Genomic DNA, 60,948 nt, shown 5'->3' with positions numbered 1-60,948 from the left:
GATGAGTTACTGACTCAAGACATAGACTGGCTCAATGGATTAAAAAAACAGACCCAACTATACACTGTCTACAATAAACTCACCTCACTTGTAAAGACTCACACAGACTCATACTGAAGGGATAGAAAAAGATATACCACACAAATGGTAACCAAAAACAAACAGGCATAGCTATTCTTATATCAGATGAAATAGACTTTAAACCAAAAAATATAAGAAGAGAAAAACATTGTCATTATCTAATGATAAAGGAGCCTATCCAGCAAGAGGATATAACAATCATAAATATATACACACCCCAACTTGGAGCACCCTGATATATAAAGCAAACACTATGAGACCTAAAGATAGAGATCAACCCCAATAGAAAAATAGTGGGGTACTTTAACACCCCTCTCTCAACACTGGATAGATCATCAAAGACAACAAGTTAGTAGAGAAACATAGGATTTAAAATACACTTTGCCAATTGGATCCAGCAGACATTTACAGAACATTTCATACAACAGTTACAGAATCTACATTCTCCTCATCAGCACATGAAACATTCTCCAGGATAGACCATATGATAGGACACAAATCAAGGCTCAATAAATTTTGTAAAAAATTGAAATAATTTCAGGTATGTTTTTGGACTAGAACAGATTAAAACTAGAAATCAGTAACAAGTAAAATGTTGCAAATTATACAAATACTCAAAAATTAATGCTTCTGAATGACCTATGGGTCCAAGAAAAAATCAAAAAGGAAATACAAAATTTTTTTGAAACTAATGAAAACAAAGACACATCCTACCAAAACTTGTGGAGTACAGCAAAAGCAGTACTAAGAGGGAGACTTATTGCAATAAAATGCTTGCATCAAAAATAGACAGACTTCAAATAAACAACCTGAAGTTACACCTCACAAAACTAGAAAAATGAGAACAATCTAATCCCAAAATTAGTAGATGAAAAGAAATAATTAAGATCAGAGCAGAACTAAATGAAAGTGAGATCAAAACAACAGTATAAAAGATCAATGAAACAAAAAGTTGTCTCTTTGAGAAGATAAACAAAATATACAAAGTGTTAGCTAGGCTAACTGAAAAGAAAGAAGAGAAAGAAGAGAGAAGATCCAGGTAACAAAAATCAGAAATGAAAAAGGAGATATTACAACTGATACCACAGAAATAAAAAGAATCATTACCAACTATTATAAACAAATACATGCAAACAAATTTGAAAACCTGGAACAAATGGATAAATTTCTGGATACACACAAACTACCAAGACTGAACCAAGAAAAAACAGAAGACCTGAGCAGACCAATAACTAGCAACAAGATTAAAGCAGTAATTAGCAATCTCTCAACAAAGAAAAGCCCAGCACTGGATGGCTTCACTGCTGAATTCTACTAAACCATTAAAGAAGAATTAATGTCTATCTTTTTCAAACCATTCCAAAAAATTGAAACAGAGGCCTTTTTCCCAAACCAATTCTATGAGGCTAGTATCACCCGATACCAAGACCAGACAAAAATACAACAAAAAAGAAAACTACAGCCAATATCCTTGTTGAACACAGATTCAAAACTCCTCAACAAAATATTAGCAGACAGAATACAGCACCACATCAAAAACATACACCACATCAACAAAATCAAGAACAAAAACCATATGATTATCTCAATAGACACAGAAACCCCTCCCAGGCAGGCAGAAAATCCATGTACCTGCTACTGCTGCCACAAAATGACAAAGCTCAAAGACAAAGAGAGAATCCTAAAAGCTGCAAGAGAAAAGCATCAAGTCACTTATAAGAATGCCCCCATCAGACTTACAGCAGACTTCACAACTGAAACTCTACAGGCTAGAAGAAAATGGGATGACATAAGCAAAATAATAAAAGAAACATACTACCAGCAAAGAATACAATACCAAGCAAGAGTATCTTTCAGAAATGAGGGAGAAATAGTATATTTTCCAGACAAACAGAAACTGTGGGAGTTCATCACCATATGACCAGCCTTGCAAGATATTCTCAAGGAAGTCCTGCATCTGCAATTTGAAAAACAATAATCACTACCATGAATATACAAGAAACAACAAAACCCACTTGTAAAACACAAATGCAAGTGAAAAAGATAAAGGAAACTAAATCTTACTACCCCTCCAAAAACCAACAAATTTTGAAGATGAACAATAAAAGGGGAAGAAGGGGAAAAAAAGATACTTAAAACATCTAAACAGAAATTGACAAAATGCCAGGAGTAAGAAAATACCTCTCAATAACCTCCCTAAATGTAAATGGATCAAACTCACCATTCAAAAGACACAAACTGACAGATTGGATTAAATAGCTGGAGCCAAGTATATGCTGTCTTCAAGAGACTCACTTCACCTGTAAAGACTCACACAGACTAATACTGAAGGGATAGAAAAAGATATACCATACAAATAGATACCAAAAACTAGGAGGAAGAGCTATTCTTTTATCAGATAAAGTAGACGTTAAACCAAAAACCATAAAGAGACAAAGAAGGCCATTATATAATGAGAAAGGATTCTGTCAAGCAAGACATAACAATCATAAACATATATGCACCCAACAATGGAGCACCCAGATATGTAAAGCAAACACTATTAGACCTAAAGAAAGACAGAGACCCCAATACAATCAAAGTGGGGAAACTGAACACCCATCTCTCATTAGACAGATCATCTAGGCAACAAATTAATGGAGAAACACAGGATTTAAACTACACTTTAGGCCAATTGGACGTGGCAGATATCTACAGAACATTTCATCCATCACTTACAGAGTATACATTCTTCTCATCAGCACCTGGAACATTATGTAAGACAGACTACATGCTAGTTCACAAAGCAAGTCTCAATAACTTTGAAAAGACTGAAATCATCTCAAGTATCTTTTCAGACAACAACAGATTAAATTGAGAAATTAATAACAAATGAAACTCAGGACTCTATACAAATACATGGAAATTAAACTACAAGCTCCTGAATGACCTATGGGTCCAAGAAAAAATTAAACAGGAAATAATTTCTAGAAACCAGTGAAATAAAGACACATCATACAAAACCTGTGAGATACTGCAAAAGCAGTGCTAAGAGCAAAGTTCATAGTGATAAATGCTTACATAAAAAAAAAGATTTCAAGTAAACATCTTTACAGCTAAAAGAACTAGAAAAACAAGAACAATCAAATCTCAATGTTAGTTAACAGAAAGAAATAAGTAAGATACTAAATATAGAGACACCCCCCTCAAATGATACAAAAGATCAATGAAACAAAAAGTTGGTTTTTTAAGAAGATAGACAAGATAGACAAACCATTAGGTAAGTCAACAACAACAACAAAAAGAAGAATCAAATTACAAAAATCAGAAATGAAAAAGGAGATATTACAACTGATACCACAGAAATATTAAAATACATTAGTGACTATTCCAAACAACTGTACACCAACAAATTAGAAAACTTGAAGGAAATGGATAAATTTCTAGACACATTCAAACTACCAAGACTAAACCAAGAAGAAAGAGAAAAACTGACAGACCAATAATATGCAATGAGATTAAAGCAGAAACCAGCAGTCTCCCAGCAAAGAAAAGCCCAGGACCAGATGGATTTACTGCTGAATTCTACCAAACCTTTAAAGAGGAATTAATACCAATTCTGTCCAAACTATTCCAAAAAATTGAAACAGAGCCCACTCTCCCAAACTCATCTAGGAGGCTAGCATCACCCTGATACCAAAACCAGACAAAGATACAACAAAAAAAGAAAACTAATCTTAGTAGACACATGAAAAAATGCTCAACATCACAAAGAATCAGAGAAATGCAAATCAAAACCACATTGAAATATCCTCTCATCCCAGTTAGACTATTACCTAGAAGATAGAGAATAATTAATGCTTGTGAGGATGAGCTTGTGATATTAATTATTAAGGGGAACTCTTCTACATTGTTGGTGGAATTGTAAAGTAGTGCAGCCATTTTGGGACATGGTATGAAGGTTTCTCAAACAACTACAGAATTCTCAAACTACCATATGATCCAGTACTCCCACAACTGGGTATGTACCCAAAGGAATGGAAATCATCATGTTGAAGGGACACCTGCATTCCCATGTTTATCACAGCTCTATTTGCAATAACCAGGATATGGAACCAACATAAATGTCTACCAATGGATTATTGTAAAAGGAAAATGTGGTATTATAAATACACAATGGAATATTACTCAGGCATAAAAAAGAATGAAATTCTGCCATTTGCAGAAACATGGTCGAGCTTGGAGAAAATTATGTTAAGTGAAATAAGCCAGGCGCAGAAAGAAATACAGCATGTCCTCACTCATAAACGGTAGTTAAAAAATGGAAGGAAGGAAGGAAGGAAGGAAACAATCACAATAATATGTTCAACTTTCAAAAGGAGAGAACAGAACTCTGATTACTAGAGGTGGGAAAGAAGGAGGTGGAGGGGATTAGTGAGAAATTGGTTAATGGACACAAAGAATGATTAGGCTTTATAATGATAAATATATTACTTATCCTGATTTGATCATCACATATTGTACATTGGTATTGATATTCAACTCTGTACCCCACAAATATGTACAATCATGTTTCAACAACAACAAAAAAAGAAAAACGTGGCTAGAATTTTCATTTTAATAATTCTCCACTGCTCTATACAATACAGTTGAAAAAATCAACCTACTTTAGTACTAAAAATATACTTATCATATAAAATACATATACGAGCAATGAAAATATTCTACAGCTCTTCCGATCCTTTTTATCTGTGTACTTTTATTTTTTCATTCCCTGAGCTTCTATTCATGGTAAAAGTGGATACCTCTAGCTAAATACTGAGTACAAATTAAACATGTCAAATCTGATATTTTCACTAGAGATAACTCCTTTTTAAAATTTTAAATACAATGTTCTACATCATTAAATATTTATCACAAATAAGTTTTTTTGCCCTTAAACTATACAGTACTTAACTAGGAATATCCATGTTTCCTATGAACCTTGACATCACCCATGTTTTCAACTGCAAAATTTTATCAGCTATAAAGAGAACGTTTCTATGCCTTAAAAAACTTGTAATGAAAATGTATTTATAATGCCTTGAAGTCATAAACCACTTCAATCCAATAAACAGTAATTTTAAAAAATCTAATGGCATTAAAAAACAGCCAAAGAAAAACTACTTTGTCATTTTAAAAAATCTGTATTTTTGACTACAAATATTTTATTTCTATTTTAGTGTGTACCTATCTATGACTAGCTAAAACGTAAGACCTCAATGAACACTATCATTTTAATGCTTTATGTCTTTATTGAAGAGGTTCAAAAATGACATTATCTGTAATAAAAAAAAATATAGTAGACAAGAGACAACAGTAGCCACAACAATCTTACTTTTTCAAGCTAATAACTTTTAGAACAATACACAAGTTCTTAGATTTTAATTTAAGCTTACAATCATTTTTATTCTACCACAGTGGCAAATATTTGTGAAAAATAAATAAAAATAAATGATGCATAGAACGATTTCTTAACCAAACTATTACACAACAAATCGATGTGAGAATAAAATATGAAAGTAATATAAAAATTCATTTAAATACATTGTCACAACGTGTTTCGCAAGTCATAAATATACTTCACCAACTTATTGTTTATACTAATCTCTGGGTTCTGAAATTGGATGATTTCTTACCAACTCTTTTCTATGTAGTATGTTATAACATTTACTTTTTACTGTAAAATTCAATGAAAAACAAACATGTACCAATTTATTTAACTTAAACTCATCTATCTTACCCCTTCCTTGAGCAGACAAAAAAATTATGTGGTCTTAAAAAAATACTCAAAAGAAAATAGTGCTCAGTCTTAGATAAAACAGTTTAAAGTTCTTGTTCATATGATTTATAACCATTAGGACAGAAGTTATTAAAATGAATTTCAAATATGTACATTAGTTTTCTAAATTCATCACATTTATTCTGGTTGGTAGACTGAACAAATATAAATGGGGGGGAATCTAATCAAAAATCAGGAAAGAAACTATAAGGTAAGTTAAATGATAACTCCTATTACCACTAAATCTATAACCCCTGCCCAAACCAAAAATGAAAAAACAAAAACAAAACTAAATTAATAAATTTCAGAAAAGTTCTAAGTCACAAATTTCTACATGGATCCTTATAGGTGATCAGAATCATAAAGAAAAAGTTGGAAATTATGTAATACACAAAAGATTTGCTTGTACTTTGATAGTAAGATCAAAGCTTTCTGAAGTTTGATTGAACAGAAATTACTACAGAATTACTGAATATGGCTGCGCAACCTATCCAAGACATCCACTATTGAATACTAAAGTACACTGAAAGTGACAATAATTAAAAGCTGTATTTTAGTTAAATTAAAGAGAAAAAATAAATTTTTACATATGTTTACATAATAAGACAGCTATGTATTAAAATGATACATTTTTTAGTGGCTTTGTATTATAACATAAATGATACTTCAAAATTAAAAACTACAAAAGAAAATATGAGCAAGAAAAATTAGTGTCTTAACCTACTCCTAACTACATCAAACTACTTCAAGGAGCTAAAATTCAAATACATTTTACCTGCATGCTCTGTACTAATGATTAATCACCACAACAATTATATATTATGTGAGGTGGGCTTGTTTTCAAATAATTAAAATAATTTCTTCTAAATTCAGATACATAAAAATATTTTTAAACATGTATGATTTTGTGAGGAATTTTGTGCATCTTATGTTAATTACATTTTCAAATACTGTAAAAAATGAAGTAGTAAATTAAAACCACTCTTCAGGAAGGTTTTGGAAAAGAAAGAAATATGTGAAATCTGGAAACAACTGGAAGAACAAAGAATATTGTTTAACAAAGAGGCAAAAAAAATCATTCAATTATAAATAGATTAAGACATATTTGTAATTATAGTCTTGTGTTTCTGAAAAGGAAGTTGCATAATTACATTCTGACAGAATAAGTAGAGATCTTTAAATTATATAATTAATATGGGTTCTTTTCTTTTAGGATTTTAAAATCAGTTGCTGAAGAGTTCAATAGGAAAATGACCTCATATAACTGTAACTAAAAACATTCTCTTCAATTATAAAATTCCAAGCATCCCACCCTACTATGATACTATCTGAAGACAGGCACCAATAATAAAATGTTTATTCTGATTTTTTGCTCCAAGTTATGATTATCCTAAAGCTTAAAGGGCTAAGCACTGAAGTATGACAGTTTGTAGAAGTATACTTAATGTGCTTTAACAATAACAGAAAAGTAATACCTAAATTAATGATTCCATCTGAAATTATTTACTGACAGATAAGTGAATATTTCTTTGAATGGCACAGTTTGGGGTATCAGGTATTATATACATATATGTACACGTATATACACACACACATAACATAGCTAAAAGATTATGGTCCAGAAATCACTGAAAAAGGTATTTAGAACATTTTTAGCACAAAATAACTAGACGAAGTGCTCTAGCTATACTAGGAGCAATAATCATAAAATGCTGAAGTTGGGTTTTTTCTTCCAGGATTTTGTTCACAAAATCATTCTTCGAATGCCACATTCACAGCAGAACTTTGCCCAGTCTACAGGGTATTTAGTCCCACACTCATGGCAGAATTTTGGTAAGTGTCCAGATGAATTTCCTTCAATGCCTTTAATGTTTCCGCCATTAAGTGAAGATGCATAGTCTCCATCTGGCCTAAAGAAATGTAGAAAGAAATGCTATAACAAAGTTCACATCAGTAGTTTGCAATCCATAACCCTTGAGAAACAGGACATATAATAAGTAGAACTAAAAGCCTGCTTAATCTCATTTTTAACATTCCTCTAATTCAAATAAAAAAAGAATCCCTGTTAGTAAGCACTATAATTCCAAATATTTTCATTAACATTTTATTTATCCCAGTTAGGAGAATTTATCAGGACCAAATGTGGTCATGGTTTTTATCTGTTCTAGGTGTAGGCATTTACCACAATGGGAACTGGATAAAAATTTGTAATGTCCTTTCTGCAAAACCATCTATAAAGAGAAAACTGGAACCCAGCCTAGGGGACAGAAGGAGGACTTCAAGGTCTCCCCTCCTGAGTCACAAGGATTGTGGGGTGATACCTCTAATGTTTATGTTAATTTTACTACTCAATTATATTAAAATTATTGTGGTACAATAAATATTTAACAACCTCCTATGCATTTCTTGGCAGGGTGGGCTTTATTAACAAACCATACGAGGGTACTTCAAAAAGTTCGTGGAAAGATTCATACTATTTTTCAATTCTATTTTTCCAAAAACTTTTTGAAGTAAAATAGATGCTAGAAGAACTGTATACTGTTAACAAAATGTTTAGAGCAAAATGGTTGAGATTATAAGGGTTTCATCACAGAAGTAAGACATTGAACAAATTCAGATTCTACGGATGAAACATTTAATTAGTTGGAAGAACAACTATTTGATTCTTTACATTCCTTCCTGACACTTGTTTTACTGAGATTATTTATTTTAAAGTCACCATAAAGGGAACTCTTAATCACGGGAAGGATTATAAGCATGACATTACTGGGGGAAAATTTTTTTTTTCCTTTCATATAAGCAGTTAAGGGATGATATAGAAGCAGTGGACTTTCTAATAAAAGCCACGAGGGATCTAAAAGTGATAGAGATGAAAATAAGGCAAAATATCAGCATTGTATGTGCTTAAATACCTCTTTTCCTCTCCCTTCATCCCCACTAGAGAAAGGCTGTAGAATTACTACAGTCTCTTGCACCAAGAAACATACTCTCTTAGATACTGACAGCAAATTTATAGCATCACCATAATCCCTTTAAACCACAAAGAAGATAGAATGAATTAGAAGACAAATGCCAATCAAGGAAGAGTGCCAAGGGAAAATAAGCCAGCTCTATTGTCAAAGGAATACATAAAAACTATTTCAAACAATAAAAGATCATTTTAATACTGCAATTTGAACATTTAAAGAAATCATCATTCATACCAACATTAATAAATATTTAACAAAATATCAAAACTTCAACTTGACTAGATATTGTAAAAGTTCTCTACATAGTAGTTGACAAATTCATACTTCCACTGGTAGCATGTGAAGTTTCTCAATGTCATATGTTTTTCTAACTCAATTTTTACTGTGTCAAGAGTTGTTAATTTTTGCTAATCTGATGGGAGTGAAATGATTTAATATTTTCATGACTGTGAGTCTGAACCTCTTTTCATGTTTTTTTGCCATTTGGATTTCTTCTGCTGTGAATTGCCTGTTCCCTGTCCCCCACTCCAACCAAAACCCAGAGCCATTTTTCTACTGTATGGGTTCATTTTTGAAATTTTATTTGTAGAAATTCCCCAAATATCCTGAACAATAATTTGTTGGTTTATATAAATAGTAAGTATTCTCTTGCAGTCTATCATGCTCCTTCACTTTATCCATGGAATCTTTTTCAGGACTAGTTTTTCATTTTAATATGAACAAATATATCAATATTTTGCTGTACAATTTGTGTTTGCTATTCAAGAAATCCTTTCCTAACTCAGATGATAATGAGACTTCCCTATATTTTATTCTAAAATCTTGATAGCTTTCCTTTCCACATTTAGGCCTTTAATTTACTTGTAACTGATTTTTATATATCCAATATGAGGTAGGTATAAAATTTTTCTCCATATATGCATGTCCAATAGTCCTAAGCACTCTCCACTTCCCAAACGTGCATGGCTATCTCTGAAATGTGACAAACTTCCAGTTATGTGTGGGACTGGGTTCTTTTTCTAACCACACCATTCTAATCTATTACTGTTCTATTTGTCAATCCTGGAATCACTATCACACTGTCATAGTTACCGTATCTTCATACATCATTAATACGTGCATTATTCTCTTTAATTTGTCTTGGCTAATTTTAGGCTTTTATTCTTCATACACATTTTGAAAACAAATTGTCAAGGTTTGTGAATTTTATTTGAAAGTTCCACTAAATTTATACATTAAAACTCGAAAGAGAATAGATACCTTTACAAGACAGCTTTATGATATTAAATTTTCTATTTTATAAAAAAGCTATATATTTATATTTAGGTTTTCTTAATGTCTTTGAAGTTTTATAATATCCTTCATCAAATTTAAATTCTTTGCTTAGCTTTTAAATTAATTCTTATATACCTTAAACTTGTGTTTGTGTGTGGATCTTTCTAAAAACTGTATTTGCTGTTTCTTGCTAAGAAACAGACTACAATAACTTCCAATATACCGATCTCATATCCAGAAAATTTACTAAGACTTCATTATTTACTCAATAATTTTTCTTTTTTGGATGGTTTTCTACATGTATAATCATATCTGTAAATAGTAACAGTTTTGTGCTTTTATTTCCAAGTCTTATAATTCTAATTTCTTTTTCTTATCCTACTACATTTGCTAAATCCTCACAAAATAGAAATGAATATAACTGACATTCTTGTGTTATTTCAGCCTTTAAAGAAAATGGTTTTTACATGTTAGCATTAAATATAAATACTGACATAGGGTTTTAGTAAATACATTTTGTCAGTTTAAGGACATTGCCTTGTCTTCCTAATTTTCTAACAGCTATTTTTTTAAGTCAAGAATAGGTGATGAATATTATTGAATGCCTTTTCTATATCTATTAAAATGAAAAATGTTTTTTAATCCTTTAGTCTGCTGATGTGATGAATTATGTTAACAGACTTCCTAATATTAAATCAATCTTATTTTCTGGGATAAATCTAAAGCGTCATGAATTTCCTATGTTTATGGATTGGGTTTGCTAAAATTCGTAGAGATTTTCGTCATGTGTTTTCACATTCATACTTAAGATCGATTATAATTTTACTGTCTCTTATTTAAAAAGTTTTACTAATCTTTTAAAAGAAGTTGAAGAATGTTATTTCTTACCTCCCTTTCTTGGAAAAGTTTGGCATAACTTACAATGTATAACCATCATGAGCGTATCTTGCGTGTGCATGCTCACATGTGCTGTGAGGAGGCAGGGGTGGTTCGTTAACTACATATTCAATTTCTTCAACGATTATGTGTTTAATTTTCTAGTTTGTTTGAAATCAGTTTTAGTAAGCTATATTTTTCTGAGAAATTGTGCTCTTTATTACCATCTTTTAATTTCATTAATTGTTTTATCTTTATTATTTCATATACACAGTATTAGTTTAGATTTATTTAAACAATTACCAATTTTTTGTTCACCATTCCTCCTTGCAAAATTCTTCCTCCTCTGGTCACTTTTCTCTTTCTTAAAGACACAGTCTTTGAATGAGGGCTACAGATGATAAATTTCCACAATATTTTTGGTCTGAAAATAGCTTTATTTCACTCTCATTCTTGGAATAGTTTAATTCAGTGGTTCACAAAATGATGTTGCATCATCTCAGAACTTGCTATAAATGCAAAATGTGTGCCCCATCCCCGACCTAATGAATGAGATATTTGGGGGAAGGGCCAACAATCTGTGTTTCAATTGCTCCTCCAGGTGATTCTGATGCATACTGAAGTTTGAGGACCACTGGTATAGTTGGTATGCAATCCAGGGTGAGCAGCTGTTTTCTCTCAGCACTCTTAATGTATTTTTTCCATTCTCTTTTGGCACTAAGTGTTACAAACAAGCTATGTATTATCTGGGCAATCCTAATGTCACATAAGTAATATCCTTTTTTTTTCTGGCTGCTTTTAAGATCTCACTGTCTTTGCTTCTCATGTTTCATTACAATGCATTTACATATTGTTTTTGTTTTATTTATCCTCCTTGGATGGTGGTTGTACTTGATTCTTAGGAACCCATTTTTTTTTTTATTATTAATTCTGGGATATTCCTCAGGATTATTATCCTGAGGTTTTTTTTTTTTGTTTTGTTTTGTTTTGCTCTTATATTGAGAAGCTCTACTTGGTTCTTTTGCAAAGATCCCCTTATCTTTTTGTGACAGTATCTTGTCACTGTTAATAATTTCAATTCCCTCTCTTACCTCTTTTTAAATTAATTCATAGACATTTTATAAGTAGTATCTGATGATTTCAGTATTTTAAGTCACAGGCACTGCTTTTTTTTTTTTTATAACTCCATCCTTTCACTGAGGGATAACCCTTTGAGTATTACAAGAAACGGTTAACAAAATTCTTTCTCCTTTTCTAAGGACAAATTTGAATTTGTAATAACATTTTTTGTGCTGTTTAATAAAATCCTAATAAAGGTGGAATGCCAGCTGTGTTTCCAGGCAACAATGCTTGCAGGTAGTCCCCTGGAACTGGACATAGCCCTCAAGACAACCTGAAAGCAATGAGACTGTTATAACAGATAATGGCTACCTTTTGGGATGTGAAATTTCTAATTAAATTGTCCCTATACCCACTTATGAGATCTACTTCTCTTGCAACTAAGCCATCACTTGAAGGGCCAAAGAAGAGTAGCTCCAAGATTGCTGCAAGGGCTCCCATGGAAATGAAATGCCTGATGCTGCCCCTGCTATCATTTCATATTTCCTGTAAATAATTCCAATGCCAAGTATACCATACTGTCACGTTCAGTTTTTCTAGCTGAGCCTAAGATGACCCCTTGGTGGACATTTCAAGGGTCCTTGGTTAGAGCAAGAGACATGGGGGATGGAGGAGGAGAAGGGAAAGGTGAGTTTCTAATGCTCCACTTTGGACAAGTTCAAGAAATCAGCTGTTCTCTCCCACAATGACATTAAAACCTAAGCCTCTAGACTTAGGTTTTAATGTCATTAAAGACCTGTGAAAACCTCAAATGTAGTTGCAATGTCAAGGTTAATCGACAAGTCTGACCTCTAGATTCCTCTACATTTTTGTCCCATAGAAGTTTCCCTTACTCTTCTGAGAGCTCAGCTGTGCATTCAAAAGAATGTTTGTTCTATTTTATCCTGCATTTCTAGTCATTTTTAGTGGAAGGGTTTTCAAGGATATATAGTCTATCATATTTCCAGAAAAAGAAATCTCTAATTTCTTCACCTGTTATCATTATTTTATTTATATCTGGGAAGGGAAGTAGAGCCATAAGGGGAAGTCAAGTGAGCAAGTCTCTGGGCTTCCCATCAGACATCAATTACTTAAAAAAAAAAAAAAAAAAAAAAAATGCAAACTTATTTCTTCGTGTGATTTTTGTCCATGCCTGTTGGCACTTCTTTTGTCCACCTCTTTGGAAAGATAAGATGATCCTTTTATTCAAGCATATTATTACATATGTGCATATATACTTTTTTTTTTTTTTTTTTTTTTTTTTTTTTTGTCTTTTTCGTGACCGGCACTCAGCCAGTGAGTGCACCGGCCATTCCTATATAGGATCCGAACCCGCAGCGGGAGCGTCGCCGCGCTGCTAGCGCAGCACGCTACTGAGTGCGCCACGGGCTCGGCCCTGCATATATACTTATTAAGTTTTCCCTTTTCATAAGAGAATGTTAATCCTACACTCAATCCTGATTCAAAATATATGTCCCCACATATATACAACATAGTACAATCATGCTCTGGACCTCCAAGAAACATATGCCAGATTTTTTGATATTTAACATGTATCAAAACCTCAGCATAGACAACATTTATTAAAGAATATAGGTAAATATAAAGACTATTTACTAAAGAATATAGCAATTCATCTACTGCTCTATGGTTCTTCCCTTGCTGTGCATAAGCACCACTCTTAAATCTTTTTGAATGGCAGATACCCAGATCCCCACTCTCCAAATCAAAGGAATCAAAATCTCTGGGAGGGACCTGGACATGTTAAGTTTTTAACATGAAAATTCCACAGGTGATTATGGTGGACAACCAAGATTGTGAGCTAGTATCTTAGATACTTGAAAACCTATCCCTGGATTAAATCAGAATAATGGATAGCTGGATATGTTATATACTTATAACAAAACCAGACAGTATATATACTTACACATAACACACACGTCACAGCATTTTGGTGAATCATAAGATGTCATGTTATTCGCCTACCTTGGGGCCACCTTAAGAAAACACCCTATGAAATTCATTTCCATATTTACAATAGGGATGTTGATTAAGAAATTATCTATTACATCATCCACTGCCTTCTTTATGAGAATCCATGGGAGAATGTTTAAAGCTTCAAAACTAGGTGTACTTTTCTAGAGAAACTGATTTGTTTTTCTTTTTTAGACATCTTGAATCATATAACTACTATCTTCCCCTGTGTTCTGGCTGCTACGAAGTTTAGGGCCCAATTTGTGCCCCAGGGCTACCCTGAATCTTATGGCACATATTTTATGAACTAACTTCATTCCTGTTTTCGTTACCTTTTAATTCTCATTTTTTCCTTTTTCTCTGTTCTTCCATGTAAAAAAATATTATATCTTAGTGCACTTTGTGGATTTATGTATCTTGCCTTAAAAATTTTTGGAATAAGTTGGGATATATACAAAAAAAAATCTATGACTGAGATGAGTTCAATATGTTTAAAAACAGTGAAGGCCAAAGTTGAGTAAATATTGTGACAAATTAGAAAGGGAAGCATGTGGATAATCACCTCAAAGGACACGCCTAAATGTTAAAATATTGCTGAAAATTATAATAGCAGTTGTTCAAAGGGTCTATCATTCCATTTGTAAAGGTAAAAATTATTCCATTTATAGAGGTAAAAATAAGTTGCAGTTAAAATTAAGACACGAAACCCCCAAATGGATCCAGAGAACTGAACAAATTGTAACTGGACATTTACAACAATAACGACAAGGTACAGGAAAATATTATTTATGCCCAAACTATTTTTTTCATGTACAAAGACTTAAAAGCCAGATTAAATCATATAACAAAGGAAAAATCAAATTTCCTATAAATAGCTTGTTATCTATTTTTGTACATGGTCCTTGGAAAACTACATAGGCTCATTTTTATTTTAGTTATTAGGATAGTAGAGATAAACATACCTGGCTATGAAGCTCTCAGTATATGTTTTTCTTTTGTTTGTAAGCACACCAGAGGTGGGATTTCTTGCCAAACTAGGTGGTGTGGAATTTCGAGATTTGATATTAGCTCTAGAAGAGAGAAAGAAATGGCATAATAAAAAAGTAGTGAATAGTAGTATTTGTTTCTCAAATTGCCTATTTGCATGATTAGAAAAATAATTAGAAGCTGCAGAGAAGTTCCAAAGATTAAAATCCAAATTATTATTTTAAATCTGATAACAAAGCATAGTTAATACTAAATTAAACCAAAGCATTTTGCATATACTAATACTATCTGGATAGCAGACAAAACCAATTAAAATATGTGTATATACTTTACATGAAATTTATGTTAATCATCCTGAAAGCCTTCAAGTTTTCTTAAAAAGTCAAAATTTATAGCTCCCAGAAGACATAGATGTGTTTTGTTAAGTGCCATGAATAACTTAAATATACATTAAACAAGTTTTATTATTAGCCTAAACATATGAGATGTTGCGGGGGGGGGGGGGGAACATTGGCTAACCATTTAAAGGATAATATTCAATTTATGAAAGTTCCTGGAAGCAGTGACTAAAATAAATGGGTTAATATAATTTTCCCTTTAAAGATTTAATTTCACCAACTACACGGTCTGGTGGTATCACAGGGACTTTGGGTTGGATCATCACTAAATTCCCATTTTGAAACTTCAGGAATCAAAGAAAGCTTAGAAAGCTAAATGATGATATAACACTATAATTACAGGATTTTGGAATCAGATGAATCTTTATTCGAATGCCAGCTGCCACTGACCAAGTTTATAATTGTGGTTAACTTATCTGAGTTTCCTTATTTATAAAATAATAATCACTTATAGGAAAGTTATGAGATATAAATTGCAATTTATATAAATAATTAGCATAGTTGATGATGATATATACAGGTAATATTATTACTACTGCTATTGCTACAAGTTAACATTTATATAACTTACTTCGTGCTTACTTCATTGCCAAATACACTGCTAATTGTATTACATATAGAAATTTATTTAATCCTAATAATCCTATAAAGTAGGTAGGATTAATAATTCCATTTCACAGATGAGGCAATTGAGGCAAAAAGCCCTTAAGTAACTTACCCAAGGTAACACCTAGTACGTTGCAGAGACAGAGTTCAGATGTTCAGTAAAGCATTAGTTTAGTTCCTCCCTGCCCTTTAGAGATTAAGTTAAATCTTTTCATTTCACAGGTACACAATGTTGTGTTATATGAATGAGCAAAATATTTAAAAAATTTCCTTTAGATTAGAAGTTCTTAAACTTTGGCTGAAATTCTTCCTACTCATATGGTAACACTGGAAAGGGTCTTCTAAAATTGTAAATAGCTACTTCCAACATACATGCAGGTAATGACAACATTTACTATTTTTCAAACCCCCATTATATGTCAAATATGGAGCCGCATACCACACATACTTCACTTTATTTAATCTTCGCCAAAATCTCAGAAGGTATTATTACCATTTCAAAGTTGAAGAAACTTGTGTTCGGTGATATGTAAGTTGCAGAGTTATTATGTGGCCAGAGAAGTACTTGAGCTCGAACTTAAGAGGGTTGTGTTACAATCTCATATTCAATATGCAATGCTACCATTCAAAAAGTGGTTGCTTTGAGGAATTACTACTTTAAATTACTTCTAAATGTTAACAAGCAAAGAATCACCTAGGTGCATAAATAGGATGCCTTGGACCTCTTCAAATGTTCATCCTAAGTCCATCCACGAGGTTTATTCTACTCTACTTTTGTATAGCTTCTTTAGGGGTATTGCAGTACTCCTACTATAGTGCCTTTCTAAAAATTTAGTCCCTAAAAAAATCATTGTCAAAGAATGGCATTCCTCCAGTGACAGTCATAAGAGGACTAGTAAGGGCACTTCCCTTTTTCTTTTTTGGCTTAGAACAGTATTGTTAGAAATCCTATAACCTTCATATCGTATGTACATGACATACACAGATGATACAAACACCCATGAATACATATACATAATTTTACCATATCAATAAAATTGTTCAAAATATATCCAGAGAAAAGTGAGTGTCAACAACAGCTGCCACATTTAATGTCTATTATTTATTTTTAGTAACATTTTGAATGTTAAGACCCATTCTTAAGAGATTGGGAAGAATCATCATCTTGATTGGTACTTAAAAAACATGTTGCCCCAGTCTCACACCCTCAACATATTTTTCTTCCGGGCCAGGGTCTGAATGTTACCCTTATTCTATTCTGGAATCTGTCTGCTACAGCTCCAATATTAAAAGGTTTAGTTTTGGAAATGCACTTAATCTATCTCACTGCCAGTCAGTGTTTCTTTGAGATTTGCTTCAGAGGGTATAGGCTATGGTGGTACAAAGAAAAATCGCTCAGGGCACAAAGTCTTCCTTCTAGAATTTATCTCTACTTAAAATTAACACATGGCTGTTGCTAGTATCTTAAAACCTTCTTCCATCTCTATTTTACTATATATCTAGTTAAATTTATTATTACTTTTCATAATACCCAGTAAGCACAATGTTGTAGTAGGCATTGGTTTAAAAGTTAACTAAGTTAATTCTTTTTAATAATATACTTTTCAACTTAAATAAGTAAATTAATTAATCAGGCTCTAAATTCATCAGTTGAAACAATGTTGGTATTGAGGCCCAAATTAGAAAACCTCATGCTGTAGTTTCAAAATGACTGCCACTGCCAAACTTCTCAGTCAGGTAGGTCAGAATCGAGAGGAGGTATTTGGCAGTGTCATCATCCTTTCCCTGTTTCATGTGGAATTTATAGCCATCTAACAAAAAGATTAAGGATCCCGAGATTGAATGTGTTCAAAGATCTTCGTTTTACTGGCTTTTTAATACTAACTCATCATCTACTTGACTAAAAGATAATATAGCAATATTATATGATAAATATGATAATTTTTCCCGTACTCTTCTTTTTAAAACTACTACTCTTTAAAGAAAGGCTTCATAAAAACAATTATTAAAGGTGACTGCTATTTAAATCCTCTAAAAACTAATTTTTAATGGAATAAAGTGTATGATCTAAAACCAACTTTATTTAGGACAATAGAAATGTTCACCAAAAATCAAAATGTTTTAAATCCTAAAGGATTATTTAGTATTTTTGAGCTTAAAAATTATTAAGCTTTTTTTTTAAGTACAGGAAGGTAAAGGTTATAGTATTCTGTTATATAAAGCCTTTAAGGAAATATCTGAAAAAGATTAACCAAACTGAGTTACAAATACTTACTTGTAAATGGGTAATAACTCATGTCTTTTGACGGCACTGTCTGATTTTGTATCACTGTCATACAACCTTTGCACATTTCTTCCAGTTCGAAGTGGAGGGCCTAATTTGTCCATCTTACTATTAAAATATATAAAGGTGTACCCATAAGGAGACTGCTATTGTTTGTTTCTTTATATAAAGAGTTTTTCTTGAAAAAGACAAAGTGATTCATCAGAAATCCATCCCCCAAGCCCTGAATTATCTGACTGCCAGAGTGAGAAGTAATATCAAAAAGAATCCTCAGAGTTCATACAATGTCCACTATCAGATCTGAAAACTCTAACTCTGCAGGCTACCCTGATAGTTTTGATGCACATCCAAACAAATGCCACATTCATACATGGTAGGGCAACAGAGTAAATGAAGAAACTTAGGAAGGACAACAACTGTTTCAAAGAAAATTTGTGAAGGTAGAAGTAAAGTGCAAGTTCTTATTCACAAATAATGTAACTTTTCTCCTCTGAATTCACAGAATCTTTCTCTTTTTTCATTATTTTATGATTTTCCCTGTATTTTAAAATTTATATCTGTATACCATCTGGCTTTTCTAACAAAACATGAGTTTATTTCTGAAATTTACTTAGAGAAAAGCAAAATGTGACCCTAGATGAAAAAAAATGGGTGGCGATTCTAAAAATGGCATGTAAAAATGTTAAGTGACCATGTCATTTGAAGTTTTCTATTTTTCTTTTTTTTAACCAAAAGTAGAAAGAATCTCCATCTAGAGGACAATAGGACAAACTGCAGGTTTATAGGTTTTTTGATTGTTTTACATCAACCAAATAATCGAATCATATATACCATCATCAACCAATTCATAGTAGAGAGCAGGGAAAATTAAATTACGAAAACTATCTCAAGTGAATACTGAATTACACATCACTGCTTATTAACTTTAAAGTATACTTTAAGGATGTGTGTTTGCTCATTCATTTTTTCACTCATTTACTAATTCAATAAACCCTGAACACCTACTATGTCTCAGGCACTGTGCTACATTCTGGGGAAATAAAACAGACCCAATGCTTCTTCATACGGAGCTTAGTGCCTAAAAAGAATCTGTTCATCTTTCTAGATTATAAAGGTATCTGAGGAGGGACACATTACATTCATTTTTATGCTCTTTCAGTAGCCTATGCACAGTAGGCATTTTGTTTTAAAAATTGACATTAATACTCTGCAGGTGATAGTGTTTACATTAGGATTTAAAATATAAAAAACTGCCTTCATTTTATCTACATATATCATAATTCCTAAAATAATTAAGACTAAAATTTCATTTTTTTTCAATATGTGAAAAATTACTAGAAAATTCACCTATTTGGAATTTTAATTAATCAGATTTTTCTTTGAATCATTAACAATTATCAAAGCATTATTGTTCCAAACAGTGTTTATCTTACAAAAGGCAGCTATGAATTTGTGAATAAGAAATAAAATATCTTTCTCAGAAAAAAGTTACTTAAATTAAAATTTAGAAAATTTTAAACTACATTTTAAAAACATATTCCTCTAATATAAGTATTTGAATCTTACCTGTGAAACAACAAAGTTCAATTTGAGAAAGATGTGTAGAATGCAATAAAAATCTAAAGGGTAATTATTTAATGGAAATATTACATATTTTACATATATGAGAAAATTGCCAATATTTTCAGATTCTGAAAACCTAATTGAAAGGTCAAAATAAGCTACGTATCAATAGCGATCGGAATTTACTGGAATCTCTGAAATTTGGTATTTTAGCTATAGTTTCCAAAGAGGATTAGTACCATATACCTGTGTTATAAAATTCAACTCAGTGTGTGTGTGTGTGTGTGCGTGCGTGCGTGCGTGCGTGCGTGTGTGTGTGTGTGTATGCACAATTCAAAGGCCTATTTTAAATCAGGAATAGGTTGACACTTTTTCAAAATGTTCATAACTGAACAAACATTTTAAGAAATATTTGGCAACAATATCTACCTATTCCTGATTCAAAAACTTTAACCTAGGAAAGGTCTTATTTACTTTTAATACCAGGAGAGTGAATTCACTTAGGAAATTCAGTCTGGCTTACTGCAGCAAACATACTAGAATGAGATATAATAAAAAGATGATTTCTGAAAACACACTGGGAGAAAGATTTACGAGGTGGTATTTTGTGTCTTCGTAAACCTCTGTAGTTATGATGCTCTGAGGCATTAAATGTTTTGAAATGTATTATACCTCTACTTTTGATCCTAAATTCATCAGTCCTACACAGATAATTTAGTATCGCAATTCCATGGCAAAGTTAGTTCCCTAATTCAATAACTTCAATCACTGTTAATCACGTAAGAAGCCAAGCTCTGCATTTCCAGGTTGTTTTAGGCATTGCTAGATCAATAACAAAAGACCATTTATAAAAATCTAAATAATGCACAGTGGTTGTGGCAACTGCCGTGGCATCAATTCACTTTTGTGACAGCCAGGGCTATGATAATGGCTTTGGTGGGCCACCCACACAGAAGTGGTGTTTTTCGCATGCTCTCTTGGGTGGAGAAGGCTGCCTTCAGCTCCTGCCTAGGATCCTGGGCATGCTCTCTTTCCTGCTTCCAGGCAGAGGGGGCGCTGCCCTTGGCTCCTTCCTAGGACCCTGGGCATTGCTGTTTTGCCTGCTTCTGGGCTAACCCAATGTCTTAATTCCATCTATACTCAATCCTGAATCATCTGTGTAAGTGAAAATAATGGTTGCCATACAAACGTCAAGTAATTTTTCCACTTGTACCAGGAACATAATTCTATGATGTGCTACTAGGTTTACAAATAAGGGATTTAATTTATTAATTCATTATTTTTTCCCTCATTCACCAAAAATTTATTGTGTGCCTATATGTCTGTTGTTCTGTTAGATTTTACAGTTATATTTGTCAGCAAGGCAGACAGTCTCTGCCACCATGGAGCTGACTATCTAGCGAGGGAAACAAATCATTACCTCAACAATTCTAAAAGAGGAATGAACTCTGCCACTAAAAAGATAGCTGTGATTAGTTCTAATTTAATATAGTCATACAGTAATGTTCCAGTCAACACAGTAATATATTGGTCAGAAGTGAACACCACCACTCTTTCTAGTAGTTGGAAACCCTCCTTTTACACGTAGTAAACTTTATATAGAATGAACAATCAGAATTTGAACAGATATGACTGACAGTTTAACATGATGTGGAACAACCAAAAATTTTTAATCTACCTGGCATTATAAATACTGCACGACTCACAAAATTATTGTTCTCAAAATCTTTGCTTGTTAGTAAAAAGCACATTTTCCCTTAGGGATAATATAAATATTGGTCAGATTTTCTCAGATGAGTTGACAAGGTATAAGCAGAGTCACTAAATGTCATCAGAGTATGACAGGGAGAGATACACCCAAAGTCATATAGCTATTTAGTGGCACAGTTGTCTGCAGAAGCCTAACTCCAAGGTCAGTGCCCCTTTTCATTATATCAGCCGGCTTCACATGCCTATTTAAGAATACAGTACTGTCAGTACTACTTAATATTACCAACTGATAAAATTATCAGTATGATAGGAGAGGTACTAAAAAATATTGGCTTTCAATTCATAATCAACTGTAAATGAAACTATAAACAACACTATAAACAAATACTATAACCTGGGATGTGGTTTTAAAAAGGCTTTTTTTAATGGTAAAAAATTGCTATGTCTATACTTCACTTAAATTTCCAATGAGTCAACACAGTAAAGAAGAAAAAAAAAAAAAAATCAAATCAGTTTTTTACCACTGGAAGATGAGAACCTTTTACTTTTCAACTACCTTTCTACTGATAACCTGTCTCTTTCTTACAGATAGTCCGTCTCTTTCTTTTTGGAAGCACAATATTAAAAAAACATTCAACTCAACAGATCTTGTTAATTGATTTTTCTTTTTCTACAATGATAATTACATTAAACTCCTTTCGGGTCATGCACTTTCTAGATAGTCTGAGTTGGGAAACAAAAGGCAGTTACTCTCACTTGATAGACACCCTTGTATATATTTCCCACATAAAAACCAAAATTAATGTGAGCCACAAATAACCAATACTTGAGAATAATGTCTGCTATATTTCCTTAATCAATTGTATCCTTAATATTTAAAGATATGGGCATATGCCTTCATTCTAATGGCCCTGTGGCAATCCCTTAATTTTCTGATTTATCACAACGGAAGAGAAATTATGTTTCTAAGAACACGTGCACTTATATTAAAATCTCTAGGATTACCAATATTTTTTCTCATATTAAATAGATTGTTGAGAGTTTAATTATGATACTTTATTAAAAGCCATGTATTATATAAAACTATAGAAAGTATAAAAAAATAAATAAAAGGAAAAGAATAACCCACTGTTAATATTTCAGCACATTTTGTCTTTTTGTCTACACATATTTTTATAATTTCCATCATACTACATGAGTTTGTATCCTACATTAGTCTCATTATAGCCGAATCACCTTATTAAAACTTATAAATATTTATGGTTGCAAAGGATCCCTTTTTAGATTTTCGTACTTTACTATTCAAACAAAAATAGACATTGGATGATTTTTATTTTTTTATGTTATAATAAAAACATGTGAAATAAGTCCAATGTTTAGAACCGATAGACCCCAATTTGTATCTTGCTTCTATTAAGAGCTATGTGGCTTTGAGCAAATTACTTTGCTTCTCTGATCCTCTTTTTCTATGGGGGTAAGGTGGTTTTAATAAAAATATATGCAAAATGTCTAGCACAGTGCCTGATACATAGTGCTTAATAAACTATGTTTTTTATAAAAAAGTCCATATTTCAAATTATTTCCTTAGACTAGGTTCCCAGAAGTAAAATTATTCAATAAAAAATATGAACATTTTTAAGGCTTTTGATAAATGACATTAGATTATTTTCCAAAATAATTGTACTAATTTAGATCCTCAACAGTAGTGTGTTAATGATCACGAATATGTTAAAAGACAAATGAATTTAGAAAATGAAGCTTAATGAGAAAGCCAATTACCTAAACAAAATAAAATCTTAATATCATTTAAATATATACCACTAATAAATTAAATTCAATGTAGACTTACCCTGCATGAGGGGCTGCAATTGCTTTATGAGAGGGAGATAAGGTCTGGAGTTTGCTTCCCGAAGAGCTGCTAACTGAAGACACTTTACCTGAAGGCACACCTTATAATAAAAAAGGCATTAGTTTTCAACAACACTCTGAAAAAGAAAAATTCACACAAAACAGAGCATCTGACAAGGAAAACACTGCTTTCATTATACTCTTTGTGGCCATAAATCAAACAAGTCACCAACTAAGGAAATTAAGAAAAAGAAAAAAAAATTTCCAGGAAACAACATATAGCATCCTCAATTTCTAATTTCTAAATTTCTTTCTTACAATTTACATACAAATGAAAGTACACTTCAGTGGTCAATATCTTTTTCAAACCATTAAATATCTGTGTATTAAGAACAATTGTCAAGTTAAGAAATGTATGAGGAATTAAGGTAGAAAGGAGGGAAAAACACTGTGGTCAAAGAAGAAAAAACTTGGACAACTGTTCTGAACAGATAATACATCAAAACAAAAAAGGAAAGACATTTACTCTAAAAAAAAAAAAAAAAAAAAAAAAAAACAACTAAAGTAAAAGCTATTGAAAGCTACTTTTAACCCAGAAATAATTACTTATCCTTCACATCTCTTCTTAATTATAAATTTATTTTAATTATCCAGAACAGACCACTGTCTTTATTCTCTTCCCTACCAACACTGTCTTTTTTAAAAAATCAAATTATTTTATAGATCTCATTACCTACAACACTTTTGCTAGTGCCGCTTGGCTGTGGTAACCGTGAAGATCCTGATGACGTGGTTGCAGGAGAATTTGACTTCTTAAGTACAGGTGGCTTATACTAAAATAATGAAAATAAAATATTTTATCAATGTCACTTTTTGATTATGGATTGTAAACTAGGAATTAAAAAGCTCCTATTCCCTGGGTATAGAATTTCAGTTTTACAAGATGAAAAGAGTTATGGAGATAGATGGTAGTGATAGTTGCATTATACAACATTATGAATGTATTTAATACCACTGAATTAGACACTTAAAAATGGTCAAGATGGTAAATTTTATGTTATGTGTATTTTACCACGATAAAAAAAAAAAAAACGGAAACATGCTCACATCCTCTTAAATGAACAATCTTTTAATTAGCTATTGAATTACCCAAATTGAGAAAGCATAAATTAAAATATGTCACTTCAGAGACAGGTTTTACAAAATATGCTCCCTCTCAAAACTGGTATACTAAAAGTTTGGCTCAGATGTTCTACTGCTAAAATAAACTAAGAACAACTTTTCCCGGTTCATAGAACCAAACAAAACCAAAATGATCTAATGAAAAAATTTTCTCCAATGTTAGGATTTTAAATGCCAAACATTAGTAGAAAAAGTTAGAAAAAGTTAGAAACATCCAATGTTGTGAACTTGGTGATGCAACTTTAAAGGTCAAGATTTTTACATGTTCCTAGGTGTGTTTTTATATTTCACATATATAATCCAACTATATTTCCTACTGATAAAAATTCATAAGATTACCTATTAGTCCTGAGAAGTTTTACAATAGCTGCCTTGTGGATTTCCCCAATGTGAAGAGAAGGAGCTAATTCTTGCTTCACCATCCTCACCAAATGACATTAGGTAAATGGAACATGTGAGTTGATATAAGATTGGGTATTTCAGCTTACCTTGTTTATTTTTATTTTTTCTCTACTCCCTAGAGGGATATCACTGTTAATTTTATTTTACTGTCTGTTTTTAAGCCAAATTTTGCTCAGTTCACTGAATACGAAAATATCTCATCAATCACCTGCTCCAATAAAAAGAAATGAACTTGCCCAACCTTATACCCCAACTTAATAACAGAGCAACAATTTAAAACTCATGCCACCTTAGTTCTATAGCCCACTACTTCAACCATAACGTGATAACTATACTTGCGTGTGTGTTTGGGAGTTAGCCCAATGAATTATTTAGCTTGCTTAGGGCTTTATGTGAAAAATTGGTTTTAAGACTAATTTTAAAAATTCAAATAATATTTTATAAGCAATAATCGGTATAAAATTTAAGCTGCATTACTACAAAAAACAGCTAGATAAAAACCAATTTTGAAGTCAAATATTATAACCCTTCAAATTCATATGTAAACTTTTTAAAAATTAAATCTTGATAAAGGGTCACAAAAAGCAAGTGATGCACACATTTTGTACTATTGTATCAGAAATGAAAATCTCTTGACAAAGAGGAAACCAAAGCCTTTACTAAACGTCTGTCAAATGAACAAATGATTAGGAGATTTACAAAGATGAACCACATAAAGATACTGTTTCTTTAAAAACCTAAGAGGTGTTTCTGGTCTAAAAGGGCATCTGGTTAGTACCAGTCTCTCCTACTAAAAAACGCGTGAATACATTAGAAAAGACTTTAAAATTAACATTGGTAGGGGAAACAAGACCTAACAAAGAAAGACTTGTTGAACTATCAGAATGTCTACTAAAAACAGAATCAATAAAATTAGATTAGGAAACAGGACTGGTGACCTATTCATATTGTGTTAACAACAAAAAAAGAGCAAAAATGCATTAAAAAAGGGTGCCGGTATGGTCTATTACATAGAGAGACCAAGTCTTTAGGCAGGGTACAGGCAGAAAGGGCCCTGGTAGCAGTACACAGTGGGGACTACAGGTTTTTATGCACATACTAGAAATTATGATTAACTTAATGGCTTACAAATACTCTTTTTAAAAAGGAGAATATTTCTTTCAAAAGGTGCTTTGTTTTTCCCCTCTCTAGATTAGGCCTCCCATTGTTCAATTCAAAATAATTTTGTCAGGTTTTCTAAGATTTTCAGAACCTAGCCCAACCTTATCTATATCCTATAATATTTCCTATTTCTTTCAAGAAGAACTAGTCAGCTTAGTTCCTTACTAAATGCCTCTTGTTTAAAATATATTCACCTGCCCCTCAATGTCTTGCTGTTCCCCTGACCTAGATAATCTGACTCCTTCCTTTCTCAGCTGTACTCTATCTATCCTACAACACCCAGCTGAAATTCTACCAGTATGAAAAAGAACTTCAGGACGAGTCTATCAATCAACAATTTTGTATAAAGACATTTTAGTGATCAGAAAAAAATCACTTTATTTTTAAAATTATATTCAATACATATTTTTTTATTAGTTAAATAATTCTTTGTTAGTTATTAGTGTGTTTTTATACTGATCAAAATCTAACAAATTTACTTAGTAAAATATTCACATTTACAAAGACTATTTATTGAAATTGAAAAAATTTTTTAAAACATGGAGGACTTCAATTTCTGATAAAATGGTAGAATAGACTAGACAAACCCTAAAACTAAAACCTAAAATGCAGAGAAATATGCACAGTATAAAAAAATCATCGTGAAAGCACTGAATGTCACATGAGAGGAAAAGGAATTGCCAGGCCAAACCAAGTGAGACTGTAATAACAGCCTGATGATCATATGGATTTGCTGTATAAATTTGCTTATTAGGCTGGTCAAGCAAACTAAAGACAATAATTCAATTTCAAGTGTTTCCAGACTGAGAGTATTCTTAGATACCTGGAAGGAACAAGCATAGACCTTCTCTGGAAGAAGGCATGTCATATGAATAAATCATCATGTACAATATTTTAAGGGTAACAAGCAGCAAATATCAGTAATAATCATGGACATAAGAATATAAGGAAACATGAATGAGAGAGCAGCAACAGAGCCATAAAGATAAACTGTATCAGACACATATTACAAGACAATTATGCATATTACACTTAAAGAAATAAAAGACATGAACTGGCTGTTAGCACAGTCGGTTAAGAGCATGATGCTGCTAACACCAAGGTCAAGGGTTCAGATCCTGTACTGGCCAGCCACCAAAAAACCAAAAAATAAATAAAAGACAACACTGAAAATATTTACAGGAAATTGGAAACTATAAAAAGTAGGAAATTGGAAAAATAGCCAACTTTAAGAAATTAAAATACAAATTCAATGGTGGAAGAGTATTATACTGTATAATCCTACAGATAGCAATAAAGATTTTTTAAAATGATTTTCAGAGAATAGAAACCATGGAAAACTCACAACTGTAGCTTTACTGCCTACTAAGAACCACCCCATACACAAAAGAAATAACACTTTACAAAAGAACAAAATAGAATCCATGTTTGTATAATATGAGGGGTTTCAAAAAGTTCATGGAAAGATTCATATTATATTATCTTTCAATTCTATTTTTCCACAAACTTTTGAAGTACCCTCATATATTATCTACCACATCCAGTTTTCAACCAAAAGTTACTAGCAAAGAAGCAGAAAGTATGACCCATATTCAGCAAAACGAGAGTCAAAAGAAACTAACGCCAAGTGGTCACAGGTGTTATATTTAGTAGTTAAGAACTTCAGAACAGTTATTTTAAGTGTCTTCAAAAAGTAAAGAAATATACACACAAGAATTAAAGAAAAATATGGTATCAGTGAATGAACAGATATGGAATCTCAACAGAGAAATGAAGGAAAAATACAGGCATTTTCAGATAACCAAAAAAAAAAAAAAATTCATTGCCAGCAGATCTGCACTATCAGAAGGCTCAAGAAACTTCAGGCTAAAGCAAAATGACAAAAGATGGCAAGTTAGATTTACAAGAAGGAATGAACAGGTATGGAAATAGTAAATACAAAACACAAAGTATATGTATGTACACATAACTATTGTGTGTACAAATGTATAAGTATGTTTACATATTTATTTTCCTAATTTCTTTAAAAAACAGATGACTTTTAAATCAATAACTATGATGTGAGAGTGATATCATCAAGATGGAGGAATAGGAGGTCTTTAGCTTCATTATTCCCCACAGAAAGTTCATCTAGCAGACAAGAACACCTTGCTGAATATCCCCTAAATTGTAAATAAGCCCAAGTCACCTGCATGATCCAAACAATGAAATAAAAACTGCATGGAAAAGGTAGAAGAAATGCTCTTGCTCTGATCATTGCCCCTCCTCCAAGTCAGCACAGTGTTACACAGAGAGGATTCCCCAGGGACCATGGTTTCTACAGAGGGAAAAGAGAACCAGAGACAGACATGTAGCTTCCCTAGCATTCTGAAACGACTCCAAGGAAGCCCATTCCAGTCTCACCTCAAATGGAACACAGGAGGAAAAGAATAGCTAAACCACCTGGGGTCAGGTAGAAACAAAGAAAAGAGGCGGAGCCCACAGAGACTAGCAAGCAGATCTTGGTGGCAGCTCTGTGTACTTGCCAACAGTGGTGCCCGATCAGAGGTTCCAGATAATAGCACAGCCCACCCAAAGCCGAGCTGGTTACTCCCCAGAAGTGGAGAGAAATTCTACTTGGCTTGAATCTCTAGATTGCTAGCCTCTAGAACCAGCCTCAGACTGTACCCCGGGACGCACCTGGAGAGGAAAATTACCACCACAGTGAATTAGAGCAAAGAGCAACGGCTAGTTGGCACCACACCTGGGAGTTTAACAGGGTTCAGTGTGACCTCAAAGCCCACCCCAAGACCCTGCCTAGAAAGAGAGACAACGATTGCAGTAAATTACAGCAAAGAGCCAGAGCTAGTTGTGCCACACCTGCGAGTTTAACAGCGCCCTGTACAAACTCAAAACCTACACCAAGCCCCTGCATAGGCAAGGAGGAAAACCTCAACCATGCAGTTCTACTAAGCAAAGCAACTGGTCCCATCTATCCCCATCAGTGACTCCACCTAACCTTCGGGCCCCTCTTGCGTCCCTGTCCAACTGCTGAACTCAAACAGCAGTATCACCTAGCCAGGCAATACAACCTGTGGCCAGGCCAAATCTGAGGCAACTGCAGTGCTCACCCAGCAGCTCGGCCTGATTGCACAGCCTAGCCAACTGCCCCACCCTAACTCAGAGCAAAGGCAGCAGCTCAGCCATCCAGAGAACCCAAAAGCAAGCTTTGCCTGCCTACAGTCATTACCATCTGGCCTATACTGGCTAAATAGCGAAGGTCTATCCCTGCCAACAAAACACCTGTAAAAGTTGGTAAAAGTGTCTGTCTCCTCAAATGCACCGATACCAACACAATGACAAAGGATTACAAAGACTCAGGAAATCATGACAACTTCAAAAGAAACTAACAAAGCTTCAACAGTGGGTCCTAGAGAAAGATCTGTGAAATGGCAAACGAAGAATTCAGAATAATCCTCATAAGGAAATGTCACCGAACTAGAAGAACATATGAATAAAAGATTAAATTAAATTTGGAAGGCAATAAATGAATAAAACAAGAAGTCTGACAAAGAAATAGAAACAACAAAAAACAGAAATCCTAGAAATGAAGAATACAATTACTGAACTGAAAAATGCAACAGAAAGCATCAATAGCAAGCTCAAACTGAAGAATCAGTGAGCTCAAAGACAGAACATTTGAAATTATCTAATCAGAGAAGCAAAAAGAAAAAAAGGATAAAAATAAAGTCACCTATGAGAATTATGGAATACCAAAAAGAGATCTAACCTATGAATAATAGGAATTCAACATGGAGAAGAAAGAGAAAAAGGGCCAGAAAGTATATTTAAGTAAATAATGGCTGAATATTTCCCCAATCGTGGGAAGGATCCCAACATCCAGGTACAGGAAGCACAGAGGACTATAATCAAATTCAACCCAAAGAAGAATTCGCCAAAATACACAATAACCAAACTATCAAAAATTAAAGACAAAGAAAAAATTCTGAGAGCAACAAGATATAAACACATCACACACAAAAGGGTCCTAATGTGACTATCAGCAGATTTCTCAGCAGAAATCTTGCAGTCCAGGAGAGAGTGGGATGATATATTCAAAGTGCTAGAGAAAAAAACCTGCCAACCAAAAATTCATGATCCAGAAAAGCTGTCTTTCCAAAATGAGAGAAATAAAAATTTTCTGAAACAAATAAAAGCTAAGGGAGTTCATCACCACTAGACTTGCCTTACAGGAACTGCTAAAGGGAGTTCTTTAAGCTGAAACAAAAGGCAACTAATTAACATAAAAGTTACAAATGCATAAAATTCAATGGTATAAGTAATAGAGACATATTCAGAATTCTCTAGGACTGTAAGAGTGGTGTAAAGCAATTTTATGCTTAATTTGAGGGTTAAAAAGGCAAAACTATTAATAACTATTACTAAAATTGTCAAAGGATACATATTACAAAATAATGTAAATTCTGACACCAAAAACATAAAATGGGAGGGGGAATAAAAGTGTAGAGTTGTTATATGTGATCAAAGTCAGGTTGTTATTAGCTTGAAATAGACTGATATATGTTTAAGATGTTCTATGCAGGTGTATTAGTCTGTTTCTGTTGCTTATAACAAAATACCAGGAACTGGTTAATTTTAAAGAAAATGAAATTTACTGCATATAGTTTCAGAGGCTAGGAAATTCAAAGTTCAGGGAACACATCTGATGAGGGTCTTGGTAGTAGCAACTGTGACCCAGGGGTCTCACATGGCAGAAAATGGAGGAATAGAGAGACAACTCCTGATGGGCTCTCCTTTTAAAGCCCTCTGAACCATGTCTCTGACCACCATTATTAAGCCATTCACTAAAGCACGGTCCTACAATCTAATCACCTCTTCAAGGTTCCGCCTTTCAATTACCATAATAGAATTTCTCACCCTCAACAGTTACAGTGGGAATTAAGCCTCAGTGAGGTTGGGGGGCACCCCTCTACAGCAGCAGGCCTCACGGTAACCACAAAGCAAAAATCTATAGTACATGAACAAAACAAAAACAGAAAGCATTAAAAAAAAATCCATCAAACTACAAAGGAAGAGAGGAAGAGAGCAAGAGAGGAAAAAGGAAAGTACCTACAATAACAACTAGACAATTAACAAAATGGCAGTAGTAAGTCCTTACCTATCAACAATTACCTTGAATGTAAATGGATTAAATTTTCCTTATTAAGTCAGTATATCTTCAAGTCCCTACTAACTCAAGTCCTTTTTGAATTTTAATAATTTTAAATTTTTTCTCAAATAGACATCCAAAGTTCTTACTAATCCCTGGGAAGATAAATATATATATATATATATTTTTTTTTTTTTTTTTCAGGTGAGAAAACTGTAGTTCAATGTCCTATAAAGCATAAACACAAAACTACAAATTTAAAAGAACCATTTTCTCATTTATTTGTAGAAATGATTAAAATTGAACATTTCACCTGCGTCCGAGAAGCTGGTTTTCCTTTGGTATCAGTGGAAAATTTGCCTTTATTACTAATACGTGCTGCCTGCTCTTTACAGAAATTTATGTGTCTATCAGCTGCATTTTCATTGAATCTCCTCTGGCAATATGGACATTGGATATAATCTAAAACAGATAAAAACAGAAACAGATTAATAACATAATATTTGAAATAGACATAAAGAATCTTAAGTTTTTATGAACAGTAACTCAAGATGTATAATAACATCTTATAGGCAAACACTCCCATTTCCTTATAATCACTCAGCCTGACTTGTCTAAACTTAATACAAAGACTTTTAAGAAAAATGTTTGCTAGCACATGGTAAATTCCAATTCTCTCCTATCTTTAAATCAAATTTGAGGAGGAAAAAAAAGATAAATCCTCAGTAAAAAAGAATGAATAGTAGAGGGAAAATGTTATTTCTTTTTTGCCTCTATTATGCCATGTTTGCATAATGGATATATATTTTTATATGGCAGACTAGTTGAGCAGTAATAACATATAACACTAAAATACATTTTAAAATATGGACTCATCTATTAAAATCTTTTATTTAAGTTAGAGGAAAACTGTCAAGAAATAGTTTAATAAACTTTAAACAATGTTATTTTCTCTTTGAGGTCCCAACAGATGGAAGTGATAAAAATATACCTCACTAACACAATTAATTCAAATTTAAGAAACAGCAAATGTTCCCAAGATAAAATATTCTCCCCAAATGCGAAGTATACTGTAAATATTTTTTTAATTAAATCTTGAAATTATCCCAGAACCAAATCTTGTAGCATTGTAAAAGATCTCAACCAAATGAGACACTGAAATAGACATAAAACTTCAGCAGTGTCAAAAAAAAAAAAAAAAAAGAAATCTTAACCTATTTCAACAATTTTACTTTTTGATAGGGAGTTTGCAGAATTTACATTCATCCGAAACTCAGAAATTTCTCCTGCTTACGAATGGAGTACATCTTAAACCTCTAATAACAAAGAAGTTGTTTTTGTCAGGCGCAAAAGATTAAAAAATGCCTAAGCCCAAATTATCCTGAAGAACTGGCATTCTCTCTAACTTATGTACACATGACAAATGTAGCTATACAGAGTAAGATGCAATATCTAAATATCTCCAAAGCAGAGAAAAAACTCAAGTTCATGGGGAAAATAAGGTAGTATTAGAAGAGACCCAAGACTAGTAGAAGCATCCCTGAAACATTCACAGAATTAAAGTTAATTACTAATAGTTGAGAACAGGGGTTGGCAAACTACAGCCTATGAGCCAAATCCAGCCTGAGTGTTGTCCATTTTGATAAAGTTTTATGGGAATGCAATCACTTACATATTGTCTATGGCTTATTTTTTGCAGCAGAGACAGAGTTGAGTAGCTGCTACAGAGACCTTATGGCCTACAAAGATCAAGATATTTCATACCTGGCCCTTTAGAGAAATAGTTTATCAGACTCTCCTCTACAATAAAGTGTTAAAAATGATCATATCGAGATTTGCTAAAGAACATTCTCTTTGCTAGGAAATAAACCCCAATCTAGACTACTAACATAATTTTGAAGTGACTAACTTGTTATATTAAAATAACAACCTCTTTAAGCTGTTCTAATAACCAATGTTTAAGTGTCAACTGTGCTATTTTATATTCTAAGTCTTTCAGTATCTCAGTATCTCATACAGGGCTGCCAGTCTTGCTTGCTTTTGGTAACAATGAACCAAGCAACATTTACTTGCCCAATGAAGAAAATATAATACACAGAAATTTAAGCCACAATTTAGGTGTATCAGTCTATAGTATACTTTGCCCACATGAATTGTATATTTTAGAAATAATATTATGATTTTTTTTCCTTCCCTGATGAGAAGATGCCAAAGAACCAGGCAACATAAGTATATAAATCCTACTGAATGACTACAATACACAGTGAGCACGGTTAAATATTTCCTGGAATATTAACATTTACTAACATTTAAAAAATATTATACTGCCTTATGTTTAAATAAAAGGATTGAAATAGAAAGATAATACACATCTATGTTCTCCACTGATGCACCTTTATAAGTCTAGATGCCTGAATTATCACCATTATTTTATTCCAAAGCATTTAAAGATTATGCATCATCAGGCTCCATTACTATAAATTAAGCTTAGTAAGTTGAAATTCATAAAAATTCTATCATTTTTCTCTCCACATGAACATTCTGGTCAACGATATTCTATATACCAGGATCATAAGAAGGCGGAGGAGGAGGAGGAAGTTTGCCACCCTCTTTAAGTGCCTGATCAAGGCCTTTAGCTGCTCTTATGGTGGCAATGAATTCTTCATGTTTTCTTCTCCAATTAGATTGTTTCTTTGGTGGTTCTGGCTATAAACAAATAGAAAAAAAAGCAGTATCAAAATTTTTTTTAGTAAATTGAAATAAGATGAGGTAATGTCATATCATTTTAAATGTTCTCTTTTCAGGAGTCCTTAAATAATCTCCTTCCCAAATTTATAATTTTAAAAAGAAGCTATGCAATTGCATTGCATGCAATTTTTTTAATGCAATTCCAGTTGTGACATACAGTACTAAATTGCCTTCTTGTAGGTGTTACATTCATTAATGCTCCTGCCAAGAGTATACTTGCCTGTTTTCCCATAGACCCTCAAAGAGTATGTTATCAAACTTTCAGATTTTTAACTCATAAGAGGTGAAAAACAGTCCTCTCTCTGAGGACCTAATTGTATTTTATCTTATAATAAGTGAGATTGAGCATCTTTTCAAATTGTTAAAAACCATTTATATTTTCTTTTCTGTAAACTGTTTCCTGGTCAACTCATTTGTTGAGTTACTGGCCAATTTTGTAACAATTTCTAGTAATTCATTATAGGAGACTATCCCTTCCCTCCTATGATTTGTGTATCTTTTGACTTTGCCTGTGTGTCTTTTGATAAGTAGAATTGTTTTTTAAATGTAGTTTATTTTACTGATCTTTTCTTTTACAGTCTCTGGATTTTCAGTCACAGTTAGCTAGGTCCAACCTCACACCAAGGTAAAAATGAAATTCTCCCAATGTTTCCATCTAGAACTTTCATGGTTTCATTTTTTAAACTGTAAATCTTTTATTCATTTAGAATTTATCCTGGCTATGATATGGCATATGAATTTAAATTTATTTTTTGTTTTTGAACTTGGCTATGCAGATGTCCCATCATCTTTTATTGACTTTTCCCCCTACAGAAACTGAGATAAAATCTTTACCATATACTAAATTCCCTTCTGGATTTGGGCCTATTTCTGAACTTTATATTTCATTATTCTGACTACCCTTGCATCAGTACTAGTGTTTTAAATATTGAGACTTTATATTTTAATATCTGATAGGGTAATCCTATTTTAATCTCCTTCTTTTTCAATCTTTTCCTGGCTATTCCAGTATGTATATTTTTCCATGTGAACTTCAGAATCAGACTTTCTAATTTAAAATATATATATTTTAACTGAAAAAATTAAACATTACATTTAATGGAATATTCTTTATGGAAATCTTGTATCTTTATTATCAGATTTATTCCTAAATATTTTATATTTTGTGTTTTTTTATATAGGGTCTTTTTTTCATTTTTATGTTTTAAGGGTCTGTTTGTTGAATATATGAAACAGTAATTTCTGTACAGTAACATTATTCCACTACTTCACCTTTCTCTTACTGTAATAATTTTCAGTTGATTAACTTGTGTTTTCCAGGTACATCGTATCTCCAAATACCGATAGTTTTACCTACTCTTTTCCAGTCTCTATGCATCCAATTTCTTTTTCTTATCTATCCATATCAGCTGGCACTTGCTGTACAGGCTGGAGGTTAATCTTGTTCCTGACTTTAATGGAACTACCTCTAATGTCTTCCAAAAAACATAATACTGGCTAATGTACTACAGATTTTTATTTTGTTACATGATTAAAATATCCAACTATTCCTATTATGCCTTTATATTTAAAATCAAGAATATGTGCCAAATCAGCAAAATCAAAAGATGATTCTTTAAAAACACTAACAAGGGATATGGAGATCCTATCAAGATGAATAGACGGTCTGCAGCGTCACTCTCTCCCACAAACCAGCCAAATTTACAACTTTAAAAATGTAACATCAGCCAAGCCGGGGCCACTGGAGCTCAGGGGAAGAGGAGGAGAGATCTACGGAGTTCATGAAGGCGGGAGAAACTACGAAGAGAGAAAGAAAAAGCTGCTCTGAGCATTTCTGGCTGCAGCTGCTTTAAGGCTCCAGCTGATGAGCGCATGGAGCAGGAGCCGGCAGAAGCCACAGCTGTACCCTTCAGATGGAGTTACTTGGAGGCAGCAGGGGGGAAGAGGGCCTTGGCGGCCCCCAGGACAGCAAGACCGCTAATAGGGTTCACGTGGACTCAGGCAGGAGCGAGGAGCCAGAACAACTGAAAAAAAGGAGCCACTCAGAGGCCGGTGAGTCATCACAAGGGACCAGCACAGGGCCTGTCCCATGGGAAGTGTTTGGAGCACAGGTGGTGGGGGAGACAGGCCCACCAGGAGAACACTGGGACACAGCAAAGACAGCTGATCTGCCCCCAATCAGCACAGGACCACTCAGACGAAACTGGTCAGTAATGCAGAATTGCATGGGGTGCAGTTTGATGGAGAAACTCAGGCCCAGATCAGAGATTTTACAGAACACAGATCCACCGGGTCTCTGGAGTGCTGGAAGTACCTATAAGGTCAACCATTAAACCCTGAGCATTCCCTAGGGAAACAGCAGCAAAGTAGCAATTTAAACAACCACACAGCTCAAGTACTTGTTCGCACAGGAAGTTCCCCCGTGTTAGAAGCAAAGGACAAAAAATTAGTTCTGGCCCAGGCACACCAACAGCACCTTGGAGCCTGCCTGGGAACTGAAGCCTTGGATCTGGGGACCAGACCCCACTCCCACTTCCAGGCAAACTATACCAGTGCCTCAGGGACAGCCTGGGGACCTGAAGCATGGAGAAGGGGACTGGATCCCCCTCCCACAACCAGGCACACCACGCCAGCACCTTAGGGCCTGCCCAGGGACCCAAAGCAAGGATAAGGGGACCAGACCTCTCTCCCACAACCAGGCACACTGAGCCAGCATCTTGGGGTCCACCCAGGGACCCGGGGTATGGAGTCAGGGACTTGACCTCTCTCCCATAACCAGGCACAACATGCCAGCAACTCAGAGCCCACCCAGTTACCCGGGGCAAGAAGGAGAATGGTCCTCTCTCCCACAACCAGGCACACTGCGCAAGTGCTTCAGGGCCTGCCCGGGGAACCAAGGCATGAAGAAGGGGACTGGACCTCTCTCCCACAACCAAGCACACCAAGCCAGCATCTCGGAGCCTGCCCATGGTCCCAGGACAAGGAGAAGGGGACCGGACCACCCTCCCACAACCAGGCACACCAAGCCAGTGCCTTGGGTCCCACCCAGGGACCCAAGGCATGGAGCCAGGAACCAGACCCTCCTCCCACAACAAGGCACATCACACCAATACCTTGGGGCCTACCCAGGACCCGAGGCAAGGAGGAGGGGACTGGACCTCTCTTCCACAACCAGGGACACCGTGCCAGCACCTCGGGGCCCACCTGGGTACCCGAGGCATGGAGAAGGGGACTGGACCCTCCTCCCACAACCAGGCACACTATGCCAGTACCTCAGGGCCCGCCCAGGGACCCGGGACATGGAGAAGGGGACTGGACCCCTCTCCCACAACCAGGCACATGGCGCCAGCGCCTTGGGGCCTGCCCAGGGACCAGAGGCATGGAGAAGGGGACCAAACACCCCCCCCAACCAGGCATATTGCCAGTGCCAAGGAGCATGCTAAAAACAGCACCTCCACATGGGTGGCCCACCACAGCCACCACAATAACCATGGCTGCTGCAAAAGTGGCTAGACGCCACAGCCACCATGCAGATGGTCTGCCAACCACTAGAGTGCATTCACACAAGAAGAGTCACCAGCAGAGACAAAGAAAAGAAGAGGATGTCTCTTTCCACAAAACCCATTTCAGAGTGACAGAAGAAGCATCTGCTCTATGATAATATTGGGGGACCTGATCACATCTCTCAGCATTGGACAGATCATCTCGGCAAGAAGTTAACAGAGTAACCATTATTCTTTCAGAAGTAGAGAAGAAATCTAGGGCAATTAGAGGGGGGAGAGGGAGGCAATGGGGGAAGGGGAAAGGTTGGACAAGGGGCATAAAGAATAATTACAATTTGTAACAATATATATGCTAGTAATATTGATTTAATCAATGTATCTCAATGTTCAACCCCAAAAATATGTATAATCGATTTCGATTTTGATTCAATTAAATAAATAAATAAATAAATAAATAAATAAATAAAAATAAAAACACTAACAAGGCAAGACAACTCAAGGAAAAAGAGAACACAAATTACCAAGGAATGGAAAATAATATATGACAGAATTATTACAAACATAAGAGAATAAGATATTATAAAGAAACTTTATGCCAATAAATTTGATAATTAAGATGAAACGTGCAATTTCCTTGAAAAACACAACAAAGCAGATACCAGAAAAAAACGGAAAATCACAGTAGTCGTATTTATTTTTAAAAATAAATTTATTCCTTCCCACAAACAAACTCCTGGCTCACCTGCCTTTATTTTTGAATTCTGGCAGGCATTTAAGAAAGAAATAGCTTCAATCTTAAACTCTTTCAGAAAATAAAAAACAAGGGAATAGCTTTCCTATCAATTTTGTGAAAGCAGCAAAATTTTGATTAAAAAAAAATTACAGACCCACTTCTCTCACAGATATAGATGCAAAAGTCTTAAATATCAGCAAATTTAGATGTTTGAGATGACTGACTCTTTACAGTTTATTTTACAGCAAAAACACCTGATCACAACATTCATCTGCTCCATAGTGAGTATTACTTATCTACTGGTAAGTGTTGCTGCTCTTTTCTACCTTTTTTCTCATAGTATCTTTGTACCAAGGCTGAGTTAACAAGTTTTTATTACTCATTACTGAATGAGTTAGGTTTTTCTGGTACAGCTATTTGTAAGAGGTTTTGGGGAGAAGAGACCCAGAGGAGCCTTCCAGGCTACAAAAAACAGTGTCTCTTCTCTCTGTCAAACCAGATACAGACTACTTCCTGCAAATAAAGCCTCTCTGTGTTATTACATACACCTGCTTCTTCTGGTTCTCTAAAACAATACGGGTCCAGGAGGGCTATTACTACCTGTCCTGCTTCCCTCAGATGCTATAAAAAAACACTTCAAAAAAAGGACACAGCCTTTTACGTTAGGCCCCTCAGGTCCAAGAAGGGCATTTTCACTAGTGGTTTCTGAGAGCCTCTGCTACTAGACCTCCTCAACTCTCTATTCTTCCTCTCCCCATTTTCTCCCTACTGGCTTTTGTCCAATTTCAGCCTGCTCTTCCCAATTCCTGGCTACCCACATTCCTATAGCTAATCCCGGTTCCTGCCTTGGCTATAGTAAACAAGAGATATACACTCTCTGGTAAGACCTCTCACCTTTAAGAAATCACTTTTAAGGTGAGGAAACGCCTCATTTTTAAAGTGGCAGATTCCCAGAATCTGGGCCACAAACCCATCACCAACTTCCTCTTATGGGTAACTTCTCCTAGCTCTCAATTGCTTTGGGCTGCCTTTACATGGTAAAGGTAGTCTGTGGATTATGCCTGCCTTTACTTTTTCCAGAAATGGAGTTTGTAGTTGCTTTGCCCCCACTCTGCTTGTGATTTTTTGCAGAATTTCCTTGATACAAGCAAATATATTGAGAATTACCCTACCATATCCAAATCTTCTAAGATATTGGTTCTGATACTTTAATGTGAACACGACTCACCAAAGGATTTTGTTAAAATGCAAGTTCTAATTCAGTATGTCTGGGTGGGACATGAGATTCTGCATTTCTAAATGTTCCCAAATTGTTCTGATATTATTGCTCTATGAACCACACATATGATAGCAGGGCAATAAACTACTTAATGTAAAACAATGGCTTTTACTTTGCTTTTTTCTAAAGATTAATTTTTAAGTATACAACCTCCCACCCCTTAAAGAAGAAATAGGATAAATAACACTTATTGAGATAATCTTAGGAAATCCCCATAATAACCCTACAAGATCAATACTTCTACTTTCACCATTTTATAGGTAAACAGAAGAAAGAGATTAAGTAACTTGCCCAAAATAAAGTATGTAGTGGAGCCAGGGTTAAATCTCAGCATTCTGACTCTTGAGCCAGCTTTCATACCCACTATATTATACTGCCTCCAAAGATTTGGTTAGTTTATCTAACTAAGCTAATCAAAACTAATACAATCGTGTATCTGGCAGATTACTAAGAAAAACTTCAAATACTGGTTTATGCAACTCATTCAAACTTTACCATTCTTCCCTTAAATATTCACAGACTGAAAAGCCAAGATAAACATCTGATTTTTCTATTATCAAGTGATTTTATTAGCAAGATTAATCCCCCATAGGAAAATGCTCTTCCTTTACCACTGGAAAAAGTTATTAGCATTGAAATCAGGGTTTTATTTCAAAAGCCTATTCAATTAGGTAATTAGTGTCCACCTTTTTACTGAAATGACTCTTTAAAACTATGTTGAACAAAGTACTTAAATGATTTATTCTTAGCAATATATGACAGGTATTCGGGACAGACTATCTCAGGTTTGTTGCTTTGGTTCCAAGAAAGAAAATAAGCTGACAATAGCTATACATGGACAACTGAACAAATGATAAACCTTTTCCCCAGAAAGCTTAATACAGATTACAAATACTGGCAATCAATCAATCAAAATAATCAGTATTTATTATGCTAAGATGTTTGTAAATAATAGCTTTACTTTCTCTCTAGAGGGATTACACTACTGGTAAGAGATAGTAATAATTCAAAACTTAAGTTGTATCTCAAGTGATTAACAATGACTTAAAAAGAACATATGACGATTTTTTTGTCTTAATTATTTCCAGCCTATAGCTAAGCAATTAGCTCTTCAATGCTACAAAAACCTCAATGTAATTCACAGAGTTTGAGATGGCACCTTTTCAGTAGTTTAAAATTTTATTCAAAATAAAATTTATTTTATAAGCTTCTGATAATTTCTAAATTGAACACATAAAGGAGAATTTTGTTCTTTAATCTCAGTGTAACAAATAATTATAATTACTTTTAATATACATAACAGCAAGGTTCATACTGTTTAAGGATTATGTAGTTACCCTCGGCTTAAGAGGTTTTACTGTTGGAATATCAGTTCCTTCGGCTCTCTGTCTGCTTGAATCAAAAGTCTTCCGTTTTTTAGTAGCAGTTTTCTGGCAAATAGGTCCATGCTTTTTCTGTTAAGATGAAGAAATGTAACATATCATTTTCTATTCTACAGAAGGGAAAACTATAAAACTTTATTCAAATTGAGACCAATTTAAAAACCTAGATCAATTTAAAAATCTGAAGATCATTACACAAAAATTATAGGAAGCCATTGTTTTGGACTAAGCTCCTGTAGTAGGCCCCCCAAAAACCAGACTAAAAACCAAACTGAAGTCATTCATAGTAAAGACCCAAGTCACCAAACTGAAACTAAGTTGTTATCTGGCCTTCCCAGAAATCAGGAAAGAGAGATAGCCAAATTTCCCAAACAAGCCAGTTTTAATAGACATGATAATAAAGTTCCCTCTACCTTTAATCCTCACAACAAAAAGTATCCTGATGTTAACAATCAGTTATTTTTTTTATTGTTCTTTTTCCCTGTTCCCACCTTACAAGAAACTACCGCCTTACAAGAAACTAACTTGAAAATGACCAATCCACTTTTTGTTCTTCATTTCTGCTTTCTTCAGCTCTTTTCTGGCTATAAAACTAACTACCTCTGCTTAGCTCACTGGAACATTTATTCCATTCTATGGAATGAAGTGCTGCCAGATTCTAGAATCACGAATAAAACCAATTAAGATCTTTAAACTAAATTGTTGTAGTCTTTTGACAAAACAAAATAAATAATAACTGCCTGGGGTTGAATGTCCCCCACAAAATTAGTCCCCACTTCTACAGTGTAAAGAGGGTAGGGAGTCCTATTATAGTAATTGAAAAGTAGGGCCTTCGAGAGGTGATTAGATTGTAGGACTGTGCTGTAGTGAATGGATTAATAATGGTGGTCAAGGGTGTGGTTCTGAGAGCTTTAAAAGAAGAGCACATGAGAAGTTCTCTCTTGCTCTGCTCCACCATTTTCTGCCATGTGAGACCCTGGGTAACTGTTGCCACTACCAAGACTTTCACCAGATGTGTTCCCTGGACTTCAGACTTCCCAGCCTCCAAAACTATAAAGAATAAGTTTTGTTTTCTTATAAATTACCCAGTTCCAGGTACTTTGTTATAAGCAATGAATGAGAAATGACTAATACAATAGTAAATAAATAAGAAATACCTTGCCTTAAATAAAATTAGGTTTTAAAACATACATATGATACATGTTATAAGTTTTCTCACAAGAAATTACAAAGAAATATTCTTCCAAAACTTTATTAAGGGTTATTTAATATTCTTCTCCTAGTTTTTGCATTGCTAAGAATAAGGAAAATAATGTAACCAAGTCAAAGCTACTTGAGTAAAAAAGAAAAGTCTTCACTAAATACATGAACGTAGATATTAGGAAAAATATATATAAATAGAGAAGAATGCACTAGTGATAGGATTACAAAAGTTAAAATAAAAGTAGTAGTTTGGATTACTAAAGTTAATAGTGTGTTAATATAACATTAACACAAAATAGGAAAGCAAAGTGGTCAGACTTGTGTCTTTTTCCCACAATTATCCCTTTCCTCCCTTCTGGAACTCAAACTTTCTTTCTTCACCTAGGATTTTTCTTGAGCTAATGTTCCACTCACAGGGTTTTGTTTTGTTTTCTTATAGTTGCCAACTCATTTATTCATTTTAAGGACATTATAATGTCCTTCTAATTAACCAATTGGATATTCTTCCTCCACTATATAAAGCATGCTGACTGATGACAGGAGAGCACTAACTGCACTGTTTTTCTTTTTTCTTTTGATAAACGTTGAAGAAGCTGGAACTCCTAAAACTTTATCTAGGAAAAAAGAAAACCTCAGTTTATTTGGTGCCATGGAACCTCTGAGCTTTCAGTACACAATTAGTAAACAACTGTTTAATATGCTTGTTTTCAGTTTTCATTTCAACAAACAAGCAATGTTACTATAGCAATTGAAATAAAAACTCGTAAGTATAACAACAAAAAAATGAGGCCAGCAAGTGACTTTCTGGTAGACCGATGCATGCCTGTTCCCATAAATTGTGTTTTACATGTCAAGGGCATGTGGTGCTTGTTTCTAAAACTGATTATACAAGTTGTAGTTGTTACAGTGATAACATCACTTAAGTATTACATAAATAAATTGGAGCAAAAAAGGCATTTTTTTTGCCTGTGAAAACTTGGCTGAATGCTTTGAATATACTTTGAAAAATAATGAATTGATAAGGAAGAAAAAATTACTAAATGTGTAGGCAAGATGTTTTCAAAGGATTACAAAAAAGCTATCATTATTTAAAAAGCATCTGAAGACAGAAGGACATTTTGGATCATTAATTCCTCACTTAGCATTAAAGACACCAACTGGAAATAGCAATATGGTGCACAGAGGATTGTGACAGAATTCTAATCAGCAGATCCATAATTCTTTGTCCTAACTCAAAATATTAATAAATGTATATTTATGTTTGAAGTTAAAATATTTAATGTGCATAGGCATGATTTTTCTTATTCACTATCTAGCTGCCTAATTTTTATTAAGATCAGTTAAAAGTGCTTCTGTCTGTATATATCAAGTACTAAAAGAATGCATAATATATTTTAGGTATATTTTTATACTGAAAAAACAAAACAAAAACTTTTTCTTTGGAATATTTCAAATGTACACAAGAGTTGAGAAAATGATATAATGAATCCCCATTTACTCATCACCCTGCTTCAACAATTACAAAGATTTTAGCAATTTTGTCTCATCTATTCCTGCTTTCTTTCCTGAAATACTTTAAAGCAAATCCCAGACATCATAACATTTTGTATCTGTAAATACATTGTTATGTATTTCTAAAAGGTATTTTCTTTTGTTTCTGTGATTTTGTTTGTTTTTGGTTATATTCCCACAAAGCTAGGTATAATTTGACACTTTAATAAAATAGTTCTGAAGACCAATCAAACTATAAAGGAAAGAGAGCACTCTAGAAGAATGACATGGATAGAACCAAGGCTTTTGAACAAAAAAACACTACCTAGTATCTCTTCAAAAATTATTCCACACAAGTTGTTCTGAAGTATTACGCAATTACAGATCTATTAAACCCCAAAGGAAAAAGGTACAGGATCAATCTACTCACTAATGCTACTGGAAAGAATGTTCTTCCACAAATCTTGCAAGGTAACAATTCTCCAACTTGGACAACACTTCCATTTTCTAAAACAGAAAAGAATTTAACAAATATTTCTATAGCTTAAATTGTGAAACTTCAAATTTTAATTTTTCTCTTTAAAGTTTTTCTTAATTTCATAGGTAAATTTTAGTTTCACAGGTAAGTTGTCAATTCTTGTGGAAAATGTCTTGTTTCACTTGGAAATAAGCAAAATTATCAACAAAAATGACCACAAGACTTAGAGTTATCAGTGGTCAAAAAGGCTATGATAAATGTGAGTTATGATTTAAGAGTAACCAAACTGATATTGTTGAAATATCTAGTTTTCTTGTAATTACTTTAACCAAATCAATTTGTCATATTCTCTTAACTTGTAGGCTATCTCTACTGTAAATTACAGGTTGAGTGTCCCTCATCCAAAATTCTTGGGCCCAGAAGTGTTTCAGATTTTGGGATATCTGCAGAGTGCATACCAACGGAGAATCCCTAACCTGAAAATCTAAAATCCTAAATGCTTCAATCAGCATTTCCTTTGAGCATTATGTTGGTGCTCAAAAAGTTTCAAATTTTGGAGTATTTCTGATTTCACATTTTCGGAGTAGGGATGCTCAAGCTGTAACAAAATTTAAAAAACAAATTTATTGTATTAATCTCCAAGGTGTGAAGAAATACCATTGGTGATCAGTTAAGTGACTGCCTTAGATGATCTAGGGAGTCTAGAATAAAAAGAATCTTTTTCTATTTATCACCAAACAATAGAAAGTACAACACTCTAAGGATAAGATCACCTAATTATGCAAAATGCATGTATTATACGAATTGTTCATTATTTTATACATATAAAACATATATTAAGATTCACCAGAAAATTGAGATATTCTGACCTCATGAGCATAATTCATTAAATAATGAAGAGGTGACTATGACTTTCACTCAATTAAAATTAATATATCCATTATGTACCTGGATACAATACATTTTATTACTAAAATGATTTTTTTTTTAACCTACATTTTTTTAACCTACATCTTTGGGATTCTACATAGACAATTTATTTTCTAGCCAAATATCAAATTTATTTCCACATTTGTAATTTTCTCAGAATGATACTTGAACCAGTAACATAGTTCCTATATTTTCTGCTGAATATTTGACTGTTAAAATTTTTTTCTCATATGAAAGACTAAACTGAAAACATTTTCCTTTTGAAGTAACATATACAAAGTTATGGAAAAAAGTACAATTACAACTCCATATAATCTGTTCCAAGGGACTAATATATATATATTAATCAGGTGAACCAAAACAGACATCAGTGAGAATACATTCAAATACATTTAACAGAAGAACTATATTTTTTTTCTCTTTCTCCTAGTACTCCACTGTCCTATTTTACTGGTAGACAGTGGCTATTTATCATCTCAGATGGAGGCAATGTCTGCATAGTGTCAGTTAAGCAATGAACACTACAACAGCAAAGCTAAGATTTGACTGATTTGCCTTCTCCAGTGCCAGGGGCTATGTTATTTAGGGAGAGCAACCTTATTTATCCAGATCACTTAATTTCAATAACAATCCAGAAAGCTAAGGTAGTTGCTAGATGGTATCTATTAGGTTCATTAAGACATAATGTCTTCAAAACAATGGTCAAAGTAACACTGAATATATTAAGCTTGTTTATAGTTTTCATGTATGTCTTTAAATACTAAGCAACAATTTAAAATTTCATCAATACAAAACGTTAAAAAGGGGGCCGGCCCATGGCTCACTCGGGAGAGTGCGGTGCTGATAACACCAAGGCCCCGGGTTCGGATCCCATATACGGATGGCCGGTTCGCTCACTGGCTGAGCGTGGTGCTGACAAAACGTTAAAAAGTATCACATATTTTACTTGCTTAAAAGTATATTTCAATACCTACTTGTCAAGCAGACGACAAAGTATAATCTTACAAAAATTACCCACTGAGTAAAATCAATTAAACACATGGAAATAATCTGAGTGCCTACTTGAGCACCTACTACTTGCCAAGCATGTACCAAGTAAAAGCAACACAAGGGTGGAATAACACAAGCATTGCTCTCATAAAGCTAATACAATCTATATAATTTACTTACTCAATATACCTAAGAATTCCTGCTTTTTATACTAAAACCTAATAGCAACCAGAATATTACCAATTGGAATGAAATCCAATTCTTGGTATTAATTTGCACAAGTTATCAACATGTTTAAAATGTTTTCAAAGGAAAAGGACATCACTAAAAGGCATTTAAAAAAAAAGAAAAAACATCATTTAAAATGCATTTAAAAGCAAGTATCTCAATAAAAAGAAAAACCTTTTAAAAAATGAAAGCCATTTCATTCAAAATACATAAAGATATATATTGTATATATGCATATATGAATTTATAATTTTCTTCTTTATTAGCTGGTCACAGAGCATAGTCCTACAATTCACAAAATATGGCATGTGCATATGTGTTGATGTCAAGATCTACTGAGGAAACTTCTACCAACAGGTCATGATAAATAGCTGAAGCTGTACAGACAAAAGCCACATTTTGTTCCAAAGGTATTTACTAAAAGACATGACAGAGTAGTTAAAAAACAAAACAAACAAACAAAAAAAGCCACTAGAATTCGTCTTATATTATCTAACTTCAAGTCCCAGCTCTGTCACTGAGAACTATGTAACCCTGGGCAAGATATTTAACCTTTCTAAGGGTCAGATTTCTCTTCTATAAAATAAGGAAAATAGGTTAAATAACATATGTGGCCCCTTCTATCTGTAATATAACAAAATCCACCTTAACACCACATTAGCAAGAAAAATACATGGATAATAGGACATCTTTCTTATAGGTATTATATTTTTTTAAAGTTTATTATATATAAGAATGGTTAAACCAACTGCAGATGGTGGAATGAATACTTCAGGTAGTATGTACTATGTTGAAGAAATCAATCACTCCATCTACCTACAAAGAAAACTGAGACTCTGAAAGGACCTATACAAAGAACATGACATTTCTCTCATTGGAAAGGTCTCTACTACATAAGTTATAAGAAAATGTATGACTAATGATATAGGTAGACTCAGTTAAATGAGGATAATATCTGCTTAATTAACCTTAAAATTTGAGAGGATTGACTAAGATGTCACATAAAAAATTTTTACATATAAAAATGCTCTGCAACCTATACAAATAAAAAATACAACTTTCCAAAGCAAGCAGGCAAACTCCACCAATCTCTCCTGAGTGGCTAAAACTAGCAAATTTGCAGCTCATAAAAATACAGTAGAGAGATGATATTTAAGGGGTGAATACTGTAGCAGAGAGCAAACACTGTTGAAAGGGGCACTCAAACTGTTGGACAGAACCAAATCAATAAAGTACCTTAACATTCTGGAACTCTTGAGAAACCAATCTCTCCTCACAAAATTTATCCTGCATGCACTGTTGATTCTGTTATGAGTTGTTATACTTAGCAACCTCAAAACCTGCGCAATCGTAAGGCCTGGAAGAGTATCTTTATATAATACTATTATACAAGGGGTCTTCAAAAAGTTCATGGAAAGATTTGTATTATTTTTTAATTCTATTTTTTCCACGAATGTTTTGAAGTACTCTTGTTTTCTATCATGGCTCATATGAATCTAAACTACAACACTCAATAAACCTCTCTTTTGAAGCACATAACATGTTATACCATTTTTTCCCCATGATCCTTTCCAAAATTTAATTACTTTCATATCAACAATCTCCAATATCTCACAAGATTTCTCTTTTTCAGCTCATCCTAAGCCACTCCAACACAGAAACTTCACTCTTCACTCCATTTTAGTCAGTCATCTGTACTCTAGTTCAGCAAAAACGATTACGAAAAAAACTTAGAAAGTTGTACTCTGGACTCTTAAAATATTCAAGCTTGCTCTCTAACCACAGACTTCTACCTTTCCCAAAGTCACTTTCTTGATCTCAGAGTAACTTCCATTTTCTTAATAAGCCCATTCTTGGCTACTCTTCCCTTCCTACCCAGTCTGAATATGACCAGTCATTCCCACTACTTTCACCAATCACCCTCAAATCCCTTGCTGTATGGTCAAATGTTTGAAGAATGCTAGATTACACAAAGTTAAATGGGTTTTCTTACAGCAGAACTTCCTTGATCTCAAAAAAGAGACTTAGTATGCTGTTATTTCCCCAAACTTCATCAGCAATCCTTCCTATCCCCAAGAGATATGTAGTACAAGTGTCTTGACTAGCATGTTTTTTCCAACACTGACTTTCATTTTCTGCTTAGTCCCACCCTACATCTCATTTACTCCCAATGTGAATGCCAAGCAGACTTTATTAGGCCTAATTACTATATTAAAATAGATCCATCTGTTGATTCAACAAGTATTTGTTGAGCACCTAGCATGAGACAGAAACTGTTCTAGGAAGTAGGAATACAGGGATGAAAAAAATAAAGACCCAGATCTTATGGAACTTCTACTCTTCTAATAGAGAAAACAATAGACAAAAACAATTAAATATATAAAATGTGGGGTAGTGATAAGCATAAGGAAGCAAGAACAGTAAGGGAAGAGAAGAGAGTCATAAAGCTGTCTTTGGAAAGTGGGTAGGATCAGGCAAAGCAGCTTTAATAAGGAGACTTTAGAGTAAAGACCTTAAGAAATGGAGATAACTAATTGTCAAATATGAAGCACTCTTTTATCTTTTACTTTTTAAATTTTATTTTATCAATATACAATGTAGTTGATATCCATGTCCCTTTACCATGTCCTCTTTCCCTCCTGCCTCTCCCCCATCCCCAATCAAAATCATATCTGTTCACTTGCCTTAACAAGTTCAAGGAATTGTTGTGATTGTTGTGTCCTCCCCCATTTGCTTTGCTTGTTTATTTATTTATTTTTAGCTCCAACAAATACTTGAGAAAATGCGGTATTTCTCTTTCTGTGCCTGGCTTATTTCACTTAATATAATTCTCACTAAGTTCATCCATGTTGGTGCAAATAGTAGTATTTCATTCTTTTTTATAGCAGAGTAACGATTGTGTAGATATACCACAGTTTCCTTATCCACTCATCTGATGATGGACATATTGCTGGTTCCAACTCTTGGCTATTGTAAATAGTGCTGCAATAAACATGGGAGTACAGGTATCCCTTCAACATGATGATTTACATTCCTCTGGGTATATTCCCAGTAGCAGAATAGCTGGGTCATATGGTAGATCTATCTGTAATTGTTTGAGGAAACTTAATAGCATTTTCCACAAAGCCTGCACCATTTTGCAGTCCCACCAACAGTGCATAAGAGTTCCTTTTTCTCCACAGCCTTGTCAGCATTTATAATTCTCAGTCTTTTGGATATTAGCCATCCTAAATAGAGTGAGATGGTATCACAAAGTGGTTTTGATTTGCATTTTCCAGATGTGAAGTGATGTTGAGCATTTTTTCACGAATCTGTTGGCTGTTTGTATATCTTCCTTTAAGAAATGCCTATTCAGCTCCTTTGCCCATTTTTAAATTGGGTTACTTGTTTTTTTGCTGTAAAGTTGTTTGAGTTCCTTGTATATTCTGGATATTAATCCTTTGTCAGATGTATATTTTGCAAATATATTCTCCCACTCTGCTGGTTGCCTTTTCACTCTGTTAATTGCTTCTTTTGCTGTGCAGAAGCTTTTCAGTTTGATATAATCCCATTTGTTTATTTTTCCTTTGGTTGCCTGTGCTTTTGGGGTCATATTCATAAAGTCTGTACCCAGTCCTACTTCCTGGAGTGTTTCCTCTATAAATGGTCCTGGGAAAATTGGATATTCATATGTAGGAGAATGTAACTAGACCTGTGCCTCTCACCATATACCAAAATCAACTCAAAATGGATTAAAGAATTAAATATACATCCTGAAACAATAAAACTCCTTGAAGCACTCTTTAGAATCCTCATCCTCCTGGACCTTTCTACAGCATGAAGCACTGCTGATAAATCACTTCTACCTTTAAAGTCCTTCCTCTCTTGCCTTCAATGATATTCCTTTCTCCGAAGCCCAAGTTTTCCAGATCTCACAAGCTAAGCAGAGTTTGACCTGGTTAGTATTTATACTACCTAGGAACATCAGGTGCCATCAGCTTTTTCAGGCACATATTTGCTACTCAATAAGTATTTTCTTAATATTTTTAAACCTTCTTAAAGACTCCCCCCCATGCCAATTTCCTTTCCTGCTTGCTATGGTTTGAATGTGTCCCCAAAGTTCAAGTGCTGGAAACTTAATTCCCAATGCAACAGTATTGAGAGGTGGAACCTTTAAGATATTAATACCATTATCAAAGGAGCGGGTTCCTGATAAAAAAAGGTGAGTTCAGGTGACTTTCTCCTTCTGTCTCTCTCTCTCTCATGTGTGCTCTCTTACCCTTCTGCCTTCCACCACAAGATGACACAGCAAGAAGGACACAGCAAGATGGTCCTCACCAGATACAAGTCTCTCAACCTTGGACTTCCCAGCCTCCAGAACTGTAAGAAATAAATCCCTGTCCTTTATAAATTACCCTATCTGTGGTATTCTATTACAACAACACAAAGTAAGACACTGTTCAACCCTAAAACATTAGTTTCTCCCAAATTTCTTTCCTCAATTTGTTATATACGTTTTGCCTGGGTGATTGCATCCATTTGATGTCACTTACATGCTGATAACTACGAAACTAAAAGCTCCAAGTGAATATTTACAAGTACCTATGAGACTTTTCTACCAGTTACCCTTGAGTACTGTACAAACACATTTCTAAAGCCAAACTCATTACCTCATCCCCCAAACGTGGTTGTCTTCTCAGTGGTATTACTTCTTAGTGGTATTACTTCCTAGTCTAAGCTAAAAAGATGCTTTCTCGGGGCCAGCCCGTGGCTCACTCGGGAGAGTGCGGTGCTAATAACACCAAGGCCCCGGGTTCGGATCCCATATATGGATGGCCGGTTCGCTCACTGGGTGAGCGTGGTGCTGACCACACCAAGTCAAGGGTTAAGATCCCCTTACCAGTCATCTTAAAAAAAATAAATAAAATAAAAAATAAAAATAAAATAAAAAGATGCTTTCTCTTTGACTCCTTTTCCCTCTCACATGCAGCAGTCATATCTCATCTTTCCATCTCAGAAATATCTTATAAATCTATCTTGCCTTTTTAGTTCCTGCTCTTAGTTCAAATCCTCATCACATATATGCATATGTACTTCCAGCCTCTCCCTTTTCTGGTCTACCCTGCTGCCACAGTTATTTAAGGAGAAAGATAACAATCCCTTCCAGCATGCTATGTTTTTCCTGTACTGGATCACTCTTAAGCTCCTAACATACTTTCTACGAGTTTATCCATCCAGTAATCATGTATGTATTGAGGGGGCCTCCTATGTACTAGGCACTTAGCTAAGTTCTTTATATATGTTAATTCATTTACTACTTAGTAGAGTTCAGGTAGTTTGGTATTTAATAGCTCCATTTTTTATAGCTGAGAAAACTGAGATTCAGATTAAGTAAACTGTCAAACCACAGAGCTAATTAAAAAAAAAAATGCAAAGCAAGGATTCAAACACAGTCCTCTCCAATTAAAATACCTGGCATCCAATTCAGTACCAGGAAATAATGAATGCTAGATAAATTAATAAAAATGAAGAATTAATGAAGAATTATTCAGTAAACTATTTATACAAGGGAAAACCAAAACAAAACAGAAACTTTAATGGGATGATAGCAGTCTTCCAGCAGATCAGGGACTACATATGAGAACAGCAATCAGACTTCTGATCAAGTTTGAGTGGGCAGTAGTAAGGTGTAATAATTTCAGCAGTCTAAAAGAGGAATTGGTGGCCTGAGATCTGCCACAATTGTTATAACTGCTTATTACAATGTTAGAAAGGGAATGACAGTCCTGTACATAAGGATAAAACCTACTTAGAGTTTATCACCTCTGCATTTTACAGATGAAAAAGTTTATAAGATATTGGAACACTCCCAAGTCTGGGACTATTTCTATTACCCTTAGATATATCTTTAGGGCACAAGTTTTAGGTGAAAAGGAATTAAAGGCTTTGCTCTAATTACACAATACAGAAATACTCAGATATAAATTATAGAAAGTCATGAGCAATAACTTATATTTGATTTCAAAATACAGTGTTCAGCCTAATAGCTCATTTCTTCAAAATCCAAGAACAAAAAAATCTCAGAAGAACACAAATAATATAAGCAGTATATGTTCTACATACAAATAACGTAACATTTATAAGAAAGAGTAGAGTTATCTTCAACAGCATTTTTCAAGAGTCCACTATTTTCTGGTTTTACAACTAAAACTAGTCAGTAACTATTTCAACTAGAGACATAAGTCTAATGCCAAAGAGTACAACATTTGATCAATTACTATGATACATTAAGCAAACTCTTAAAGATTTCTTACTAAATACCAAAACATAAGGTTAATAAACACCTTCAAAGTAGCAGACTTTAACTTCCAATACAGGGAAGAAACTTTATTTTATCGGTCACTGTAACAATGCTTATTAAAGGAAGACATGGATGAATGAATGAGTGAATGGTAAAGTTAAGATTCAAAGTTTTGATACTTGCAAAGTGCGATTAGGGACTGATTGGAAAGAAAAAAAAAAGGCACTATCCTAACAAACAGAAAACTCTCAGAGCTTTTATTAGGTTGAACCGCTTGAAACTACCAATACTCAACTGTTTTGCTCTACGAAAAGGGCAATTTCATATATTTCACCCAAATTCATTACGATTAAACACATCATAGTTAATGACAGCATCTTATTTTATTAGAAAAAGAAAATTAAAGACCAGGTACTATTTAACATGATACATCATAAGCTGGGCCCATAAAACATGCCCATACCATATTACATCAGAATCCATGTATCTCATCATCCACGTAACTGAGCACTGTAATAGGTTTCCATTATATTCTAAAAGCATTCTTAGTAAGGCTTCAATAGTAATGTCTTAGCCTGCTAAAATGTAAAGTCCACTAAAATGTATATTCAGTGGGGGCAGGGCTTTGTTTTTATCTTTTGACGCATCCCCAGGGCCTAAAATAATGCCCATCATAGACAAAGTCATTTATTTGATAACAATATTTATTTTACCTACTTTGTGTCAGACTCTGTTTTAGGTGCTTAAGATACATAAGTGAAAGATCAGATGAAGATCTTTGCCTTAATTACAAATGTTGAATAAAATTTTAAAAATCTGCAAACTGTTCTAAAGCACTTTATATACATTATAATCTTGTGAGAATTCCAGAGCACATGCTCCTACACACCGTGCTATACTACCACCACATATTTTTAAATAATTAAAATAAAAAATAAGCTGCCGCCAGAGGAGTCCCCTGAACAAAGGCATCTTGAAAGTAAGGAGTACTATCATTACAATTTCTTATTTCATGTAAACCTGAATAATTTTCCTAAAATAAAGAACAAGACCTTCACAGGACATAGCATACTGAGGCTGACTACAAATAGAAAATTATCAGAATGCTTTGATTCTCTATAGTCTTCAAGGTATTTACTATGAGAGCTTTACCTCAGAGCAAAAGCATAACATAAACTCATACTCATGTTATTACATTTGCTTTTCAGTGAGCTAGGTCACTGAAAAAGTTACCACTTACCACTTTTCATAACACAACCTGAAATATTTCACTCTCTAGCATGCAACAATACACAGGACTCAGTGCCTCTGCTCATTCTCAGTTCCACCTGAATTCTTGTAAATTAGTTGAGGGGTGGGGGAGGGGAGCTAAGTCAAGACAACAGGATCTTTCCATTATGAAGGCTTATTCTTCATCAAAACGATTAACCACAATTTAAAAAAACAAACAAACTTGAAACTCGTGTTGCCAATGCTAGTTGGGCTTTTTCTTCGTTTCTAGGCGAATGCTATCATTACACAGGATAAAAGGAGTAAAGAGATCAGAGAAAAAGTGAAAGAATTGGGAACAAAGCAAAATCTGGAGTCACGGTTACAGAAGAAGGATAAACCCAAAGATAAGGGAACAATACTGGCTCATCCTTACATGGTCTTCCTGAACAAGCCATTAAATCCTTCTGGTAATCTATTGTCCCGACTCCAAAGCTGGCCAGTGACACCTCCTTATGAGATGCTCTGGCATCCCTCACAGAAGATGCTGTAGAAATGGAAAAACGGTTACCTAGGGAAACTGGCCTAGGAAAGTGTCAGGATCTGGAGACTGACGATACACTCCAGGGCCCCAGCAACGCCTGACGGTGGGGAGGCCCTGGACGTATAGAGAGCCCAGTTTGCAAGGAAAATGATAATCTGGCCAGAGACTGTGATTACTAAAAGGACACTAGAGAGTCAGGTAAGACAAGAAATGGTAGGAAAGGACATGCAGGAGCGTGCCAGAGGCAGGATCAGGCTCGGGGTGGGCGAACCCAGCTGACGACCCTCTAAGGCGGGGCAGCCTGGGAGTCATCTGCTCCACCGCGTCGGGGTCTGTCCGGCGCCCGCCCGCCTCCCCGGGCCTCCAGAGACGTGGCGGGGGCGCCGGGGGGCCCGCCGCACCAGACCTGCCCTCGCCTCCTTGAAACTGGTGTCCGGGGTCCCCCAACTCTTCCTGGCCCGCTGTAGCCGCCGGACCCGCACCCCTTCACCTCCTCACCTTCCAGCCCCTCCATTGCGCCAACGCCTCAGGCTCGGCAAGACCCCCCCAACAGCGCCCGCCGCCGCCCAGCTCTGGCTGTAGCAACCCGGCCGCGCCTCCCACCCACTAACATCCAGGTCTCCCATTGGTCCGGCCCTGGCGGGGGCGGAGCTCCGGAGGGGCGGGGCCGAGGCGGAGGTGACTCTCCTGCGCTCTCTGCCTGGCTCCGGACCGGCCTGCGGCTCTCCCTGTCACCCTCCTGGGAATCCTGAGCTACCTCAAATTGCATTGTGCGCCCGACAGCGCCTTTGTTCTACTGCAGCCTTGTTTTCCCTCACACCTTATCTTCCTACTTCAAGTATCGCAGCACCTCCGGGCTCTCTCCATCATCAGTCCCTTCTTCCCTATCCCTCTCAGCGGGTTCTTTAAGCAAACAAGCAAACCAAACAAACATCCTACACACTTGTAAGCTGCACACTAATTTTCCGCTCTTTAGTCGCAAGACTTTACCTGAGTGTACCCGCTAGACTTCATCTTCACACAGGGTTTCATGAGTTAAGACATCTTTTTCCGAGAGAAATCATACTTTCTATCTGCGAATGTGGAACTGAGATTGCTCTAAACCCTTGAAAACAGTTTCCTCAGCATGAAAGCTTGAGCCAAAAATTAAGAAGTGAAACCCAGCCCTCCCTTCATCTTTTACTCTTGGCCTACCCTGGCCCTACATTTTATCACCCTTGAACCAAAATAGTCTGCTGGCCTGATCGCTAATGAAGTAACATCAAAACTATGTTTGATCAGGGAGTTTAAGCTGGGGGACCCACCTACGGGTGACAGATTGAGGCCTATTTCTGTCAGAGGCAAAACCTCCTGGAGAGGAAGGCGACTTCAAAACTAACTCAAACCATTTTAATTGTTTTGCTTAACAGTCTAATACACTTCATCAGAACTAGTTTTTTTTGCAATTTTGATTTAGCAGTATAAACAAACAGTATTGTTTGTTGACTCCAGTATATCTACTAGCAAGTTATCAGTGTTAATGTATTGTCTGTAACACATCTTACATTAATTTTTTCATTAATATGTTTAAATTGAAAAACTTTGACATCATATATGACTTTTTCTACTGTTACAAGTAGCCATCTTACAAACCAGTAATCTTTAGGAAGCAAAATTCCTCCTACTTACCACTCAAATAAAGGTATTACTTAAACAAGTAAACATCATCTTTTACTGGGAAAGTGCTCTAAGTACATTTGAATGTGGTATAGTCCATCTCGTGTATGGAGTCACGTAAAGAAAACTTCAACCATGCCTGAATCGCTGCCTTCTACCTTTCCCAAGGTTCTGCTCTGCTCCTCTGAGTTCCTGGATCTAGTTGGCTGGACCACAGCCATGCAGGCAACTTAGCTACCCTGGACTGAGTGTGGAAACGTCCTTTTTCTTCCTTAGTTCTGCTAAGACAAAGTTAGAATTGTGAGAGGGTGGGAGTGGTGGTGTTTTTAAATGAGCATTAAGGAGGAAATAAAGCACATGTAGAAGAAAATACAAAAAATAAAGCGGCCATTAAACTACAAGTTCTTGAGCTAAGCTCAAGACAAATATTGAGTTGGCTGATACACTTTATTGGGCATAAAATCTACAGTAACAACAAAAATAGTAGTAATGATAACAATAGCAATAAAGAATAAATCACACTAGGCGTATTTTGGGTCCTTTTCATATATTCACTTAATCTTTGAAACAATTCTACAAAGTAGATACTGTAATCTTCATTGTTCGGAACTTATTCATTTCCCAGATGTCTCAAAGAGATTTTTTTTTTTTTTTTGTCAATATTTGTACCATTAGTAAATGGATAAAGCTTGGATTTGAACTCTAGGATGTCTAATTCTATTTGTTGAGTACCTTGTATGCTTCAGGTCCATTTCATCATTAGCCAGTTACTAAAATGAATGAAGCTCAGCTTCTTTTATGTTCTTAAGCTCTTATCTATACATAATTTTTTACATGCCAAGTGGTCTTGTTAGCTGTTAGTAACATTCATAGATCAATACAAATTAGAGGTCTTCCCACCTACTTATCATACAAAAAGGAAAGCAAATCTTCAGAGATGTTTCTGACTTCGTCCAGATCACAAAACTAGTAAATAACTGAAACAGATACTGTACCCCTTGTCTTATTACATCATATCCACTATCCTTTCCACTTTGCATTATGTTCCCTTCAGGCACCATTTCCTGGAGCCTATCCACATCCATTCTGCACCTTCCATGGGGCTAAGCAAGCTACAAATATCTTCTTCTTTCAAAGCTCCTGTTGGGTCTCATACAAAGCTCAGGTTCCCTTTCGGAGAGAACCATTGGTTCTCATTCAGATCATTTGCAGAGCACAGCTCAATGAGATTCTCAATCTCAGTGAGAATACAACTCTATTTATCAACTCCACTATGCAGGGCATTTCTTCCCTCCATAGCCAACAGAGGAATGACCTACCACAATTTATCATATAAAAATAAATTCATACATTTGGTAATTTTCATCAAAAATGAAAAAGACATATTTCCCTTAAAAGTGTTCTAGATTTAAGAAACACATTCTGAGTTGATTTATTAGTTTTGTTTTTAAATTGAAGTAAAAACAAAACTCTTTAAGTGTTCGAGGAAAACATAGTGATAGTTCATCATGGCCTGGAATGATCAGAAAGCAAAGATAGGCAGGCTGTCAGAGGTAGAGATGTGTTGAGAGAAAGATGTCCTAGACAAGAAAACACCAAGTAAAAGAAAGTGGACCTTTGAAAAGAGAGAAACCTAAAGCAAACTTCATCTCCTTCACTGATTGGAGGGCTACTCCATTCACAGTGTTGTGGGGATTGTTCCAATTCCAAAAGGAACTCCAATGATGAAAAGTACCTCTATTCTCCTCCACTTTTAAAACTAATTTCCAGCTGCAAAAGTATAGATTTTTTTTAACATTCAGTTATGATCCCACCTATTCAACCCTTTGCACCACAATTCAAAATATTAAGTGAAAATCTATTAATTGAAATATTTATTGAGGCCTTCCTATGTAACAACACTTGTGTACAGGAAGCTTCAAATAAGTCTCTCTGATCTCTAGAAAGTTAACATATAGTAAAGGAGGCCCTGGGAAAGACATAACAGAGCAATACAGGGCTATATATTATTGAGTCCTAGATGTTGTGGTGAAGTTTATAAAAAGCAATTGGTTTCAGGAAGACATTTACATAAATGAAACAATTGTAAAGGTTTTACAGAGAAATAAAACTCAAAAAGTGTCTTGAAGAGTGTCATTGGATAGGTAGATATTACTGAGGAAGAGGGGGAGTGGCAGAAGCCTCCTTAAGAAAATGATGCAAGCCTGGCATGCTCTGGGGCAGTCAGCAAAGAAGCAAGAAGAGTATTTGTATATATTTTTGTTTGTGGGTAACATTTTTTCTTGTTTTAGTCACAGAGTACAGGCATTATGGCTGTACTCATAAAATATATAACTTTTTTTATTTCAGGTGCAGGGTGTTGAGTTAATGATACTTTTTAGTGCACAGCACATACCTCAACTGTCTATGCAAAGGCATCTTTTCTTTTTTCTTTTTATTATTTTGCCCTTTATCCTCCATTTTAACTCTATATATCAGCCTCCTCAATATAGGCACCATTATGTTGCCTTTATACTCTAAGCTCACAGATACCTTGGAAATGTGTGATTCCTTGAAACATACATGGTGTTATTTTGTTTATGCACCAATTTTTAATGTACACAAATGGCATTATACTATGGCCTTCAAACTGTAAATTTTAAATTTTAATTAATTAATTTAAATTTTTAATTAAAATTTTACAGTTAATGTTAATTTTTAACATTAATTCAGAGATTCACTCATTCTACTGTATGTAACACTAATTTATTGCTTCTGAATGCTGGATAGTATGCGTACACTGTATTTTACTACCATTCCTGTAGTGATAGGCACCCAGATGCCTCAAACCTGCTATTACAATGAACATCTTTGTGCCTGTCCCCCTATGAACCTGAGCTCAAGTTTCTCTGGGATGCATCCCTAGAATAGATTACTGGATCACATTCATATCCACTATGTACGCTCAGATTGCTCTCTACAATGGCTGTGCCAGTGTACCCTCCCATCAGCAGTGCACAGAGTATCCATCTTCTTATATCTCAGTAATTGCTAGCTTACCTCTAATTTTTGCCAATCTTTTAAGAGTCAAGAATTGATCATCTCTTTATGTACTTTCTCATTCAGATTTTACTTTCAATGAATTGTCTAGTTTTATCTACTTTTATATTGGGATTCTTATCTTTTTTTGTGAATCTGTGAGTTCCTTGTATATTCTAGATGTTAATGCTTTGCTTATTTTGATTATTTAAAAAACTTTTTTCCAGTTTGTCAAATACTTGATAATTTTGTTTATGATGGAGTTTGCTGAATAGAAATCCTTAACCTTTTTCCTGTCAAATTCATCAATATATTTTCCTTATGAATTGTGCATTTGAGTTTTTATTAAAGTTCCTGTCACCTCTAGGTTATGAAGGTATTTGCTTACCTGTTTTTCTATTAGTGTTATGCACTTTATCTTTCCTAATTAGGTGTTTAATCAGGAGGTCACCTTTGTATATAATATGTATTAAGAATCCAATCTTATTTTTCTCCTTATAATGTCGGTTTTTCCAAAACCATCTCTAAACAGAGGAAGTAAATTCAGACAAAACAGATTTTACAAATGAGGTATTATGAGTAACTTTGTCCCATAAATATAAAATCTCAGGGAAAATGGATATCTTCTGGATAAAATTTAAAAATTGGTACAAAAAGAAACTTGAGTAGAATGAAAACTGTTAATGAAACTGAAATGGTAAAGACATCTCTTCACTTTAATGCCCCAGTTAGGGAAAGTTTTATAGGTGAGTTTTACCAAACTTGAAAGACAAAGGTAATCTCTACTGTATCCAGATTGTTCCATGAAATTAAAAAAAGAGGAAAACCTCATAATTAATTTTCTAAGATGAGTATAACCTTGATTCCAAGCAATATAAAGGCAATATATGAAAAAATTTTAGGATCACCTCACTTTTAATAGTGCATGCAAAAGTCCTAAATAAAATATTAGCCGACCAAATTCAACCAAATCATAATTAAATAAGTTTTACTCCAGGAATGCAAGTGTAGTTTAACATCAGAATATATATTAGTATAAATTTCAGATTTTTTTCTGTTTTCTGTATAATCGATCAGAACAGTTGACAAACAATTCAGCATTTTCAAACTTTAGGATACATTCTGATGACAAGTTTTGTTATTCTTTGCATTGCTGAATTTATACAAGGAGGGTATATATGATTAGTGATGATGGATGGAAGAGGGTTGAAATTGAGGAGGAAATATTTGTATGTGTGTAGAGAATTTTCAGTTAATATTCTCATTAACTGTACTTCCTCAAGAAAACTAACCGATTGAGGTGGAGAGTGGATAGACAAAAGATAAAATGTTTCTGGTTTTAAAGACGAAATTCTCCCTTAAATGTTTCTACATTGTTAGGCTTTCATAACTTGATTTTAAACACATTTATCTGCTAACTAGATTTCTGGTGCAACTAACAACTGCAGCAAAAGCAGGTCTTTTGATGGCATCAGGACTGAAAAAAGGGATGCAAACAGGTTGGGATGAGAGAAGAAGGGCTTTGATTTGTATAACAGGACACAGCAGGAATCCACTGGAGGCCTGAACTGTAGGGAATACATAGCAGAAATGGGAGGGTGTGCAGAAATTGCTAGCTGTTCTATGATATCCTTCTCCTGTTTTCTCATAATAACATCACTGATATTTTAGCTGAGCACATGGCTATGGAATAAAGACTATATTCCCCAACCTCTCTTTCAGCCAGGTAGTCCATATGACTAAATCTTGGCAACTTCCATGTGGGTAATTTTTAAGTGTCTTTAAAGAGAGAGAGAGAGAGAGAGCGCCATACAGTTTCTTTTTGTTCTCTCCTACTGGCAGGCATTTGGGCATGATTGCTGGAGCTGGAATAGCTATCTTGGTCCATAAGATGACTTTAGGAATACAGTTCA

General features: G+C 34.5%; 1 protein-coding gene across 1 annotated transcript; it reads right to left on the bottom strand.

Annotated features, from left to right (window-relative positions):
* Positions 1-7,408: 7,408 nt before the first annotated feature.
* On the bottom strand, positions 7,409-54,939 carry ZC2HC1A (zinc finger C2HC-type containing 1A). The gene is made up of 9 exons (XM_063079957.1): positions 54,860-54,939; positions 44,133-44,209; positions 40,964-41,080; positions 33,928-34,069; positions 31,677-31,825; positions 24,203-24,302; positions 23,471-23,570; positions 15,036-15,143; positions 7,409-7,791 (listed from the first exon to the last, which is right to left on the bottom strand). The coding sequence occupies exons 1-9, from the start codon at positions 54,873-54,875 to the stop codon at positions 7,626-7,628; spliced, it is 975 nt and encodes a 324-aa protein (XP_062936027.1). The 5' UTR covers positions 54,876-54,939; the 3' UTR covers positions 7,409-7,625.
* Between the last annotated feature and the right edge of the window lie 6,009 nt (positions 54,940-60,948).

Source organism: Cynocephalus volans, chromosome 15, assembly GCF_027409185.1.
Source record: "Cynocephalus volans isolate mCynVol1 chromosome 15, mCynVol1.pri, whole genome shotgun sequence".
Lineage (NCBI taxonomy): Eukaryota > Metazoa > Chordata > Mammalia > Dermoptera > Cynocephalidae > Cynocephalus > Cynocephalus volans.
Note: the sequence above shows the minus strand (reverse complement) of the source record. Positions and strands in the feature narration are given on the sequence as shown.

Bases quoted from the DNA above. Each gene is read 5' to 3' on its own strand.
- ZC2HC1A (XM_063079957.1), bottom strand. The intron at 41,081-44,132 runs GTGAGTAGATTG...TCATCTTAACAG, and splicing joins CATTCTTTCCAGTAGCATTA to AAAAAGCATGGACCTATTTG. The intron at 31,826-33,927 runs GTATATAGAATA...TATCTGTTTTAG, and splicing joins TCCGCCTTCTTATGATCCTG to ATTATATCCAATGTCCATAT.